Genomic DNA, 52,731 nt, shown 5'->3' on the forward strand with positions numbered 1-52,731 from the left:
ACCATCGACCATGGTATCCTGTTGCACCGGCTGGAGGGGTTGGGGGTTAGGGGCACCGTTTTACGGTGGTTCGGCTCCTACCTCTCCGGCCGGACGCAACGTGTGTTGGCAGGGGAACAGAGATCGACCCTGAGCCCCCTCACTCGTGGGGTGCCACAGGGGTCGGTCCTCTCGCCACTCCTGTTCAACACATACATGAAACCGCTGGGCGAGATCATCCGTGGTTTTGGGGTAGGATATCATCTGTACGCTGATGATACTCAGCTGTACATTTCCACCCCGAACCACCCCAACGAGGCCGTCGAAATGATGTCCCGGTGCTTGGAAGCCGTACGGGTCTGGATGGGTGACAACCGACTCAAACTCAACCCCTCCAAGACGGAGTGGCTGTGGCTTCCGGCCCCCCGGTTCAACCAGTTACTTCCATCTCTGGCCATTGGGGGCGAGCAACTGGCCCCCATGGAGCGGGCGCGCAATTTGGGCGTCCTCCTGGATGCCCGGCTGTCCATGGATGACCATGTAACAGCCGTGGCAAGGGGGGCGTTCCACCAGGTCCGCCTGGTGCGCCAATTGCGCCCCTTATTGGACCGGGATGCCTTACGCAGTCACCCATGCGCTGGTGACGTCTCGCCTAGACTACTGCAATGCTCTCTACATGGGGCTTCCCTTGAGATGCACTCGGAGACTACAGTTGGTCCAGAATGCGGCCGCGCGGGTGATTATGGGGAGTACTAGGTACTCCCATGTAACACCTCTCCTGCGCGAGCTGCACTGGCTTCCTGTGGTCTATCGGGTGCGTTTCAAGGTTTTGATTACGATCTTCAAAGCGCTCCATGGCACAGGACCTAGTTACCTGCGGGATCTCATCCTGCCCCATACATCCCTACGACCAATCCGCTCACACAGAGAGGGACTTCTCCGGGTGCTGTCCACTAAACAGTGTCGGGGGGCGACACCCAGGAGTAGGGCCTTCTCTGTGATGGGCCTAGCCCTTTGGAATAACCTCCCCCTTGACATCAGGATTACTTCTGATCTCCGCTCCTTCCGTGTAAAGCTCAAGACCCACCTTTTTCAATTATCTGGCCTGGCTCAACCGTAGTTTCATTCTATTCCTCCTGACAGTCTTTTTAAATTTCTAATTTTTAATTTGGGGTATTTTAATTGTTAATTCTATTAATTGTATGTTTTTAATGACCGTTACCTCCTCCGGTGTATATGTATGCGTGTATATGTATGTCTATATGTATATATGTATGTCCCCTTATTGTATGCCGCCCCGAGTCCCTGTGGAGAGGGAGCGGCTAACAAATTAAATTTATTATTATTATTTATTATTTTAATCTTTGCAGGAAACAACAGTCCATTTTACTAGCCATTGAGAAAGCATTCCGTAAGTCTAATCTTGGCTTCTTGAAGATAGCTTTCTAGGCTCCTAGCCAAGGGGTAGTTTTATCTCTGTAATTAGTCGTGGCAGACAGCCAAGCCTGTATCTGCATATTTATTAGAATCATGGGACAGAACAGGTGTGCATGCACATTTACACCTAAAAGGTCTGCACATGCACAGAACATTAGAAAAGGAGGGGGTTACGTTTCTGCAATGGACATTGTTCTGTCCATGCGCAGAACCAAAAATCACGATGACGCCTCTGACAATAGAACTGGTTTGCGTCCGTGGGCGGCTGAATTACTCCCTACTCTGCCGAACCGGTCCAAACCTGTAGGAACCTATCTTTGGTTTTGAATTCTAGAATCCTAACAACGGCAAGACTGAAAAAGCAGGAAGCAGCACCTGCTTAATCACGTGTAACTTTAAAACCTAAGTAGGATTGGGTCAAGTTGGTAATTGGATGGGAGATCACAGAGAATAACCCAGTTGCAGACTAGACTGGAAAACCGAAAACAAAACAAAAAACCTGAAACAAAACAATAGCAAACTATTCCTTCAGTTTCCATGGATGTGTTCATGAAGTTAATTCCAGTTGATTTTGAAGGACGTTTGTCTGCTTTTTGTTAAATGTAAGTCAAATATATGTTAGCAGCAATTATATTTATTTTGGGGTGGCTGTTTTTTTTAAAAAGAGCATGATTTTTGAGATTTTACCCTTTAAAGGAAAAGATGGTAGGATGAAAATCCTTAAATTCCATTAGCTATCTCCCCTCTTGCTCCATTCCCCAAGTAAAAATGGGTCTCCAATTATATTTTATTCTTTGAAGGTAATTTTCTGGATGTTTATTGGATGAAAGAAACCATAACAGTGAGCAGAAAAATAGCTCCAAGGAAAATTGCCAGAATTTCCTTGTTGTTTTGGAAGGAAGATTTCAATTTAAATGGAATTTAGAGTTCTGAAGACTGTATTTCTCCTTCCCTCCCTTTCTCACACAAAAATGTAGTTACCGTAATACATTTAGATATAAGTTACCTGAATATTTTGAATGCATCAAAAATATCACTATTTATTACTGAATGTGCTAGATATTTCATTCACCTATTAAAGGAATATGTGATATAAAATATGATTCTGTATATGTGCAGTAGTTTGTCCCTTACATTGATGAAATGGTTGATCTAAACTATAACTCTTCTTTGAAAGAAATTCTGTAGCTAGTACTAAATTATCTTAACACTTTGCTTAATGCTTAACGTTCTCCACATGCAGGTTTGCACTGGTTTAAGTAGCTGCAAGATGTTTAAAATAAATTAATATAATGATATGGAACTGAGTCATCCTCATGCCTTGACTAGCTGTGAACATGTCATTCCAATACCCTGCTTTGTTCCACTTTAAATTATTTACACGATGACACTGCAAAGTGTTTCCTGAAGACAACTTTTCCCAGAATAACTAACAAGTATCATTTCCCCAGATGTTTCATCGGTCAGTGTTGGTTATAAACCACCCTTTCTAAATGTACAAATTTAGGACATCACATGTTGCTCCATATATTTCTAAATTTATAAATTTAAATGAAATATCAACTTCCAGAATCCTCAGTCACATTGGTTAGAAATAATATGATTGGCAAACTCAACATAACCGGAGGGCATCAGGTTAGGAAAACGAACGAAAATCAGAATTGTTTTCTAACGTAGAAAAGAAAAGAATCCTTTATTTTGTTTTAAGAAACCCTGGTGAAAGGGTCAAATAGACTGGTTTTGTACCATCAATAACCCAAGAGAAACTCATCCTATCCAGAACCAAATGTATACATTTTCAAAGTAGGCCACATGTGGCTCCATATATTTTACTACATTAATTCTAGTATGGGGTGATCATTTTGCAGTGCAGTTTCACTCAGAAATAAGTTGCCTTCCATTCGGGGAGGGAGGTACAAAGCTGCAGAGCTAAGTATGTCTCAACTTGTCGGAACCAAAATCCACTACAGCTAAGCCAGATAAGATTCAAACCCACCAGCCGGGGAATTAAGCATTTTGTATATATCTTCCTTGAAATTGCCAGCTGGTTGAGTCCCACCCAGAGACCACTGCTTAGCTGAGAGCATATATTTTTAAAGAATGATCACCCCCGTCTAAAATGACTAGAGAATTATCTGATGTGAAAGTTAATGCCAAAGGGTAGGAAAGTCCCTGAGTTATCAATGGTGTACACATAGGGAATTCTTCAGGTTTTCCAAGAGAGAAAACGGCTTGGTTATAAGCATCCGTTACTATTACTTGCCCTTCCCTGCTAAAGGTCACAGCACTGGCATGGACTTTGGAAGGGAAGACAAGATTCAGGCCAAAACTGTCCACCTGACCGATTAGCTGCAAGTCTCCGTTGAAGATTTTCAGCCTGGTATTGCCGTAGCAGGGCCCTCTGGCCATCAAGTGTTCTATGACAGCAATGGCTCCAGAGACGGGCGAAGCGGCCACTTTCCTCGGGTAACACAGGTTAGAGTACAACTTTTTCACTCCCTTTAATTCTCCCTTTTTAAAGTCAGCCGACAAGCGGTACAGAGCGCCTGCCTCTGAATCAGTCATGAGGATGTCGTTTTGTGGCAGGGTGTCAAGGCCCCACGGCAAGGAAAAGGACTCTGCGATGACCATTTTGCCTCTGCCGTCACAATCAAACACTTTGACCGAACGATCCCCGCTATCTGTGACCACAATATGACCATCCAGCGTGACTGCGACATCAGTTGGGTACCTGAGGTCATTTCCGGATTGCCCTCTTTCTCCAAACTGCTGTATGCAGCTGCCACTGAAGCTGAACAGCTTGATTCGCTTCTTGCCATCGTGGGCCACTGCTAAACAGCTGGAGCTCTGACACACAGCCAGCCCTGTGGGGTTGATCAGCGTTCCCCAGCCTCCAAAAGAAAGATGAAAGGTGAAGACCTGAGATCCAGGGGCAGCCACAGCCTCCCTTCTCCCTACTGTCTTTCCAACAACCGGAGTCCGATTGGCTGAAGGATTCAAGATTTCCATCAGGTGTAACAACGGCAAGCAATCGCTGGTCTCTGAAGCTTTGCAAGCCCTGCGACAGAAAGGGCACTCCAGCCTGAAATTCCGAGGGTGGGCCAGAGACATGACACACTCCAGGCACATCACATGTCCGCATGGCAAGTTCTTCGGCCGATGTTTTTTCTCGGGGTTAAAATTTTCAAAGCACACTTTGCATTCGAGCAGATTGTTCTCAGACTGATCCAGCAGCTCTGTCATGATTTCTGTTTGATCAGCGGCTTTGGCAGTCATTAGAAGTCTAAGAGGATTGATTGTTGCGCTGCTGAGGAGTGGGAGAGAGGGAGGGGGAGCGCTGTGCCATCTGGTCACATTGGTGCGGTCACAAGACCCTCTTACCTCAGAGGCCTTGACGGATGGCTGCAGTCCACAATGCAAGCTTGTGTTGATGTTTGCTGCCCTCTTGAGGACATTCACAAAAGTTCTTGCATGAGGAACATCTGGATGCAAATCCATTCTGATTTTCTTTATTGGTTGTAATGTGAGAAAAAGGAGCTAGAGCTATACCCCAGAATCACTGAAAGATGAATCCCAACATTTGTACTATCCTCCATGTAAACGTATTTGTTCCAGTGAGTTTGGGAAGCTAGCAAGTCTGATTTGATTCGCAAACAACTCATGTGAGATTAAAGTCCACTAAAATAGACAGAGCAGGGAAGGGTGAAAGTTGATTCGGCAGTCTCAGCTGATTGGATCTAACAATAAAAGTAATCCTCTTTTAGTGACCACAATCGGGGCCTGCAATTCAGTTGTTAAGCAAAGTGGTGGCTATGTGAAACTGCAACTATGGTTATGATCTTACTTCAACTTTTCTTCGCTTTACAGACCTGCAAAGATTGTAAATGTGGGCATTGGTTGCAAGACTTCTTTTTCATCATCATTGTACTGTAACTGCAATTTGACATCAAATGAGTCAGCCACTAAACAAGGAGTACTTGTATTCATAGTTTTGCTAAAAAGATTCTTTTCTCAAATGCATTACCTATAAAATATTTTGGTAGCTAAAGGATATTAGTAAGACAGAGCTTGAGTTAGGAAATAAAAAAAATTAAAGATATTGGAAGAAAGCAACGGTAGAGTAAGTCCTTGTGCTTTCGATAGTTTAATGTTCATTGTAGTTGTACCTAAACTGAGGAAAACAAAGTTCCATTTACCAAGATGCCTTATGTTACACAACTTATAAGAAGGGAAATAGTTTTTAAAAAGAAGTTGGTTGACCATTGAACAGATCAGCATCAAAAATAGAATTACAGAAAGGCACTGGGACAAATTAGCTACCAAAGGAATTACGGCAAACAAAAAGGAAATTTTGGCATGAAAAAGGTATAGAATTAGCAGAAGCTCTTCCTAAAGATGGCTAGCTCTTCCTAGTGTTTATTGTGTTAGGAAGCAATATATGTTAAAAAGTAAAAGCAAGCACACCACCTTTAACCTCCCAGTCTTGCTAAATCGACAGATAGGATAAGAATAGGATATCAACCTTACCAGGTAGATCAGGTGGGGTATATGACTAAATAATTTAATTACACTTTATTGTGATGCTACATTAATAGAATCTACCAAGTCTGAACCGCAGTTCAGAACCCGATAATATACTGTAGGAAGGGTCTCTCCTCACCTCTTATTCTGCCCATTATAACAGCTAGAGGCTATGCTCCAGTGGTGGGTTCCTAGCGGTTCGGACTAGTTTGGTTGTACCGGTAGTGGTTTGGCGGCCTGGGTCACTGGAACTGGCAGCGACCCAGGCCTGCCACACCCACGAACCAGTTCCCTAGGTGGCGCCATCGGTGGCGTCATCTTGTTTTTCAGTTCTGTGCATGCGCAGAACAATTTTAATTGCACTGTGCATGCGCACGCAAAGCACGCACATGAATGAACCGCCAGTAGTGCCTGCCAGAACCCACCCCTGCTATGATCCCTTTTAACCTGTTCCCTAGGAAGCATCTCTTCACCCCATCACCCAAGGTCTTCACCATTGCTATTACATAGAAAGGCAGTTTGGTTCAAGTATCTGGGATCTGCAGAACACTTATTTGACCTGAGAGTAAGTGGGTTCAAATTTCCCTATATCAGTCAGCAATATCAGCTTGTCAACCAATCTTCTACCCTTCCAGCTCTTTCTGTCTGTTGGGTATCTGCTACATAGTCAATTGTGAATCATTACCCTGACATAAGATTAAATGCCACCTTGTCCTCATGTAGTGAAGACTGCTAGGGAAAAAAGCTGCAAGGATAGAGATCAATGGAATTGCTGCTCTGGATTCCTTTAGGCAACAGACCAGGTAGAAAGACAATTCAGTGAATGAATATCAACATTCTGATATACAGAATAATTGGTTCAGCAGTCTTTCTTTTGTAAGCACACGTTTACATGCACTCATTGTGCCTTTTAGAGAGAGAGAGAAAAACAGGCTAGAAAGTAAAAATTCTGGTATTTTCAGTGGCTAATTCTAGAGGACAAGAAAGCCTTGGCCATGTGCAGCTCAATTTTACTACCCATTCAATATGGCAGATTGTTGTGGGCAGATAGTGGACTTACCACTATAACAGAAGCTACCATTAAAGGTGTCTCCTGTTACTTGGCTATATTCACCCTTAAGCTGAAATAGATCTCTGAATCTCACATTCCAAGATCAGAGTACTATAATTACCAATTACCCCTGAAATGTATCTGATGACCCAATGCCATCATCAAAGATGCAGTGATGATAAGAAGGTGGTATATAAGCAAAACCTTTCTTTCTTCTCTGGGTGAAATTCCTTTACGGCACCTTAAAACAGAACCACACATGTGGGGGTAGATGGAAAAGATGGCAAAGGCGATAGCCACAGCTAAGTAAGGAGCTGCCTATAGTATATGCCCCATAAATTGACTAAAGAGGGAATAACTCCCAGTGGTGAAACATCTTGTCCATTCACAAGTGCCAACAACTAGCTTGGGCTTATACTGCATTTTTTTTTAATATTGGAGATCAGAACATCACTTTTATGTATTTCCTGTGACTTCTCTATTATTGTTTCCTGAAATGAAGCAAGAGAAACAAATGTTTCCCAACACTTAGACTTCACTGAGTAAAGTTCATACCATATTCAGTCTAGTAGCAGATTTAAAAAAACCGTAAGTTATTATAAGGTATAAAGATTTTGTGAGCTTCACTTGATTTATCAGATGAGCCAAAGCTTATGCCTTATAAAATCTGTTTTAAAAGGTACTGTGAGACTCTGATTTGGGACTACAATAGAGTGTAGGTAATCCTGGACCTACAATCACAACTGAGCCAAAATTTCCATTGATAAGCAAGACAGTTAAGTGAGCTTTGCCCCATTTTACAACCTTTCTTGTCACAGTTGTTAAATGAATTGCTGCAGTTTTTAAGTTAGTAACATGGTTCTTGAGTGAATCTGGCTTATCAGTTCTAACAGAAATATAAAGCAAAAAGGGAAGGCCATAACTGTATTTTGTACTCAACTGTACTGAAGAGTCAGAAGTCACTGCTTCTTTTCCTTCTTCATCTCACATTTCTTTCCTTATCCCTTCTGATCCTTATTTCCATTTGTAATTTATAATACAATAAACTCTTATAATAATATATCACTTTTTAAAAATATAATAAGTGTTTAAAAAAACCAATGCTCACATTTGTTTTCTTCCTCCTATCTCTTTTATATTTTTATACTAGCCGATAACCTGGCATTGCCCGGGTATTTATTTATAGGGGGAAAATGTCTGGACCAAATGTAATTTCTAATGTTGGATTTTCTCCCTTACCACAGGGAACCCCCTTGTGGAGTACCGTGAAGCCGTTACCATGGCAACTCCACTGTGCTGTACAGTAGAAGCCATTTTAAGGCACAACAGGCTGTATCTTAACAGAACCACCCCTCAAGGGGTGTTAAGGGTGTCCCACAGTATTTGTTTCAAGAGAGTAAGTCATCCGTGTACCAAGTTTGGTTGAAATTGCTCGAGACGTTCCAGAGTTTTGTTGGAACACAGAAAGACACACACAGATATATATAATATATGTATGTATGTATGTATGTATGTATGTATGTATGTATGTATGTATTTGTGTTACAACCCCTGGTATGCCCAAACCATATATATATATATATATATATATATATATATATGTATGTATGTATGTATGTATGTAGGTAGGTAGGTAGGTAGGTAGGTAGGTAGGTAGGTAGGTAGGTAGGTAGGTAGGTAGATAGATAGATAGATAGATATAGTGCTTTTCAAATTATAAACAGGTGAGGTGTTCTTATTTTCCGGAAATCTTTCATAAACTACTTTCTTATTACTTTTCAAATAAACAACTGGCAACCAAACAAAACCAGGCCTTTGTGTTATCTATTTGTGTACCAATCACAAATAGAACTGCCCATAAAGTATGAACCAGCTCTTGATATATTGTGCTCTCTTTTTCCGAACAGCTTGGTATAAGTGACAGGTGATAGCAATCAAGCAGGATAGTATCAGCAGAAGTTACTGGAGTTGAAGGTCTCCTGAGCCTTGCCAATAATTTATTATTTATCTCTCCCTCACACAGTTAGTGATTTCTTACCACGGGAAATGACTCATTCTCCTAAGCAAGGTCAAACTTTTGCACTCTTACCACTGCTTAAAAATATATCAGCAATAGGATTGCATGCAGGGGGGAAAAAACCACAACCTGCACAAACTGGTTGATAATTCAATGACTCTGACTTCTGGCATTTCATGTTGGCACATTCTCTTTCTGCCTCAGATTGCCTGGCTGAACTTGTTCCTCAAAGCAGATGCCAGCGCAAAGCTGATCTTTGCTGATCCTTGGATAAGAGATCACCAAGATCTCACAATAGTATTTGGAAAAATATATCTTGGAAAACAACTGTGGGGAGTCTCTTCCATATTCTTGTCAGAAAACTACATACACATCCATATAGTCATCCAATTTTAAGCTTGACTTGAGTGAAGTCTTTATACAGAAATCTTTATCTTATACAAGAGGAATATTATTTTTTTTAAAAGAAGAGAAAAACTGTGTGCCATACACCAGGTGGTGGACCAAGCAGAAATACTGCAAAAGGCAATACACGCACACATACAACAGGAGGCCTCTAATCAACGTTTTACTGAGCATCCAATAGCCAAAGAATCTTTCCAGCAAAGTCAATATTGTGTAATATTACGAATTTATTTAGCTCGGCATAATGCTGATTACTAGGATTAACCCAATAGATGGGGAAATGGGGAGAAAGCACAAATCTGGATGTGACTCTTGACATTCCATTTTAACAACGTAGGTTTATTTGCAAAGGCAAATTTCAAGAAAATTATTCTCAGAGATATTGATAATAGAAGAAAGTATCTGAAGAATGATCAATCCTCAGATCAGAAACATTATGGTGTCTGGCAACCACGTGGTTTTCCTCATCCTCCGAGGAGTAGGTCTAGGAGTCATCTTGGTTCTTTCAATATAATCAAGTATAAAACCTCCCATAAATAATCTAAACCCCACTTCTTATGTACGTCTTCCAAACTATAGACTTTTTCAAGACATTGAATATTGCAGTCATTTCCTGGGAGGGAAGAAAGAGAAAAAAATGACTTTCAATGGTTTTGACAACATTCAACATTGACTCAGCCTTCCAGCCTTCCAAGGTGGGTAAAATGATCCAGATAGTTGGAGGCAATATAAACCGCTGTAAACCGCTTAGAGACGGCTGTAAAGCATAGTGAAGCAGTATATACAGTAAGGCTAAGTGCTATTGCTATTCATTATCCTTTGGGCTTTGAATGTACTATTCTTTCCCCTTCTGTTGCACATTATAAATGCCTCGTATGGGGGAAAAGTGCTTATTTTTAAATAACTCTTATCAAAATAGGATTCGTAAGTTTATATCCTGCTATGATAAAATCTGTCTTAATCACTTTAATGTGCTCTCATCTAATGCTTTAATTAATAGGGAGGCTGTTAATAGGTTTTGCAATATTGGTGTATGATGGTGAAGCTATTTCCTCTGCATGCTTTTGAGCTAAAAAAACAATCAAACCCTGAATGAAAGACTATGAATGCAGCCAGGCAGCCATAGCAAATAACGGCAAGCATGAGAAAACAATTATGGGCATTTATATTGAGAGATGTTATTCTTGTTAAAAATTGGATCCAGAGGTAGCCAACTAACGGGACAGCCCCTCTATAAATGGAAGGCATTTTCCAACTAAAACAAGAGTCTTGCATGAGAAATGAGATTTTTAAATAATGCTGTGCTTCTCTTAGCACTATGCATACCAAAAACCTTGGCCAGTCTCTCAAAATTCATGTCAGACAAAGGACTCGCCCAGTATTTTAAGATACACACTAGTAGAAGCAGTTGCACCATTTCAATTAGCCAGTGGAACAGCTTGCCATCCAAAGTTGTGGGTGCTCCATCACAGCAGCTTTTAAAGAAGAGACTGGACCACCATTTGTCTGAAATGGTATAGGGCAGTGATGGTGAACCTTTTTGGAACCAAGTGCCCAAACCGGAATGTGTGTGCATGTTTGCGCTTGCACACATCGGAAACCTGAAGACCAGCTGGCTGGTGTGCATGCCTGCTTTTTGGGCAGTTTTGGGACGGTTTAAAAATGGCCTGTTTTGGGGGGCATTTTCCTGCACTCCGGCACCCATGAAGACCAGCTGGCCAGTGTGCATGTGTGCACCAGAAACCAGAAGAGCAGCTGGCAATGGCACACATGCCCACAGAGAGGGCTCTGCATGCCACCTCTGGCACGTGTGCCATAGGTTCACCATCACGAGTATAGGACTTCCTGCTTGAGCAGTGGGTTGGTCTAGAAGACCTCCAAGTTCTTTTCCAACTCTGTTATTCTGTTCTGTTCTGATCCCTTATGGACATTTGCTGCCAACGTCCAACCTCCCAAGCACTGTTCTCACAGAGCTTTGCTCAATATGTCACGAGACAAGTTAACACAAGGCTGCCACAAATATGAGGCATTCTTTACTGTCCCTTGTACAGCTTTCTGCAAGCACAGGCCATGGCAACAAGAACGTTTTCCACAAGCATCACTCTAGTTTCAACTAGCTTGAAGCAGTGCAGAGAAATGAGTCATTCCCATGTGGCACAGTCAAGATAACAGGACTGGGTATGGAATGAGGCAAAAAGAAAAGTTCCTGTCTTAAGTCTGCAAAATGAATTTTGTCCGAAGTAGTTAAGAAAGATGAACACAAAGGGGTGTTAGATTTATAGTATGACTCTGGGATCTAAAAAGAGTTAGAATAAATTCAAGAATCTAGATTGAATTACTAGAACTCAGCATGGAAGCAGTAACCTTGAGCTGGAAGGATACAGAATCTATTTGCTAGATGTGCAGATTCAAGTTTCTTTTTTTCCTAGCACAAAAAATTGGCAGAAATAGGTTGAGGTCGTTGATATTAATCCTGAGCTTTTGTTTTTGTTTTGGATTGCACATGACTCTAGATAGGAAATAAATGTTCCTACATAATATCCCTGCATATTTTCAATATAGAAAATGCTGCATTTGTTTCTAAACATCAGCTCCCAGGTATTACTAAGAAGAGTACGTAGGACAATAGGTCAGAAGAATAAGCCTGAGTAGTTGACCTCCAAACAGAACAATCATTTGAACACAGAGAGAAAAAGATTCTTCATATAAGCAAATGTATATCCATACCAGCAGAATGCATTATTTGATGTACACTTTCTATTTCAAAGACCTCAATTTAGTGGACTTTGCACGTAGGGAAATATTTCATTACACTGAATGTTTTGTCTATTAAATTTAGATTTTTGTGTGTGCAAATGATGCCATTTACATTGATTATGCAAATAATGTAGGTTGACACAAATGCCCCTCACTTTAGATTTATCAGACATTTGGATGTAACAGCAGCCCCTTCCCCAAATACATATTAAGGTATTGGTTTGGGGCATAGTTGACATGGCTCTGTTCCCTCCTAGTCTGTGACAATAAGCATTTTCATTCCTGAAGAGGGCAAGTGCCTCTCTAAAACACATTTGGGCTTTTTTTTCATTGACTCACCAAATAAACTTTTCACTTCTGAATCAGCAATATAGAATGGTGGACCTACAACAGAAAAGATGAAGTTAGAAATCCAGAAGTTAAAGAAAACCCAGTCAAAGCCCTAAGGGTTCGTTTTTAAGAAATGAGAATTCAGGGATTTATTTAGTTTAATGTCAATTCAGTCTGTAAGAGTCAATTTATATTTCGAAAAATAGATGAATGGCAGTAGAAATGTGAGGAGAAAAAAGGACAGTCACTTGAGAAACTTTATGCAAAGGCTTGCTCTTAAATCTGAAATGGCACTCCCAGTTTTAGTTCTGAACTGAATGTAATAAAATTATGGCAGATTCCTAGAATATTGAATAGTAGATTTAAAAAAAATTAAATTGCCATTGCCATACCCTAGAGAATCATGAATATTTTGATTCTTCATTATATTATATTCTTACACATTAGTGATCTGGTTTGTTTTAATCATTTTTTTGCCCTAAATCATGTCTTTAAATAGATTTAAAAAACCAAATTATCATGGTTGACTAGTTTAAAAACTGGTTTAAACTGAGTGCTTATGCACCCAAGACAAATTCCTTATGTGTCCAATCACACTTGGCCAATAATGAATTCTATTCTATTCTATTCTATTGCCATGAAAAATACACAAATTGCTGAACAAATACAGTAAAGGTATTGGAAAGGATTAGAAAGGATTTCAGACCAACATTCACTGAGGGACCCTATCTGTTTAGACTTGCTATGTCTGCCCTCTAATCATACTAGACCAGTGTTTCTCAAACTGGGCTACTTTACGATGGGTGGACTTCAACTCCCAGAATTCCCCTTGCTGGCTGGGGAATTCTGGGAGTTGAAGTCCAAGCATTTTAAAGTCACCCAAGTTTAGAAACACTGTGCCAAACCAATCCCATACTAATCTCTAATCTTAAAACCCTGCTTCCAATTACAAAGGATGTAAGATTTTCCCAATATCTAGCTGAGACTTTAGTCCCAATGTCTTACCTTTGTGTTTCCTTGCATCATACAACAAAGTAACTAGAAGGCAGCGACACATTCTGTTCATTAGTGATAGTATCAACTGAGCATAGCTAAAAGGAAAAGAAAAGAAACACATACTGGGGGAAACAGATATTTTATTACAAAGAAGGAATTGAAAATGCAGAAGATGAGAAAAGTTGGATTCACACAACATGATGAGCTGTAATTATTGAATCTTTTAAAGTCACAATTGATGCAGACAATTGTCTTGCTAACCACACTAAAGCACAACTGATTTACTGAAAAGGTTTGTTTGCTAAAATTATGCCAAGCCAAAACTATGTTGCAGCTTAGCATGATGTGTGAAACAACACAGCTGCTACAGCTTCCTTTTCCTTTTCCTAGGAGCTGAAGGACATGTATACCGACTGTCCAATTTTTTCTTCACAACATTAATACACATTGTGGCACATTCGAGGCACATTAAGCACAACAGCATACTGGATCTTACTCATATAGGTGTGCGTGTGTGGGGAGAAGCAGGGTGTTACTTAAATATTCAGATTCAGACTTCATATTGGCTGGGTTTCTGTGCTATAACAGCATATTTGATTTTACATGCAAACAATATATATGTTTAAACCCCTGCTTATGTTATAGTAGATCCATGCTCTACTTACAGAACAGCCTACTTAGTCAGCCTTAACTAAGTTCAAGTTTGGGAAGATGAGGACTACAGATTAATTTAAAAATAGTTCATTCAGTGACTGTTTGAAGTTACAACGGGCCTGAAAAAAGTGACCTATGACCATTTTTCACACTTACAACCATTGCAGTAACTCTATGGTCATGTGGTCAAACTTCAGACATTTGACAACTGATTCATGTTTATGAATCAGTTGTCCTAGGGCAGTGATGGCGAACCTATGGCATGCGTGCCACAAGTGGCACGCGGAGCCATTTGTCAGGGCACGCGAGACGCTGCTCTGTCAGCTGGCCAGCGCGCATGTGCGCGCTGGCCAGCTGAATTCACCTTTTTAAAAGCCATTTTTCGCCTTCCCCAGGGTCCAGAGGCTTTATAGGAGCCTGAGGGAGGGCGAAAAGAGCCCCCCCGGAGGCCCTCTGGAGGCTTCAGGGACAGTCCGGAGGCTTCCCTGATGCCTTCGGAGCGCTTAAAACCACCCTCCGAGCAAACCGGAAGTCACTACTTAACAGCAGAAATTTTGGGCTCCATTGTGGTCATAAGTTGAGGACTACCTATCCTCAGCCTGTGCAATGAAAGACAAGTAGCACTGTCCAGAGAAGGCACAGATCACAGTTTAGAGATATCAACCAATATCTCCAGAAGCAAGTAACATTATTCAAAGTGATTAGGAATAAATTAAAAAAGCAAAACACTCCAAAAATCCGGATGTGAGCAATACCCAATACAGGGGCTAAAAGGATAATGAAACAATTGTGGAGAAAAGTTTCAAGGAATTGTAGAGAAGCTATCATACCAAGCTATTCTTATGGGAAACCAACTCTAAAGCAAACAGTTATATACATCAACAAAATCTTGATCGATCTCTCAGTATATTCAGTCCATTGCACTAACATGCTGCACTGCCCCTCCTATTAAGGCAATGCTGTCAATAGAAGGGAAATAAAATATCTGAGTCCTTTTGTCATTCAAGCCAAACCACAGGCTACATGTTACCTGTGAAAGTGCGCTTCTGATTTAAATGTAATGACCTTATCATGTCAAGTATCCCAACAATTATTTCATCTAATATTGCAAAAGTTATTTAGTAAAGGTAACCCCAGTCCAGAATGACTGGAACAAGTTAATCACTCAGGAGGAAAGAGCAATTTCCAAGGCCTCAACAAGCAATACTGTAGTTCCTGATATGAAATAAAATGCAATTCCCAAATACTGACCGTTCTCTCTCAGAAGGGTTAACAGCTACTAAAGAACCTCTGTCCCAAATCCCATCAAAATGACCAGTGACAGAGCTACAGGGTGAGAGAGAGAAAAAGTCACATTAACACAGTAAGTACTATTTTTAGTCATACCAGAAAAGCAATGTTGCATTAAACACACACACACTTTTATAAATCTACATGAGCAAGAAACCTAAAGGTACAGCTTTGATATGGATGCTGAAACTTTTACAGAATTAGGGAGAATGTATTTTACTGCAATATGCTTGATATTATCCAAAAATCAGAAAATGAATTGATATAATTGCTTCATTGCACATAATTCTAAGCTATGATGCATTCATTCTGACTTAAGATCATTTGTGAGCCAAAACACATTATGACATATGCCATAGCACTTACAAAAACCCTAACTGGCATCCAGGAAGTCCTCACAAAGTTTTCTCACAAATTCCCAAACTCTGCTAAGAGCACTAGATCTTATAAAATGTCAAAATTCTTGCATTAGACCTTATAATACAAGTAACAAAGTATCAGGAGATTTAATGAACTAGTGAATTTTGGGCCATTTCAAAGTATTTTAAAATATGTCATAAATACTCATATTTATGACGATTGCAGTGTCCAGGGGTCATGTGATCACTTTTTACAACTGTTTTACAAGCAAAGTCAATGGTGAATCCAAATTCACTTCACAACCGTGTTACTAACTTAACTGCAGTGATTCACTTAACAACTGCAGCAAGAAAAGTTGTAAAATGGGGCAAAATTCACTTAACAGATGTTTCACTTAGCAACATAAATTTTGGGCACAATTGTGGTCTAAGTCACAGTGCGCAGTGCTTAAGAAGATGATAGATCCCTGGCTTCGTTTTATATATAATCTAGCCCATTAATCAAATATTAGCACAATGTGTGAGCTCAGCCAATGTCTATTTTCATGGCATGAAAAGCTCATTACCCATCATATACACACCTGAGCCAGAATAACATTTTCCATAGATTCATAGCAAGTGGAGTTGAAAGCCATCAAATATGTTAAATGTGTGGAAAGACTCAGTATTAATTTCTTCTTACCTGGTTAAATCATATAGATTGCAACAATACAGGCAAATATTCAGAGATGTGCACTACAATGAAAAATAAATGATTTTTTTTTTAAAAAAGATAAAGCAACAAAAATGTAATTAACCTTTTTTACGTCTAAACATTCTATCTTATTTTATTATTAGTTGTATTTTCTTAGTGCCAATGCTATACTGTTTCCATTTAAGCATTAAAATAACTTAGCATTGACATAAGAAAAGCAATGTTTTAATTTTCATTTAAGATGAGCTTTAATAGGTACAAATGTGCATATGTATATATTGAATATAATGCTTAAGAACAGTGAACTATCTAGCCTTAAACATGCAAGGTGTCTATTTACATTTCATTTAAATAAAGGAACTTCAGAAGAAGAGTCAGGGATGAATTTTACAGTTTTCATCAAGGAGTTCTGTTCTGTCATCAAGACATTCTATTCTTTCAATAACAGTTATAGATTTTAATTTCACTTTCACTTTAATACCCTAATGCCGTGATGGCAAACCTATGCCACGCGTGCTATAGGTGACACACAGAGCCAAATTTGCCGGCATGGCAGCCCTCAGCTCCGGTGCACATGTGCACACTGACCAGCTGATTTTCAGCCTTCCAGAGGGCCGGGGGAGACCGTTTTTGCCCTCCTCAGCCTTCAGGAAAGCCTTCGGAGCCTAGAAAGGGCAAAAAACAGGCCCAACCGGAAGTTCATTTCCAAACTTCCAGTTGGCCCGTTGGGCCTGTTTTTTTGCCCTCTCCAGGCTCCGGAGGCTTTCCTGAATCCTAGGGAGGGCAAAAACAGCCTCCCCTGCCCCCTGGGGGAGGTCGTTTTTGCCCTCCCCAGGCTTCAGGAAAGCCTCTGGAGCTTGGGGAGGGTGAAAATCCCCCCCCCGCATGGGGATTGCTCGTGCACGCAGGGTGGTGGGGTTGCTTGTGCATGTGGTGGGCATGCGTAGGCACACACAGTTTTGGCACACCTTTAGAAAAAGGTTAGCCATCACTGCCCTAATGCTATTAATTACCTACTATACTACTCTTGGAAAAAATTAATATCATTACTTCGTTACATGTATTTTAATGATGCCCAATCCTCATTGTTGCTATTTTAATTCATGGTTTGCAAGAATCCATATTTTAAATCAATAAACAGAGACGTACCTACTTTAACTACTAAAAAAAATTTTAGGCTAAGCTACACAAATAAACATAATTACATTTCTACAATGAAAACAGAGGGTTCAATACATACCTTCAATAATTTAGCTCCAGGGATTTCTGGAACTATTTCTTCTGAAAATGAAAGATTTTGTTCCGTGAAAAAGTCCTTCAATGCATTTTCACTAATTTCCACACCAACCACATGGTGTCCCATGTCAGCTAACCTATATAGAACAATAAAACATGCCATGTTTGCTCATGTGTTACTGAGGTGTTTTGTTTTGTTTTTACAATAAAAGGAGACAGATCAAAGTCCTCTTTGTGTTAGTGGGCAACTGCATATTATAACAATCAGGTTATTGTCTTTGCAAAGTCCTATCATTTGTAAAGCAAATAAAACTTTGGACTGAAGAAACTGAAGCACAATGCAATAGAATGGTAAGAAGCAGCATTGAATTGTCCTACTTTGCTTCTCTACTTTTTTGTAAGACTTTTTAACCTGCTAAATATCATGGGGATTTTTTCCCATTGTTAAAAGCATAGGATGCCTTCCCCCCCCCACTTTCCCCCCCAATAGCAATGTAGTAAAATTGGAATATGAAGATGTAGATGCATGGAGGAGAGTACAGCATCTGCTTTGAATGTAAAACTGGTCCAGATTATTAACTTACATTTTAAAAGTTTATTTCCACATTGATTAAATCCATTCAGATGATGAATTCTTGATAAAGGGGGGAACATTTGATGAAACATGGCATCATAAACCATCAGTGCACTGATGTAATGAATGAGGTTACCCCCTCTCCGCCCTTCCCCACTTTGTTCAAATTGAGGAACATGCCAAATTACATTGATTCCTTTGGTGTCTATCAATACAATAGTAGAGTTGGAAGGGACCTTGGAGGTCTTCTAGTCCAACCCCCTGCCTAGGCAGGAAACCCTATACCGTTTCAGACAAATAGCTATCCAACATCTTCTTAAAGACTTCCAGTGTTGGGGCATTCACAACTTCTGGAGGCAAGCTGTTCCACTGATTAATTGTTCTAACTGTCAGGAAGTTTCTCCTCAGTTCTAAGTTGCTTCTCTCCTTGATTAGTTTCCACCCATTGCTTCTTGCTCTACCCTCAGGTGCTTTGGAGAATAGTTTGACACCCTCTTCTTCGTGGCAACCCGAGATATTGGAACACTGCTATCATGTCTCCCCTAGTCCTTCTTTCTATTAAACTAGACATATCCAGTTCCTGCAACCGTTCTACATATGTTTTAGTCTCCAGTCCCCTAATCATCTTTGTTGCTCTTCTCTGCACTCTTTCTAGAGTCTCCATATCTTTTCTACATCGTGGCGACTATCAATCAATCAATCAAACAAACATAGAAAAATCCATTTTGATACAAGCGGTGTTGTGAATAACAAAGACTTTACTTCTATAATACATTATAAAGTATGCACATCCAAATGGATTGAGTTATTATTCAAACAGAAAACTTTTATGTTTTGTTAATTATTCTAGGAACAGGGAGCAATTACCCCTCTATGTTGTTGGGATATTAGGTTTAGGAGCTTAGGAACTACAGGTTGTCCTTGACATGCAACCACAATCGATTCCAAAATTTCCATTCTTAAGTAGGACAGCTGTTAAGTGAATTTTGACCCATTTTACAACCTTTCTTGACATAGAATCACTGCAGTTGTTAAGCGAGTAACATGATTGTTAAGTGAATCTGGCTTCCCCCTTGACTTTGCCTCTCAGAAGGTCACAAAAGGTGATCACATGACCCTGGGACACTTCAACTGAAAAAAATACAGGCCACTTGATAAGCAGCTGAATTTTGATCCCATGATCATGGGGATGATGCAATGGTCACAAGTGTGAAAGACAGTCATAAATCACTTTTCTCAGTGCCATTGTAACTTAGAACATCACTAAACAAATGGTTGTAAGTTGAGGACTTCCTGCATAAATAAGCAATATCTGGACAGTCACATGTTTTCCAGCCTTAAACTATTCTAATCACAACTCCGTATTCACTCTCTATCACTCTCAGCTAACACCTCTGGCTATCTGTAAGGGGTCTAACTGGTTATTAGTCTCTGCACAGCTTCTGCTTGTTTTAACAGACAATGGTTTGTCTCAATAAATTGATTAATTGATTAAGGTATAAAGGAAGACAATTGGATTTAAGGTTAAATTGTTTAAATTCTAATCCATATTCACAACCAGACAGTCTTCAGATGTTTTGGATTCCAGGTCCATGTGTCCCAGCTGGTCTATTAATGTTTATGGATGATGGATGCTAAAGTCCAAAGCTCTGAAGGATGACAGGTTGAAGAAAGCTAGCTCATTTCTCAGCTTGAGAAGAATGATTTAGCAAGGTGAAGATTTTGAAATACAGTGGTATCTCAGGACTCATCCTCAATTGGTTCCAGAAGGCATAACAAGAACCAAATATGATGAGCACCAAACAATTTTTTCCCATAAGGAATAATGTAGTGAGTCACAGACGACATCAACAAGTTCTAACTTGTGCATTGAATATAGGGTCAAAATTAGCATGTTAAAATGCATTGAGTACCATATTTGATGAGTTTCAAGGTACCATTATACAGGGCTTAAGTTTGCCTAGTGAAGGAGAATATCACACGACTGAAAATACATGAGGGACTCCACAAAATTACCCAATTCCCCCCCCCCAAATGTTTTATTAGTTGTTATTTGTTTATATCCATGAAGTGGTATAACAAAATCTAGATAAAACTGAAATGAACTGACAGTTCATTTACCATTTCATTTCAACAGCTTTCCCACAAAGTGGAAAAAATATTCTTAATTCCTTCCTGCCATTGACAAAAATATCCAGGTATTTCTTCAGGAATCTGGAATAAAAAAGAGAAAAGAAAATGTTATTTTTTAAAAAGAACATATAGTAACTGATCTTCACACTCTAAGATTCTTATACAGCCTTAATACTATAGTAAGAAAAACTAAGGACCTTTATTGAAAACAGTCAACCAAGGAAAGTTCTTGAAAACAACAAAGGTGGAGGTTGAATACAGAAAAGAAACACAATACAATACAATACAATACAATAGCAGAGTTGGAAGGGACCTTGGAGGTCTTCTAGTCCAACCCCCTGCCTAGGCAGGAAACCCTATACCGTTTCAGACAGATGGCTATCCAACATCTTCTTAAAGACTTTCAGTGTTGGGGCATTGGAAGTCTTTAAGAAGATGTTGGATAGCCATCAACAATTGCAAAGCAATTTGTTAACTGGAAGAACAAGCAAATATATGGTCAATACTTGAAGGATATAGAAAGAAAAAATGATTTAAAAACCCACATGGAGTTGGTTAAGATCAAGAGTCTTAAAGAAAGAAACTGAAGGCTTTATTTTATCAGCTCAAGAACAAGCTTTGCCAACTAACTGGCAGGAAGGGGAAAATTCAATATGTAACAAACAATAGCACATGTCACCTTTGTAGTAAAAAGGCTAAACGAATTGACCATTTGATTGGTGGGCTGAAGCCAAATTTACAGACCATAAACAGTATCATGATTGAGTTGCCAGAATTATTCATTGGAAACTTTTGGATTGGAATATATTAAAATTATTGGGACCATCAAGTTCAGAAGGTTTGGAAAATGAGCAAGTTAAGATCTTAAGGGATTTTAAGATCCAAACAAACGGGCAGCTGTTTAGGCTTGATATAACAGCTGTTGAAAAGAAGAAAGTCTGGTTCATTGATGTTGCTATTCCGGGTGATGCTAGGATTGAGGAAAAACAACTGGAAAAAATTACAAAATATAATTTTGAACTTGCAGATCAAAGCTGAATGCTTAGGGAAAAGGAAATCCATTGTTATACAAATTGTAATTGGATCCCTTGGAACAATACCTAAAGATTTCCTTGATATCTGGAAATATTATTTATTTCCAGACCTGAACACATAATTTTACAAAAAAAAAAGCCACCTGTTATCTGGTTGGAACTGTCTATATTCTTAGATGCTGTCTTAAGAATTCTTAGGTCCTTGCTTAGGACTTGAATTATTTCCACCAAACCTAGATTGTGAATCTAACTATAGATTACTCACATAAATAATAATACCTCTTTCTATAAATGAACTAGAATTCACCCTATGATTCTGCAAAGCAAAATAATTAACGCTCCTGAATTAATAGTCCTCAGATATATTTCCATGGCTATGAGTGTAAATAAGTCTTTTGTGATCATAAGCATGACATGGAGGGAGAAACGGAAAGAGGGAAAAAGGGAAAAAAATATGCCCTAATATACTAGTACCTTATACCAAGGTGTTGCTCAGGGACATCTCTACACTCTTCTATACTGCATATAGTGGTATCTTGGTACTCAACTGCTTTGAAACTCATTGAATTTGATACTCAATGCATTTTGACATGAGCATCTTGTCCTGTCATCTTGTAATCATTTGTTGATTACTCAATGCACAAGCTAGAACTTGTTGGTGTTGGCTAACTTGGGACTCACTATATTATTTCTTATGGAAAAAAATATTTGGTATTCATAGTTTTTAGTACTCATTGTACCTCCTGGAACCAATTAACAATGAAGCACTGAGGTATCACTTTAAAAATGTAATACACAGAAGCAAATACGCAAAAGTTAAAAAAAACACAAGTTACAGTACCACTTTTATTTCAAGAATATGTCTTGAATAATATTTCTATTATATATAGTTGTATTCTTGTTGAATACAACAAGACCAGCATACACACACACACACACACACACACACACACAAACACACACACACACAAAACTAATTGATGACTCCAGTTCAGTCAAAAGCAAAGATGGCAAAATATGAACTGGCATTTCAAAAGAGGTCATTTGCTCCTTGGCAGATATGCTGTGAATGGGCCAGGCTTCTTTCAGACATTTTGCAAAGTGGCCATGTTTTTTCTAAAGTGACCGTCAGGCTGAAAGTCATGAGGATTCCTTGGCTGGCAGAATACTTACGGATGTTCTTCCTTTTTATGAAATCCAATATTGTTTGTTTTCCATAAATTTAGCCACTCTTTTTCGGTCATCACTCGACCCCTCTGTAACTCTGGATCATCGCAATCTTCATTTCTAGAGGAGCTGGAGGAATTTTCCATGGTCCAGACCACCTTTGTACAGCTTAACATATTCAAAAACTATCCATAAATTATTAACATCCTTTTAAAAACCTTTGTCTACATTCATAAGATAATGGGTTTACACCCTCAGGCTAAAAATGCAGAGAGCTAGTATTTGCGAAAATAGCTATTTAAAGAATTATATTTGGCTTTCCTTCCAATTCACCTCACAGCATACATCCAATAATGTACAGGATTGCTGATTTCCTGAACAAATGAAAATAGTGTGTGTATGAGAGAGGGAGGGAAGAAAAGGAAGAAAAAACGAGCATGATTTAAGGTTATGTTAATGAATGTCTGTAGGACGAGGGAAAGGATAAAGGGCAGAATGATGTACTCTGGGTTGCAATTATGTTTAGAAGACTCCAGCATGATTTCTAATCCCAAGCGTGTTACAAAAAGTGCTACCAAACGGCTACCAGACCCAAACAAATTTCATAGCATCCTAAATTGATTCAAACTGTGATCAATTCCCCTTGCTCATTTTAATAGTGAAGACAAGCTTCAAATAATTCACTAACTCCTTCACAATTTCCTGATTTTTTTTTCAAAGCACATACGTATCTACTTTTCAACTGTTTTCCTGGGGTGGCTTCCTACTTCCAACAGATTAAAGATGTATTTTCCCAACCAACATTAAAGAGATAGATGTTAGCCACTACTTTCCTGCGTGGTTTTGTAATTTAAGGTCCCAGCCGATGCAGAATTGCTCTTTTAGAATAACCAGAAAGTTCAGATAGAACAATGTGGCAAAAGTTCACTGGGCTTGTTTCAAAATCATGGCAGGCCTTCCATGTTTTTTTTTTTGTAGAACAAAATACCTGAAAACTCACCTCTGCCTGTATGATTCTGTCCATTATTTAAAACATTCCCAGTGGTATGTATACTGGTTGTACCCTCCGATCTTCAGATTAGTTTTCCTGCTGTTAGATATTTTATTGATCCATTAACTATTTCTAAAGTTTTAAAACTGAAAGCTGCACTTAGGCTGTAGTTGTATCTTTTTCTACTCAAAAGTAAAACTTTCATTGCATTTTTTAACAAACATGAGTAAACTTGCAGTCGTTGAATTTAAATGTAGCCAATGCAAGCCAGCATAAATTTCCTTGAGTGGATCTGTATCTGTGAAGACTCCACTGTAACTTCAGTATAGCTGACAACTTAAGGAAGTTGTTTGCTTTGCTTTGCTTTGTTATTCTACTTCCCTAAAATCTTTTGGTGGTTGCCCATTCAAATACTGACCCTGCCAACTGTTGAACTTCAGACAAGATCAACCAGATGCAGCCACACATTCAGATGATAATACATGCTTTTAATTTTTATTGTTCATTGCACTGATTTTACTATTACTGTACATTTTATATCAATTATCCTGGATCCAAAAGGTACTTTTCCAAAAGGCAACTGGACTTTTATCTTCTTTTCTTTGAAAACATTTTGCTTGTCATCCAAGAAGCTTTTTCAGTTCAGAACTTGGGTGAGAAACGAAACATTTTCAAGGAAAAAAAAATCTCCTTCCCTCACTAACGCTGATCAATGTCTATGGAGATTCTCAGTCATGGTTGTCCCAAAGGTGCTTTTTTTCAAGAGGCAACTGGACTTTCTGCCTTTTCTTTGAAGACGTTTTGCTTCTTATTTAAGAAGCTTCTTCAGCTCTTCCGAAGCTTCTTGGCTGAGAAGCCAAACCTCTTCAAAGAAAACCCAAAAAACCCAGTTGCTTCTTGAAAAAAGCGCCTTTGGGAGAAACGCTGATAATGTTACCTAGTTTGGTCATGAAACGTCTTCAAGAAAACCACCAAGGCTGAAGGGAGCACCAAAGGGAACCACCCCCCACCCTTCCTCCCTCGGACCTGCAACCGCAACAAAGTGGCGTGAACCAAAAACAACCTGAGCGAAGAGTAAACGGCGGGGACGAGGCGGCCACAGGCGAAGTGCGGCTCAGCTCCTTCGGAGGCGCAACCGCTGCCCTGCGCGCCGCCGCTTCTTCAGGCTGGGCGGGAGGGCGGGCGGGCAGAGAAGAGAGGAAGCGAGAGGCTGGCAACATTGTCTCCTCCCCTGGCCCGGCACGCCCCGCGCTGAGACCAGCGGAAGCAGCTGCGGTGGAGCTGGGTGCTGGGTCGAGCGGCGGGAAGGGCTAGCCCGGCCAGAGGGGGTAAGAGCGCGGGGACGGTGATCGAACGGCTGGAGGTACTGAGGCGCCCGTTCCCTCTTGGGGAGGGGGGGACGTTAAAGTGATGCTGAAGGTCTTTTGCCTTTCTTTGACTCGCGGTCTCTCCCCCCCCCCCTCTCCCCAAGCTGCATGTCCTCTGCAGGGGAGTCCTCTGTTGCAAAAATAAAATAAAATAAATGTGTGCCTGCGCGAGTCGGGGACATGTGCGCAAGAAAGGGGATTGCTCCTTGGCTTGCAGATGCTGAATTTTGAAAGGGACGGTAGCCGGGGACTTCGCCTTGGAGCGCAATTTCAGTGCGAGGTGCAGCAGTCTTTCTTGTTAACAACCTCCCCCCCCCCCCAGACAAACAGACACACACACACAAAGACACACACACACTGCATCTCATCACTGAGCCATGGGCAGAGTGCCTTTTCATTGCAAGGGGCAGGGTGGTATAAAAAAATAAAATGAAATGAAATAAAATAAAATAAATCTCTACCAGAAGCTCCTCAGGATTTGGAGAACACCAGAGGAGGGTAAGATTTCCAGGCAGGGTTTTTGTCGCCTTGGAGACAGTGAAAATGGGGGGATTCTAAGAAGTGCTTCCCTAGAATTTATCAAGGCAGGTGGGTATAAACGGCTATAAATAAAGCTTTCTAATTATTATTATGGTGATCTGAAATGGATGTGGTGTATCTACTTCTTGCAGAAAAGAGGAAATGGGGAGGAGGGAGACAAGAAAGAGGATTCAGTGCTGTTTATGCCACTTTCCTTTGTCTTTACAATGATTTCTTCCTTTTTTGTATTATTACAGATTGACTCAACTGAACATCTGAAAATTGGGTTCTTGGATTCCTAGGTAAACAGAAAACTGCCCTTTGTATTATGAGACTTACGGGAAGCATAATGTTCTTCTTTCTCGTGCAATTGCATCTTCTTATTTGCAATAGTTCGTTTAGTGACTATTGACGTTACAATGTCATAGAAAAACTGACATGTTTTTCATGCTTATGACAGTTGCTGACTGAATTATGGCTATAAGTTGAGGACTACTTGTATAGTCCATAAGGAATTGTGGAGTTGGTGAGCTATAAATGTTCCCGACAATCTTCTATGGTGTATTGATTTCTCAGTTCTCTTTTAAACAAAAACAAAAACAGCAACCTACAACTGAACGTCAATTTCATCCTGGACAAAAGACAAAGTCTTTTCTTAAAAACCCCCAGAGCATCCACAAGTCCAGGAGGCAAGCTGTCCCATTCATTAATTGTTCTCACTTTCCGGAAATTTCTTAGTTCCAGTTCTCAAGTGTTTTGGCAAATAAGTTAGCCCCCCCTTCTCTGTGACATCCCCCCAAGTAATGGAAGACAGCTCTCATTCTTAATCCTTTTCTTTGTTAAGGTAGACATACCTAATTTCCTTAACTGTTCATTGTAGGGTTTTTGATCCAGATCCCTTATTTTTTTTCTTCTTCACTGCAGTCTTTCTACAGTCTCAACATATTTTTTGTATGGTAGTGACCAGAATTGGATGTAGTATTCCAAGTGTGGCCTCACTAGGGCAATATAGAGTGGTACTATCACTTCTAGTGAACTTGATCAACCCTTCTGTTGATACAATCTAGAACTGCACTGGCTTTTTTGGCATCTACAGCCCGCTGCTGGTTGATACTTAAGTGATAGTCATTCTCACATTGTTCTGTTTTACCAAGAAGTAGGCTGGAATCTACTTTGTCAAATGCCTTATTGAAGACCCAGTACACCACAGCATTTCCCTCATCCAGTAATTTAGTCACTTCTTTAAAGAAGGTCCAAAATAAACATATCACAAAGTAACATTAAAACCACAACACAACACAATAAAAAGCCCAAAAATCAGTCAAAAATATAAATAGATATATAAACAGATGGCCTACACCCATAATTCTTAAAGGCCTTCTTAAATAATTCTGCCTTTAATACATTCCAAACTAATAAAACAGGGGCTGGTTGGATTTTTGTGGGAACGGGATCCAAAACACCATCCCAAGGAGCAGGGAAACAGTGTCTGTGGGCTTCGGTTTACAAAAACAGGAAGCTACTAGTAGGATCTCTTGGGAATTGCAGGTTGGGCAGATGAAAACAAATTCGGCAGAGGAACTTTTTAAATGTACATATTTTTCCAACAATTTTTAGATATGTTTTACTGGATGCAACAGTAAAGGAGCTTCTTTCATTTTCTTCAAGAAACATTCTTCCCCTTTCTTGCCAAGACCAACAGAGATTTCCTTCAGGGTCTAGGCCAGTGTTGGTGAACTTTTTTGGCACCAAGTGCCAAAACGGGAGCACGCATGTGCAGGGGAATGGCCAAAACTGGAAATAGCAGTTCCCTGGTGCGCATGTGCAGGAGCACCAGAAACTGGAAGGGCAGTTTTCCGGTGTGCGCATGTGTGCATGCACGCCAGTCACCTGGTCTTCCAGTTTCTGGTGTGCATGCATGCACAAAGACCAGCCAGCTGGCGTGCATGTGCATGTAGGAAACTGGAAGCTCAGCTTATCAGTGCATGCTTGCATGCCAGGGAGATGCTCTTCCAGTTTCCGGCACTCCCCCGCACACGAAACCCAGCTGGCTGGTGCGCATGCATGCACAGGAACCCAGAAGAGCAACAGGCGACGGCTGATGTGCTTAGAGAGATGTCTCTGCATGCCACTTTGGCACGTATGCCATAGATTTGCCATCACGGGCTTAGGTAATCCATGGATGTTACATTCTTTTGAGGGATGGGAATAAGGAGCTTTGTTATGATTACTCCTTGTTCATTTTGCTGTGCTCCTAAATAGAAATTCTTTAGTTTTCTTCTTCCCATTACAGTTGACAGTTTACCTGTAAGTAAGATCAAATATGGCCTTTTCTCTTACCTAGGGAGCCTAGAAGAGCACTTCAAACTCTCCATTAAGAAGACATCTTAATGTCCTCTCTCTCTTTTTTAAAACCTTTCAGTACCATGTCATCTGGCAGAATCCGAACGAAGAAAAAGGTCACCACTTTAGATCAAGCATCTGATAATCTTCCATTGAGAAGTTCTGGGAGACAGGTACTGTACGTCTTTCAAAATATATAAATGAAATGGAAATGGTAATCACTTAAATCTTCTTTATGTTGAGCATACATTTGTATTCCCCCCCCACTCCCCAAATTTGTCTGTGTATCTGTTGCCTACTGCTCTACTGCTACCCAGCTGTTGGAAGAGTGAAGGCTTGTAGTAGATTCAGAACACTGAGTTTGTATAGTTGTACGTTGCATGGATAGCAGTGTGTATGCAAAACAACCCTTTGCTGCTGACCATTATCTCCCAAATAAATAGAGGGCAGAAGACCAGGCAACAATTATGGATGGCAAGAGAAATTATTTCCTGTCAACCCTGGCATTAGATACAATAAGATGGATAAAGTAACCTTTATTGTCATTTCTTATTGTGAGCACACTGAGAAACATTAAAAATGAAATTCTGTTGCCTGCTCTCGAAAAGAAAGTATATCTAACCATATACATGCATAACCCACATATACACATGTTATATGCATACATACTATATACATCTATACCCCCCCACACACACACAATCACTGCCCATTTTGGATATGTAGCAGAAAGAGAAAATACTGGATTCCGTGGCGGCTGAAATGTTTGAACCGAGTTTTAAGTACCTGAGACTCCTATTAAGGTTATTTCTTCAAAGTATGTCTGTGCATTGGAATCCAAGCATTTGAATCTTAGTTGTGTGATGGTTTTTAAAAATTAAGCTTCTTTTCAGTTGGAATATTGAAGGCAGTTTACAGCATTAAAAAATATCTAGCCCCCACCATTAAAATAAATAACATTATAGTAGCAGACTGGGCTGTTTCCTATCTGGAATACTGTCTAGGGAGATTCTCAATCTCCCATGTCATGGTTGTCCCATAGATGCTTTTCAAAAGGCAACTGGACTTTCTTTTTTCCCTTTTGAAAACATTTCGCTTCTCATCCATGAAGCTTCTTCGGTTCTGTCTGAACAATGAAGAATAGAAGGGTTTATATACTGTTTGTAGTCATCTGGTCATTAGACTCGTTAGGTCTCTGAGAATCATTGGGGCCATTTGAGGATTTATCCATACCCCCTGGGTCACCTGAATCACCTGAGTGCAAATGGGTGTGGAACCTTCTACTGAGAGGGATGTGTTGTAGACCAGGTATCCCCCATCTGTGAGCCATAGCCTATTGACCACTGGGTCGCATGACTAGTGGGCCAGTGCATGTGTGGACATGCAAAGCTCCACTTGTGCAAGTGTCATGGATACTCATGGCCCCACTTGTGTGCATGCGCCTGCCCCCCCCCCCAAAAACACCCCTTATTTCCCCCCTCCCACCACTTCGGGCCACAAATCTAGAAAGGTTGGGGAATTCTGTTGTAGACAAGGAATAGATGAAATGAGAAGTGAAACATTCTTCAAGGAAAAAAACTACAGAAGTCCGGTTATCTTTTGACCTAGGCATGGCTAGTCTAGCGAAGAGAAGGACCAGGGGAAACGTGATAACAATGTTCCAATATTTGAGGGGCTGCCACAGACAGAGGAGGGGGTCAAGCTATTTTCCAAGGCACCTGACGGCCAGACAAGGAATAATGGATGGAAATTGATCAAGGAGAGATTCAACCTAGAAATAAGGAGAATTTTTCTGACAGTGAGAATAATCAACCAGCTTTGCCTTCGGAAGTTGTGGGAGCTTCATTACTGGAGGTTTTCAAGAAGAGACTGGACTGCCATTTGACAGAAATGGTGTGGGGTCTCCTGCTTGCATGGAGGGTTGGACTAGATCACCTACAAGGTCCCTTCCAACTCTGTTAATCTAATCTAACATCTGGAATACTACTTGGAGGGGTCATTTTTCCCTCTGAAAACTAATTATGATCTTTGGATTATTAGGCTGCTGTTTATTACTGTTTTACTCAAGGTAAGACATGCTGTATGCACAACATTAGCAAATCTTGACAGGTTTTTTAAAAAAATATTTCTTCTGTGCCCAGCTACTCATGCAGCATTTCTATATGAATACAGATGGTTGCCAATCACGGCTGTCATCCTATGTGGTGGTAAACAGACAGGGCAACTGCACAAGCCTCTTTAGTCACCAAGTTCTCTGTGTCACATTAGGTGAGGAGGAAGGCAGCAGAGGTAGCTGAGGAGGACGAAGAAATATCAGAGAAGAAATACCGGAAATGTGAAAAGGCCGGGTGTACTGCAACTTGCCCAGTCTGCTTTGCTAGTGCTGCTGAAAGGTTTGGGTTTATTTATTTATCATTCATTTTTATTTGTACAGTTCATATCCTACCTGTAAAGGAAATGGTTTCAAATCTGCCATACATGGGTGTTATACAGCTCCTGTTGGTGACTTTTGTTTCAAGTATGAATAAGTAGAAGTGCTTCGTTGATGGCTAATGCAAAAAGCGATCTGAAATTGTAGAGCAATGCATATCGTTTTGGTAAACGGATTTCTTAAATATTTTCTGTTTTAGGTGTGCTAAAAATGGCTATACGTCAAGGTGGTATCATCTGTCCTGTGGGGAACATTTCTGTAATGAATGCTTTGATCATTACTACAGAAGGTAATCTTATTTGTAAGAGTCTATACTCTGAAATGGTTCAGAGGTGCATATCCTGCAGTCATTAACAGTTTAAAACAAGAAAATTGATAAGACTTGCAAGACTTCGCTCCTTGGAAGTGGACCACATTAAGTTTAGTGGGATTTATTCCCAGGTGAGGAAATGTTGGGATTGTCTATTATCCATAGCTTTGCCCATTTGGATTTGATTTTTAATAAAGAGATTAAATGTAACTGCTACATTTGTAGTACTGTTTTATCAATCACAACATTTTAAAGATTGTGAACCAGGCATTTGGCTTCTTTCTAGAACCAGGTTGGTATTATATTCAGGTCCAGATTCTGCCCACCCCCAATAAAAAAAAGCCCAATCTCAAGAGAACCAGAAATATTTTGAGAATTTATCAATCTCCATCCTAAGAGCTGAGGTGGCGCAGTGGTTAGAGTGGAGTACTGCAGGCTACTTCATCTGACTGCTAGCTGTAGTTCGGCAGTTCAAATCTCACCAGGCTCAAGGTTGAAGTCAGCCTTCATCCTTCCGAGGTGGGTAAAATGAGGACCCAGATTGTTGGGGGCAAAATGCTGATTCTGTAAGCCACCTAGAGAGGGTTGTAAAGCACTGTAAAGCAGTATATAATTCTAAGTGCTATTGCTAAGAGTTTATGAATTTAATGCAAGAATGTTAGTATCTTTTATCATGTGGGAATGTTAAATTCTTGGGAGATAGTAGGCAATCTGCCCGTTAACAGAAATTTTGGTGTTTTGCAAGTACCATTTCAGGGGGGCCTGGACAACCCGAGTACCTTGTATTAGAAGGTGCAATACTAAGATATTAATAGATATTCTCTTTCAAAACTATGTCCAAAGCTGTCACGGTAAAAGGCAAAACATATTTTAGAATTTGGTCCTTTTTACCTCTCTGTTGCTAAGTATGTATTGAATGCACATGGGAAACAGGAGCAGCACCTGCTCCCAGCTCACTCACAGGTGACTTTAATAGAGCTTAATTTCATTTGCAACCTTGCCCTACATACCAAATACTTGCAACTAGAACTTGTGAGGAACCATAAAGTATTCAGATATCTCCTTCAATTGGAAGTATTTGGAGATAATCGTCTGCTTTAAAGCCTGGTTGTTTGTGAAAGCAACATCAAGAATCAAAACAGTAGAGTTCTATAATATATGTTTTCCATGGTACTTCAGTTTGTACCACAGGAACCTTCCCTTCCAAGCAGGTTGGGGTCATGTGGACTCCAGTTACAGAGGAGAGAAAGAATCTGATCTACTAGGAAGTCCAGTTCTGCTGGCTGATGTTTGAAGTTGGCTACAACCCAAGATAGTTGGAAGAAACTGTCAGGGTAATGATGATTTAAAGCTGACCAGCCAATGTAAGGCTGTAACTTAAGATGTTGAAATGAGGATGAGTCAGAGGAGGTATTGCTGCTTTTAGAAGCCGTGTTATTGCCAATTTAAGAAGTTGTCTTTATAAGGGAGCCCAGGTGAGGGTATATCTCTCTCCTTGTGTATCTGTCTCCATTGTAGTTCCCCGTGTAGAGTTGAAGATTGCTTGCTTGCTTGGTATAACACATGTATGTATATACAAGTCTTGTATATAAACCATTGTTTAAAAGACAAACCTCTGTGTACTGTATTTTGCTCCTGGGTTGTCTCAAAATAGTAGTCACGCTGTGTGCACTCTGACAGGAACAAATCTAATGGAGGAATCATTGTGTAGATTTAGACATCCATGATTGCAGGAGATGTAATTCAAAGCCACCCCTGCATTAACCAACATAGTATTGCCATGAAATACCGTATTTTTCAGAGTATAAGAAGCACCGGAGTATAAGACTCACCAAGGTTTTGAAGAGGCAAATAAAAAAAAAAGCTTTCGCACTCTGCAAACCTCCCCAAAACAACCAATTTTTCGCAAAAATGGGCCCATATTTTTTTTCAAAAAAAGGGCATGAATAGCTCTTAGGAGGCTTGTAGAGTGTTCCTGGGGGCTGGGGGGGGCAAAATTGAGCAAAAGCCCATTTTTTGCTCATTTCTGCCCTCCCCAGCTCCCAGGAGCTCTCTGAAAGCCTCCCACAAGATATGCACAGCCATTTTGGTGAAGGGGGCGGGATTTCAGGAGGCAAAAAATGCTGTATTCAGTGTATAAGACACACCCAGATTTTCAGCCTCTTTTTTGAGTGAAAAAGGTGCGTCTTATACTCTGAAAAATACGGTAGTTGCAAGAACCTTTGCTTAGTTTTGCCTCAGCAAGTGGAAATACCTGAGTGGCCTTGTTTGAGCTCACAAGCTAAGTAGGGTCAGGTCTGGTTAATGTTTGGCTGGGAGAACCCCAGTTACAGTCTAGAACAGAGTCAAAATGAAAATAAAATGCCAGAAGGCAGCGATAGCAAAGCTATTTTGTTTTATTACTAAGAAAATTAAACAGATCTTTCTGTGGAGTCACCAGAAATCTGTCTTGATGTGGAGACTTTTATTTTTTTCCCGTTTTCTTATGGGAAAACCCTGAGTGGTGAGATGGCCTAGAGGTGGAGCTCTCACCTCACAATCTGGACGCTGTAGGTTCGATCCTAGTTAGAGGCAGATATTTCTCTGGGCACAATGAGAATATATCTGCTGAACAAAAAACTCTGCATTGGCGACAGGAAGGGCATCCGGCCATTAAACACTGCTAGCTCCATTTAGTTGCCCAGACTCCACTCGGCATGAGGTTATGGAGTCGTTAAAAGAAGATGATGATGACTTACGGGGAAAACCCTGATGACTATAGTCCTATTATTTTAATGACAGCCTTTTTTCATTAATATTTCCCATTTCAATAAGCTACAGAAATCTTAGTCTGTTTATTCCTTATACTCATCATTTACTTTTTCTACTTTTGTTAGTCATAAAGATGGTTATGAAAAATACACCGCATGGAAAAGGATCTGGACCAGTAATGGAAAAAGTGAACCCAGTCCAAAAGCTTTTATGGCTGATCAGCAGCTTCCTTACTGGGTAACAGCTTTTTTGTTTATAATGATGCATCTTTCTGATAAATAATCAAGCACAATTTTCATTTTTTAAATTCCACATGATTGCAAGGTGTAAAGAAAAACTTGATGACACCTAATCGATTCTCAGTAGCCCTTTCTGATACAAGTGCTGTGCTGTAGATTTTGGGTTCTTACAGTGAAAAATCAGAATAGGTAACTTGTTCAGTTAATTAGAACATGTAATAGGGATTGGATAGACACTGTCTGCATACATGTATTTGGTGTCACCCTAAATAATCCTAGAGTGTCTTAGAATTTTGCCATTGGATAAAATAACCTTCTGCAAAAATTAATTTGTTTAAGAAGATAAGATCCCCACATTGCCTTGAGCTCTCAGAACAAAGGTGGGCTATACAAGCTATTAAGGTTTCCAGCAGGGGATTTACTCAGCCCTTACTCAGGGCCTGACTCAAAAAGACCTCTTCATGGAAAGCATGAGGCCTGCTCCTGAATATTTTGTGCCTGCTTTGTATTATTCTCTTGTTGAAGCTTCAAGTAGTTTCCAGCAATATTTCTGAAATAAAGTGGCTAAATGTAATTCACGTTCGTTTGAATTGTCTGAACCAATTTCATTGCCTACATTTGTAATTCTTAAAATGTCACTTATTAACCCCATAGGTTCAGTGCACAAAGGCAGAGTGTGGGAAGTGGCGTCAATTGACAAAGGAAATTCAACTTACCTCACAAATAGCCGAAGCATATCGCTGTGGCATGAAACTGAACAATTCTGCTAAGGTACTTCAATATCCATTTCAATTGGAATAGGCTTGTGACTTGGTTATTTCTACTTCTACCCCAGCTATACAGTGCTTCTGTGAGCTTCCCTGTAGGTAGATGGCAATAAAATAGAATAGAATAATGGAAGGGACCTTGGAGGTCTTCTAATCCAACCCCCTGCTCAGGCAGAAAACACTCCACCACTTCAGATAAATGGCTATCCAATCTCTTCTTAAAAGCTTCCAGTGTTGGAGCACCCACAACTTCTGGAGGCAAGTTGTTCCACTGGTTAATTGTTCTATCTGGTAGGAAATTTCTCCTTAGTTCTAGGTTGCTTCTCTCCTTGATTAGTTTCCATCCATTGCGTCTTGTCCTGCATTCAGGTGTTTTGAAGAATAACTTGACTCCCTCCTCATTGTGGCAGCCCCTGAGATATTGGAACACTGTTATCATGTTACCCCTGGTCTTTCTTTTCATCAAACTAGACATATCCAGTTCCAGGCAATGTACTATACATGGATCTGATGCTCAGTGGCTCAATAAACAGTTGCACTGTTGCGACTCTTCATACTCACTAACCATTCATACCAATGACTTCACAGGAGCAGCTCCTGTAGTTTGCACTAAAGTGGTCACTCCCACTGTTGAGGGTCTCTGCGGGGTCAACGGTGTGTTACTTATAGGCACATGACTTAATGTGTTTTAGAGGAGGTTCACAGATTAAATCAGAATTTAATTTTATTTTACAAAAGGAAAAGCCAAGAGATTTTAGTGTTCCTTTTGGAAATCTTGTAAATGTTGGGATGCCAAAGTCTTGTGAGATTTTAAACAATCCCCCAGTATATTAAGGCCGCTGTAAGAAATTATGTTGGCACTTGTTCCAGGGACCATCTGTGGCACCGCAGTTGTTTTTGAGCGCAATTGTTGATTTGTTTCTTGCTTGTCGAAAGCAAGTGTTTCTCTTTAAAAATGCTGTCCTTCTGAAGAAAATGCTTCCCGTGTCTTATTAAAAAACACTCCACACCCTTAGCTTTGAGTGTCAGGTGCAATGTTGTGTGATATTGGACACCAGCAATACCTTTGCTTCAGTCACAGAATATTATCCAACTTTTTAAAAAGCTGCTTCATTTACAGTGCTGGTCAGAGGGGAAATTTTGCTCTAGCTGGAAAGACTCAGTCTACCTATATTTATTCCAGGTGGAAGGCTCAGACCAGTGTGCCATGCCTGAGGATTTGGTAAGCAACGCCTGTAATATTAAAATGGATGGATTAATAGAGGCTGCAGCCTTAGCCATGAATACATGATGTGGTCAAACAATTCTACAGGTAGTCCTCATATTATAACCACAACTGAACCTACAAATTCTGTGGTTAAATGAGACATGCATTAAGTGAGCTCTGCCCCCATTTTACGACTTTTCTTGCCACAGTTGTTAAGTGAATCACTGCAGTTGATGAGCAAACAACACGGTTGTTAAGTGACTTTGGCTTCCCCATTGACTTTGCTTGTCAGAAGGTAGAAAAAGGGGGAATCGCATGAGCCCGGGACACTGCAATCGTCATAAATATGAATCAATTGCCAAGCATCTGAATTTTACAACCAAAGGTTGTAAGTGTGAAAAACAGTCATAAGCCACATTTTTCAGTGCTGTTGTAGCTTTGAACGGTCACTAAATGAACTATCATAAGTTGAGGACTGCCTGCATTTTGGAACTGATTACTTTTTGAGAATGCAGAGCTGTTGAATTAAAGTGATGTGGTTGGTATTCTTCTTTATGTTTGCATGTTAATTCTGTTTTAGAAAGACCAAAATAGAGCACTTTAACCTTCCCAACAAAGTCTTAGCTCTTGAACCTTTCATACGGATGATGATACATTATACGCTAACTAGCTCAACTAGTTCTAACCATCTTGAATGAGTAATCTGTACATCTTAAGACATATTTAGAGAGCTTTCCTTGCACTGATAGAATTGGCAGATGTGTGTGTGTGTGTGTGTATGTATGTTACTGGCTATGTGTAAAAAGTTGGCATATAGAATGCCTAGGAAATCTATAGACTATAGTTTTAGGCAAAGTATGAAATGTCTGCATTATTTTAATATGCTATATACCCGTGATGGCGAACCTATGGCACGCATGCCACAGGTGGCACACAGACCCCTCTCTGCAGGCATGCGAGCCGTCGCCCCAGCTCAGCTCCACCGCACATGCGCGGCCAGCAGGTTTTCGGGTCTCTGCCGCGCATGCACGGGGGCATAGTGCACGCAAGAGATGCGTGTGCATGTGGGGGGCACGCACAGGGGGTTGCATGTGCAGGGCACACATGGGGGTCTCACGCATGCGGTGGTGCGTGGGGGGATTGTACATAGATTGCATTATGGGTGCACGTGCTTTTGGCACACAACGACAAAAAGGTTGGCCTTCACTGCTCTATACTTTCCCTAGGCATTGTTTATAATACTTAGGCATTATGCAGAATGGCAAGATTTATTTAGGCAAAGTGTGAAAAGACAATCATGAAAAGGGTTAAGGTGGGAGTTAATTCTAACCCTATATTGAAAAGATATATATTAAAAAGAAAGAAGAAATGCAAAGTAAAGTACAGGACTTTCTTACTGGGGAAAAAAAAAACCAAGAGAAAACGACCAGTATTGACCGGCGTTGCAATAAGGAAGGCTAGAATGGGATTTTTGCGGGAGCATTTTGTATTTTGCCACTTTGCCTTTTGGCATTGCATTGAATGCCCAGGGGATGTGTGAAATAATAAACATCTCATACTTTGACATCCCACTTTTGGCATTCTTTAGATTTCCTAGGCATTCCATAAAATGCCTAATTTCACACATTGATGATTACATACCTACATATATAATTATATACACAGACATGCATATGTCCGATTTATCTTCTAATGTGAAATTCAGTCAGGGTTGAGAAATAATGCTGGGGATGGGGAAGAAACTTGATTTGTTTCTAGGATTTTCCTTCCTGACTTTTTCCCTAATGCTTCTTTCTAGAGAGTTGCTGAAGTTTCAGATCATTGGTGGTATTCCATGCTTATCCTTCCTCCCCTGTTGAAGGACAGTGTGGCTGCTCCACTACTGTCTGCGTACTATCCAGACTGTGTGGGCATGAGTCCCTCTTGTACTAGTACTCACCGATCGGTTAGTGAATCTAGTCCGATGAAAATGGAGAACTTAAAGACTCCACCTTCCATAACTGGTAAGCCAGGATTTCTTCTCTGTCCTCCCTTAAATACTCTGTGTTTAGAATTGAATTACGACTGAGAGTAGGCGTTATCAGTTGTAGGTTCAAGCAGATTTATTCTCCCAGTGATCAGTCAACACTGCCATTTGTGTGTTTCCCATTCCACTTGATCTTGTTTTTTTGTGGCTATAGTCAGGGGTGGGCTTCAAAATTTTTAGCAAGGGGTTCTCTGCCCGGTTGCTTGGTGGGCATGGCCATGGTGGACGTAGCCTAGTCGGCCTCCTGCATCACGGCAGGGGATGTGTATTTTTGCCCTCCCTAGGCTCCGGAGGTTTTCCTCGAGCCTCTGGGAGGGTGAAAATGGCCTCCCCAGGCTCGGGAGGCCAGAAACATCCCTGTTTCCAGTCTTCCTGAACTTTTGGTAAGCCAGTTTTTTGCCCTCCCTGAGCTTCTGCGCGTGCCCTGCACTTACCTGCATGAAACGGACCTCCTGGGGCCTCCTGGAAGGGGAGGGTTGGAGTAGGCAGGGCCAGCCAGGGGTGGGATTTGGGGGGTTCTCTGAACTGCACAGAACTTTAGCTAGAGGTTCTCCCAAACCCCTGCAAACCCCAACCAGCCCACCCCTGAGTATAGTTGTGGCTTATATTGGCTTCAGAAGGGGCATAGCAGAAATGTCACACTACCTCTACTGAATGAAGACTTTTTGCTGTTCCATGGCCGATTGATTCTTTCTTGTGTTTCAGGGATGAACAAATACTTCCAGCCTTTCTATCAGCCCAATGAATGCGGCAAAGCCTTGTGTGTAAGGCCAGATGTCATGGAATTAGATGAACTCTATGAGTTTCCAGAATATTCCCGGGACCCCACCATGTACCTAGCGCTGCGAAATCTCATTCTGGCCTTGTGGTACACAAACTGCAAAGTACGTTTTACGCATTCTCAAAAAGATTGATCAAGTAACACCAGTTTAATATTTTGATAACTTGCGGGACTGTAAAACTTTTCTGTCCATGCCATCATCTTCTTAGTGATTGTTCCTGGACTCTGAAATTTCTTGTGAGGAAGACCAAGCTAATTCTTGTTCCTTTGTGCTTCGTTCATTAGACGCAGAGGTTTTTATCTAAAAGTTTTTCACTGCTTACTTTATTGATTTATTCATGAGATTTATGTGGTGGATATATTTCTTGCAGAATAGGAAATACAGGAATGCAAAGGACTATTTTCTGAAGCATGTGTTTTCCACTCATTTAATTCTGATAATCTCACTTTATATACTCGAATAATTTCTTCACATGAAAGCTACGCCACAACCTTTCCCAACCTGATGTCCTCCGCATGTGTGGAAGCGATGATTCCTACAACTTCAAGTAATGCTTTATACTTCAACAACTTTGGAAGCCATCACATCTATAGTTGGTCTATTTCATAGATAGGCAACCTGTGGCTTACAAACTGCAATAAAGTTTTCAGTGTATCTCCAGGATAGGTTGAACCAAAATTTTGTTTCCCAGGGAAGGGAAATGGGGGTTGTAAGAGAGAAAAAATAGCCATGCACAATCTTAAGGAATTGATTCCATTTCTTGAAAACATCCAGAATCGGACTAATTTCCCCTGCTTTATAGGTCCTCCTTTCTGCTCCAAAAGTCAGGAAACATCTAGTTGGTGATGTCAATATTATGCAGTAAAACTGTTGAATGTGTCATAAGGTTCTTTGTCATAATTTTTCAGAAATATAGATAATTGTAAGCCAGTATTCCTCGGTTGCAAGACAATTTGGTGCATGGTTTGGAGCTGTTTCATGACTCTTTTTCTCCTTTTGGGTTGGATTTTTTCCCTCAAATCTACAGGAACCTCTATCCCCACAGAAATGTACTCATCACATAATTGTTCGAGGACTTGTACGCATTCGCTGTGTTCGGGAGACAGAAAGAATTCTTCATTTTATGACCAGGAAAGGTCTGATTAATACAGGAGTTTTGTCACTTAATCGAGACCAAGCCCTGCTTCCCAAAGACTACCACAATGTAGGTCTATTAAAATTTAATATATCGTTAAATCGGTTATATTTCAGAATATTCTGAAAGCACAGAAAAATCCCCACAAAGATTTTCAAAGTAAAAAAATACGTTTCTGGTATGTTCTTAGTTTAGGAAATCCTTGACTTAATGACCATAATTGAGCCCAACATAAATGAATTGTTATAAGTTCAGGGCTACCTGTATTCTTTAGTTGGCAATAGCTCACTTTAGTGGGAATATTATCTCTATATTTTATGCAACTTGTATGAAGTCTTGTTAAGGTTTACTTGACTAGCTTTAGAGAAATAGTATTTGTAATAGTTCCTTCTTTCTTTCATTGCAGAGATCTGTCATTGTGGTTGGAGCTGGCCCAGCAGGATTAGCAGCTGCAAGACAACTTCAAAACTTTGGAATTAAAGTAAGACCTAATCATATAAATCAAGATACTGTAATACTGTTGTCTCCTGGCCTAATTTTACTACATTCCAATCACTTGAATATGAACCTTTACAATCCAGAAAGTATTCTAGTGAATTATTCCATTGCAAAATTAGGAGCAGAGTTAGTATCTACTTGGAGAGACTAAAGAATAAGATGACTTTGAAGTTGTTATGGTGTGGTTTCATTATGTAACATAGAGTTTAGCCAGCATTGGGATATGATAGATTCAATTGTTTTCTTACACTTTCCTTCTTTAAGAAAAACTTCATATGAGTATGTCTCTGCTTAACACTTCAAGAGGCTATATTTAGCAATATCAATATCACTTAGACTTATATACTGCTTCACAATGCTTTACAATCCTCTCTAGGCAGTTTACAGAGTCAGCATATTGTCCCCAACAATCTGGGTCCTCAGTTTATCCACCTCGGGAAGGATGGAAGGCTGAGTCAAACCTTGAGCCTGTCAGAATCGAACTCCTGGCAGTTGGCAGAATTAGCCTGCAATACTGCATTCTAACCATTGTGTCACCATGGCTCACCTATTTAAGTCTCATCTCACTTTTTGTAATTATATCAAAAGCTTGCTGAACAACCCATATAATTAGATAATATCTTCTATCCTCTTGATAACTCTGAGAAGTTATTCTAACTGCTGAAAAAACCCCACCCAGAGTAAAATGTTTCTTACCACTTCCATTACTTTGTTTGTATGTTACAGGTCCTTGTACTGGAAGCAAAGGATAGAATTGGTGGACGAGTCTGGGACGATAAGACTTTCAAGGGACTCATTGTGGGAAAAGGAGCTCAGATTGTGAATGGCTGTATCAACAATCCTATAGCACTAATGTGTGAGCAAGTGGGTTGCACTTTTGAAGATGACACATTGCAGATAACAAGCTTACTATATATTGATCCCTGCAAATGTACATCTCTATTTTGGATACATTTTACAAGGACTTTCATGTTCTACTTAAGGATTAGGTCTGAAGGTGTTCTAATTGTAGGTTTATTGAGAAGCTTGGGAATGTTTCTTTAGTTTTATCACTTGGAAAAGAGCTAGGATTTGTCTAAAGCACAGGTGTCAAATACGATCGTGTCACGTGATGTATCGCAATGGTTTTTTGCCTTTGCGGAGCTGGGGGGCGTGGCCTATGCGTGACTCATCTGCCCCATAGGCCGCCAGTTTGTCATCCAACTGGTCTAAAGGTTTGTATAAAGGAGTTAGGATATGAGGTGGTAAATACAATTCTTAAGAGCAAATAAATCATATTTTAAAATTTTAGATTTTGCTATTAAGCTACAGTTAACAATAGCAATAGCACTTATATACTGCTTCACAATGCTTTACAGCCCTCTCTAAGTGGTTTACAGAGTCGGCATATTGCCCCCAACAATCAGGGTCCTCATTTTAACTGACCTTGGAAGGATGGAAGGCTGAGTTAACCTGGAGCCGGTCAGGATCGAACTCCTGGCAGTTTGCAGAATTAGCTTGTAATACTGCTGTCAAACCCTGGTGGGGGTTTGCCATATCTGGGGGAAGGGGACCTGCATTCTAACTGCTGTGCTACCATGGCTCCTATGTATCCAAAGTTCCTTCGTGCATCATGTATTTAAATTTATAATGGATTATGTCACTCTTGCAGTAAATAGCAGACTATTCTTTTTCTATGAATAACCCTTGTCATTTAGAATGCCTATCCTTCATGACACGCGGAAGACTTAAAAAAACTTTATGATAAATTAAATGATTGATTCGGAGAATAGAAAACTCTCAAGATTTCAAAAGTTTCCTTAGTTTTTGTTTGCTGCCTGTTTTGATACCAGTCTGATTACATGTCTTTAAAATATCGATAAATATTTTTTGTTTTCAATAGCAAATACCCAATAGGTTGGGTGTTCTGACCTAGGCTTCCTGATACAGTAAAAAGCACACGCCTAGTCCCAAAAACCCTCTTTTTATTTCAAAGACTGTGAATTATGTTCATTCACAGCCTGTAATGAGTCACAAATAGTTTGTAAAGAGTCTGACAGTAGTCTGTCACAGTCCTTTGGGAAAAGGCTGATAAACACCCACCTTTGTCTTCCTTGAAATGCTGCCAAAGACCTAATTGGCAATTAGCTTGCAAGACCATACGGTGCAAAGAGTCAAAACGGAGCTTCAGAATTTAAACTGACCAGAACGAACAAAGTTGTTTCCTGCAAAGACTCACGTGCCTTTGCTCCTCCTTTATGTCCTATGGAAGGTGCCAATAACCTCCAAGCCTTACTCCTGAGTCGTCCCTTTTGTCTTAACTGTTCTTGCCTTCTGGCAGCTCTGCGAATGTGCGCACTGAGAACAGGCTCCCCCTGTTACTCTGCTTCACTGATGTCTGACTGGAGGCTCTGGAGGGAGGACATAACTCCCAGATGGCCCTGGCCCCCTCTCTGCCTCTGACGCAGAGCCCTCGGTCAAGCCTTCTCCAGACTCCAGGACTGGCCCATGTTCCTCCCCAACCTCCTCACTCTCTGACTGCTGCTGTTAGTTTCACAGGCTGCCGGTAGGCCACAACATTGGGATTGTTTGTGTATTGCTACCAATGAAAATGAAGTTTGAATTACTCACATGCTTCCACCTTTAAATTTTCTTTTTCTCAAGTTGGGCATTAAAATGCACAAAATTGGAGAGAAGTGTGACTTGATCCAAGAAGGTGGAAGGATAACTGATCCTGCAATAGATAAGCGCATGGATTTTCATTTCAATTCTATCCTTGATGTTGTGGCAAATTGGAGAAAAGATAAAAGTCAACATCAAGACATTCCTCTTGGAGGTAAGAAAGAATCATGAAAGAGTAAAAAAGTGCAACAATGGCAGCAGAATATTGCATCCATTAGAAGTATGTATTTGTTGTGTATTAGCTTGTCTGATGTATATGTTTGCATAATCACTTGGAACTCATGAATTGGGCCAGTTTGAATCCTAGCTAGATGTACATGGTTTATAGAATAAGGATAGTTTGTCAAGTTTATAAAACGTACCCAGGGGGCGGGGGAAACCAAAATATTTTAATGTCCAGAATGCAAGCTTGGTCATATGTTGTTTATTGAGAATAAAATAAAAACACTCCCTTCTTCAAACTTTTTAAATTCATCATTTGCATGTATGAACAACTGAAACTCAACCAGGCCAGTTGTTAAGAAATTTCATTGAATTATTGCATTGCTAGGAAGATATACAACATTTGTAAGTGCCGAATTGCACCTTTGTACAGGATCTGGTAGAATTGTAACAAGTATCTTGAACTTGAAAATAAGCAAGGTTTTGCATTTGTTACATTTGCTATGGCCTTATGTTGACCAGATTAACACATGAATGTGTATTGGTGGAGGCAGTTGTCTCTGTGGGTGACCTGTCCATTTGCATGTAAAATGCTACCATAAAATGGTCACAGACCAGTGCTGGGTTCCGACTAGTACGCCCCAGTACGGGCGTACCGGTGCCTGCTGGAAGCATGGGATACCGTTCCGGTACGGTGCTCTGGAGGGCCCACCCGCCCGCTCACCATCCTTACCTTATTTGAGCTCTTTGGGGCTTCCGTGCATGTGCACAGATTGTACGGTGCCTGCGCAATGCTCCGCCGAGCAGCTGGAGTGTCGCGGAGGCGTTGCGGAGCATCATAGGATGTAAGGATGCATGCATGCGCACTGCACGCGTTCATGTGGAGGATGCCGGGCCCTATTGCACCGTACCGGTTGAAACGGGATTTGAAGCCCACCACTGTCGCAGACCTGAGAGTTTTAAAATTCTGGTATAAATATCAGGTTAGTGAGTTTAACTCTTTTTGGAATTTCTGCAATTTATGTGTTCAAATGTGTTACATTTTGACTGTAGAAAGCGAAGAGTGTATGTGTCTATGGACTTTATTTAAATACATGTGCTAAATTGTTGCTGAAATGACGGGACACTGAGATAAATGAATACTTTTACTAACTGTTGGATTGTTAAAACCTTTGCAGATAAAATTAAGGAAATCTATAAAGTTTTTATTCAGGAATCTGGTATCCAGTTCAATGAACTAGAGGAAAAAGTGCTCCAGTTCCATGTTAGCAATTTAGAATATGCCTGTGGCAGTAACCTCCATGAAGTGAGTGGAAATACTTTTCTTATAATGACAGAACAATGTCGTCAAAATATTTCTTGCCAATTGTCATAACAATGTATCCAGATCCATATTTTCTTATTAAGCAGACATGTTCCAAATTATAAATGTTTCAGGGCTTTAATTAATGTGGGACTGCCAACCAGCTGTTTCTAACTGTATATCCTATAAGAAAATTACAAAATGATTGGAGGGGGAAAGTTAACGAACTAGCCTCCCAGAGCTTAGTAAGCAGTTGTTATTGTTGTTGTGTCCGACCCATCGTGACCCCATAGACAACGGTAGACTCCAGGCCTTCCTGTCCTCTACCATCCTCTGGAGTCCATTTAAGATCACGTCTACTGCTTCGGTGACTTCATCCAGCCACCTCATTCTCTGTTGTCCCCTTCTTCTCAATCTTTCCCAGCAGTAGGCTCTTCTCCAGTGAGTCCTTCCTTCTCATTAGGTGGCCAAAGTATTTGAGTTTCATCTTCAGGATCTGGCCTTCTAAAAAGCAGTCAGGGTTGATCTCCTCTAGGACTGACCGGTTTGATCGCCTTGCAGTCCAAGGGACTCACCGGAGTAAGCAGTAGAATCCATTTTATATGACGGCAAAATTCTGGCAAGTGCAAATTTCATCCTTTGCAAAAAAGGGAGATGAGATGATAGGTCAGATCACTGTATCTGCCCTGCTGAAAACCCACATCAAACTATCCTATTCTCCTTGAACCTCAGCTGTTCTTTGTAGAGGAATGACTATTGGTGGTTGAGTATGGGGATGTTTTCTTTCTTCCTTCACATTTTTCCTTTCATTGTCAGCCTTGCTTGGTGGCAGGGCATCTTTCTCTCTTAATTTGTAAATTACCCTTCATAGGCTACTTATAAGTTACTCTGGGAGCCTCTGTGGGTGAAAAGGATAAGAATGCTTTAAAAAACAGTATTGCATGTTGGAAGGTGTTTTTTTTAAAATATAATTTCATGCTCAAATAAAGCTTGAAAAAGGTAACTGGCTTGCAGTGTCAAATGTGCTAAGTGCTAGGCTTGCAAGAAGGGATGATATGGCTACAACCTAGCACAATTAGCCTTTCACATATAGGACAGTCAGGAGAATGGGGAGATTTCATTATGTACACGGGAAAAGAAAATATGCTAAAAAGAGTTACCTTGAATTGCACCTGAATGAAGAATTCTTTTGCCACATAGGTTTCTGCACGGTCTTGGGATCATAATGAATTTTTTGCGCAGTTTGCTGGTGACCACACCTTATTGAGCTCAGGATACTCAGCCCTCACTGAAAAATTAGCCGAAGGCCTGGATATTCGGTTAAAGGTTCCAGTAAGTATCAAAACATGGAAGAATAGTTTTCCTTGCTTTGTCACAGAGTATTTCATCTCGCTGATGTTCAAGTTAGTTTTGTTTGAATTATAGTATACAGACAAACTTTCCAAAACTGCTTGTATGAATGCCCAATTTAATATACATTTTGAAAGAAATATAAATAGGGCTTCATAGAGCCTATTTTAAATGTATACTAGACCTTTTAATAGTCTACAGCAGTGATGATGTACATATTAAAGTGTGTGTCACAAGTGACATCACCAGGATGTTTTGGATGGGAAGTCAGTGTTAATCAACACTTGATAGCTATTCTCAAAAGGACACTCCATTCTTGGAAATTGTTGAAGCTGCTTGAGAATGAGTGAGAATTCATGCAGCCTCTGGACACTCCAGAAGTTGCACAGGAGGGCCCTGCTTTCTCAAGGCCTCTGGAGCCTCCAGAAATCGTGTGAGAATGGGGCATGTTTTATGTGGTTTGCGAAGAGCATTCTCTGAAGCCGCTTTAGGGGCAAAGGCCTCGAGCGACCCAGAGCAGCCTCAGATAGATTACCCCAAAATAAGTGGCGCATGGCAGATCCTGGGGAGTGCTGGGAATTGCGGAGACAGTATGAGATTTTGATGATAGCTGGGGCACTAGAGCTGAAATTGAGGCCCAGGCCCCTCCTACAAGACCTCTACTTTGAGGCCCAATCTCGTCTTCGCCTGGCTCCTACCCACATAGCAGTTTGAAAGTATATTAGAACCTCTGGTCACGAACGCTTCTGACCACAACCAAATCGGATTCTGACCCAAAAATTCACCATTTTTTTTTCGTGGCCGATTTCCCCTTCTGCGCCATTTTTCTCGTAAGCGCCAAATTTCCAAAATTGGGTTTGCAACCAAAGTTATGGAACAAATTATGGTTGTAACCAGAGGCTCTACTGTATGTAAATACGAGTAGAGGAATAGCTACCACTTCCTTGGAGAGGAAACAGTACTCTGAGATGTCATGCTGACCACATGACTGCGGTAATGTCTTTGGACAGTGCTGGCTCAATGGCCTTGAAATGGAGGTGAGTGCTGCCCCCTATAGTCAGCAATGATTAGCAGAGAAAAATCCACGAGGACTCTTCCTTTTCCTTTCTTCTACTTCAGGTCCAGCCTCGATGTTGCCATTGAGTGCCACTATTCAGGGTGGTGTAGATGGGGGAGGGGGAAGGAGACACAGAATTGTTTCCTTTGTTCATATATGTGCACTCACTGTGTATTCATTCCTATAGTCAACTTATAGATCCCCCTCCAAGACGGAGTGGCTGTGGTTACCGGCGCCCCGGTTCAACCAGTGGGTTCCATCACTGGCCATCGGAGGCGAACAGCTGGCCCCCGTGGAGCGGGCACGCAATTTGGGCGTCCTCCTGGATGCTCGGCTGTCAATGGATGACCATGTGACGGCCGTGGCAAGGGGGGCGTTCCACCAGGTTCGCCTGGTGCACCAATTGCGCCCCCTATTGGACCGGAGCGCCCTGCACACAGTCACCCATGCGCTAGTGACGTCCCGACTGGACTATTGCAATGCTCTCTACATGGGGTTTCCCTTGAGATGCACCCGAAGGCTGCAGTTGGTCCAGAACGTGGCCGCGCGGGCAATTATGGGAGGTACTAGATACTCCCATGTAACACCTCTCCTGCGCGGGCTGCACTGGCTATCTGTGGCTTTTCGGGTGCGTTTCAAGGTGTTGACTATCATCTTTAAAGCGCTCCATGGCACAGGACCTAGCTACCTGCGGGATCGCATCCTGCCCCATATATCCCTGCGGCCGATTCACTCTCACAGGGAGGGACTCCTCCGGGTGCCGTCCACTAGGCAGTGCCAGCGGGCGACGCCCAGGAGTAGGGCCTTCTCTGTGATGGGCCCGACCCTCTGGAATGATCTCCCCCCCGATATTAGAATAACGACCGATCTCCGCTCCTTCCGTAAGAAACTTAAGACCCACCTGTTCAACTTAGCTGGCCTGGCCTAACTGTAGTTTTTGTGTCCCTCTAGCCCAGTGTTTCTCAAACTTGGTGACTTTAAGTCCTGTGGACTTCAACTCCCAGAATCCCCTAGCCAGCACAGCTGGCTGGGGGATTCTGGGAGTTGAAGTCCACAGGACTTAAAGTCACCAAGTTTGAGAAACACTGCTCTAGCCTGTATTTTAAATTTTTAGGGGTAGATTTTTTAGGTTGTTTTAATTTTTAACTATACTGTACAGCCTATCACTTAATCTGTTTTATGGGTATTTAAAAATATTTAAGTATTGTATATTGTTTTATTTGTGGTCTGTACACCGCCCCGAGTCCCTTTGGGGAGAGGGGGCGGTCTATAAATTAAATTAAATTAAATTAAATTAAAATGCTGCTTACCTTTACAACCTCAAACCAAACTAGCTTGTTGCTCTCATCTTCCACCCTGTTCCAAACTTCAACTCTGACTTTTCTCAGTGCTTCTCCATCATTTAAAGTTCTGCTGATTCATCAGAAATAGCTTTTGCTTTTGCAGTAGCTGAATCACACTGGTGGCTCATGTTCAACATATGTTATACTAGAAGACACAGAGCAGGGTCACAAACAGGCTGAAGAACAGTTTTTATCCGTGGGCTGTCAGACTGCTGAATGAAACATAACTCTACAACAACATAGTATGATTGACTTGTGGGGCCGGCACTGGGTGTTTGTTAGTAGGATTCACTGGGCTAGAGATTTTTTGTCTTTCACTGTGTGTTGTATTGGGTTGGGGTGGAGCACGAAGGGAGGCTCAGCCAATCTCATTGTACACATGTTGTACTCTGACAATAAAGCTTTGTTTTGAATTGAATTGACCCTTTTCTTGTACTCCTGCTAAACCAGGTCTTCCCTGCATTGTTCTTGTGCCCTTTGCTGAAAATATTCCTGCTTCTTTGCGGACAATGTTTCAGCTTCTTTAATGTCAGCTGAAATATATAGGGAAGAGAACTCTGTGTTAATGTGTTGATATGCAGTATAAATAAGTATTTTACCCTCTCCTTTTCATTCTTAAAAGGTGTGTAGCATTGATTACTCAGGAGAAGAGGTAAAAGTGACCACAAAGGATGGAACTCTCTGGACAGCACAAAAGGTGATCTCTCATTCTTTGGGGTTGAAGTCTAGAACAGGCTGGCCCATGTTGGAGTGGGAAACTTTTTTTAAAACATTTTTGTTTTGTTATTACTGTACTTTTCCATTTGACAGCTGAAGGTGGCATGTTTGATATCATGAGATTTTCATACTGGAGGGAGCCAACAGTTTTGATTCATTCCCTCCTGGGTGGAGGAGCAGGGAAGTTAAATGCAGTTGATGAATTAAGTGTTTTTTTTTAAAAAAAACCTTTTTACAGCAAATATTGTGTGCCTCTGATTTATGATCTGTGCTTTGGAGAAATGTTTTTGCAAGTAGAAAATATGCATTGCAGTTTTTAATATCTATGGTGTTTCAAAATCCTGCAACCTGCCCTCACAAATGTAAACCATAGTTCAGAAGTGGGAAAACTCAGCCTGGGAGGCCAACCTATTCTGTGGCACTCTCCCTTTTATTTTCATGACTAATTTGTTAGCCCAATTCTAGGCTAAAATATGGGATTAGAGATAGAAACCTTTAGCATATTATAATATAATTTTGGCTATTTCTTTCTCTCTCTAAAGGTTCTAGTTGCTGTACCTTTAACTATTCTTCAAAAACCAGCAATTCATTTCAAGCCAGCTTTATTAGATAGAAAAATGAAAGCTATCAACAGTTTAGGAACTGGAGTTATTGAGAAGGTAAGATATTGTTTTTTGTTATAAAAAATAGAATACAAAGAGCAAATATTTGCAGGGAATGTGTTCCAATAGAAATGTGTAGAGGCCAGTGAAGGCCTTCCAAGTCTGTGCTGTAGAGAAATTATTACCGTATTTTTCGGACTATAAGACGCACTGGAGTATAAGATGCACCATGATTTTGAAGAGGTAAATTTAAAAAAAAGGTTTTTACACTCTGCAGGCCTCCCAAACACTCTGCATGCCTCATTTTTTGCAAAAAATAAAAAATAAATAAATTGCAAGCAGAGCTTTGGGAGGCTCTTAGAGTGTTCCTGGGGGCTGCCCCCCCAAAAAACAAGCAAAAAAGGCCCTTTTTTGCAACAAAATGGGCATGCAGAGGCTTTAGGAGGCTTGTAGAGTGCTCCTGAGGGCAGGGGTGGGGGCAAAATGGCCCATTTTCTGCTCTTTTTTGCCCTCCTCAGCCCTCAGGAGCACTTTGCAAGCCTCCCAAACCCTCTGTACATCCATTTTTACAAAGGAGATGGGGTTTTGGTAGGCCAAAAATGCTGTATTCATTATATAAAACAAACCCAGATTTTCACCCCCTTTTTTGAGGGAAAAAGGTGTGTCTTATACTCTGAAAAATACGGTATTTGAATACTGATATAGCTCCATATACTTGTATTAATGTTTCTGATAAAGGGTCCTAAAACTAATCTTGAGTTCCTATGGACTCCTTCATAACATTTTTAGAAATTATGTTCTTTACATAATCTGGTTTAGACAGTCTTATTCCAGTAAGAATGGATTCCACATGTATATATTCATAAAAAATAATCCATAGTAGGATAACCCTTTATTTTTCAAAACCAGTCTTGAGACTTCTTGACATCATTAGTTGGGTATAAGTTGGAGCTAAGCTAAGATCAATCCACTTCTCTGTATACATTCCTAAAAAAATGTAAGATACTCAGATGTTAAATATGTACTATTCAAATTAAATTTATTTGATGTTAGTTTGGATGAGAAAAAAATACCTGAAAGTAATGTCTTGATCCTACGCCCCTATAACGGGAGCTGTATTTACGGAAAGAGATGGATTTTTCTCCTTGCTGCTATATACTAAACTTATGCAGGATGACAGCGCACATGAGCAAAAAGGGTAAATACTGCTTTTTTGTTTAGATTGCACTACAGTTTCCTTACAGATTCTGGGAGAGCAAAATCCAAGGAGCGGATTACTTTGGCCATATTCCACCTAATTCAAGCAAACGTGGACTCTTCAGTGTTTTCTATGACATGGACCCACAGGTATAGGTATCTTCCTATTCTTCAGATTTGGAAAAAAATGATTACCTTCAGAATACGTTTCCTCTTTGTTTTAATGTAAATTGGCATTTTTTTCAATATATAATATCTCACTCCTTTATGGTACATTTTATGCTAAGAACATTTGACAATTTTGACTTTTGTCACCTAAAATCAATGTGTTTTGTTGTAAGAAGACAAGCAATTAAAAAATGGTACTGTGATTATTCTGTACTGGCACATGTTCTAAGTAGTTCAGTTTTATGGGCATTCAAGGGAGCCACCAATAGAGGAAACAATAGCTGATCCTTCCTTTATGTTTTCAGCGTAAATGCAGTGTTCTAATGTCTGTCATAACTGGAGATGCTGTGCGAACAATAAGGAACTTAGATGACAAGGAAGTGCTGCAACAGTGCATGGCTGTCCTTCGGGAATTGTTTAAGGAACAGGTCGGTTTCTTTCTCAGAGATGACAACATCCATTCCAGACATGTGGAAAGCAGAGACTTCCCAGGACTTTTTTAAAAAATCAGGGCTGGGTGAATTTATTATATGATCTGTCATTTTCTAAACATTTTGGTATTAAATTTGGTCCACTTCTACATGACTTGTTTAAAATTGTGCTTATTTTTAGCACACTAGGGAAGAGTATTTCACACACACACACAACTTGAGATGTTGCACATAACACTATCATGGATGCCTAAGAAACTGAAATTTGCAGGAAATGATTGAAGGAGTGACTGACTGGTTGAATTTGTTAGGTTATAGTGTTTCACAAAGACAAAACCTGTAAATTCATGCATCATAACTATATAAGAATGATAATACTCTAGTTTTTTCTTGTATTTTGTATTGAATGAAGTTCAGAGCACATGATTAATGAAGTCTGCTTTGTTAATTATTCACGGGACAATTATGCATTTTTATGTTTTAACAAGATGTTAAAACATTGAATATATGTTTTAAACAAGTGTTTAGATTCGGATACACATGGTTTCATTTTATTGGTATTAATTTTGCTTATCTTTGCAATTCAGGAAGTGCCAGATCCAATCAAATATTTTATTACAAGATGGAGCAAAGACCCTTGGATCCAAATGGCATATAGCTTTGTAAAGACAGGGGGCAGCGGTGAAGCATATGATATACTTGCTGAAGACATACAGGGAAAAATCTTCTTTGCTGGAGAGGTGAAATCTCAAATTACATATATTTTTAAAAAATACAGCTTTGTTCAAATCAGAACTAAGTTTGAAAAGTCTAAAAACATATTCACGCTTTGAATAGGTTGTAGGATTCCTGAAATTATTATAGGGAATTACTGTTGCTAAGCAATGCAGACATAAAAGTGCAGTCTAGAAGAGCCTTTTGTATTTCTCTCAAAATATATACTGATGCTTTTTTTATTTTAAACAGGCTACAAATCGGCACTTTCCGCAGACTGTTACAGGAGCCTACTTGAGTGGTGTTCGAGAAGCAAGCAAAATATCAGCATTTTGAATACTAGTTTACATTTTAAGACAAATCCTAAATCCACGTGGTGCTCAAATTTGTGAAGACAAAACCGATTTCATTGTTTATGCCTTGAAGATGCACTTCACACACTTCATCCCTTATTTTTTCACTAGGAAGTCTGTATTATGAAAGGTGGAACTGTAATGAACCTTAAATAGTGGTAGATGGATTGTCAAATAGTAGTTGAATGTTTCTTCAAAAGGATAGTAGGTTTCTCCAATCATGTATAGGGTGAAAAAAAAAGTCTAAGAAATGGTTAGAAATACAAACCTGGAGGCCTTTGGTACCATTCAATTATATAGTACACATAAACAATAACAACATTCATTACTGACCTGCAAAAAATAACATAAAAAGCTTCTGTATGAAGCTAGTATTTGCTCATCATGTAAATGGCCTAATAAAAATATGTGGACATTTCCTTTCTGTGCACTTAACAGTTTTAATAATCAGAACTTTAATTAAATATAACGGCAGTAGACAACTCGGCAAAAAAAGTGGGTCTTAAAATTGGGTTGGTTTGTTTTTGAAAAGTTAAAGGATGTGATATTGGTCGTCACGATGTAGAAAAGATGTGGAGACTCTAGAAAGAGTGCAGAGAAGAGCAACAAAGATGATTAGGGGACTGGAGACTAAAATATAGGATGCCCATTGCAGGAACTGGGTATGTCTAAT

At 40.3% G+C, this 52,731-nt stretch overlaps 3 protein-coding genes across 6 annotated transcripts; 1 reads left to right on the top strand and 2 right to left on the bottom strand.

Moving 5' to 3' along the window:
- Positions 1-1,393: 1,393 nt before the first annotated feature.
- On the bottom strand, positions 1,394-5,274 carry NHLRC1 (NHL repeat containing E3 ubiquitin protein ligase 1). Its single transcript, XM_081952662.1, has one exon. It carries the CDS (start codon positions 4,912-4,914, stop codon positions 3,490-3,492), a length of 1,425 nt encoding a protein of 474 aa, XP_081808788.1. The 5' UTR covers positions 4,915-5,274; the 3' UTR covers positions 1,394-3,489.
- Positions 5,275-9,728: 4,454 nt separating this feature from the next.
- On the bottom strand, positions 9,729-24,848 carry TPMT (thiopurine S-methyltransferase). 2 transcript variants are annotated; one of them, XM_081950948.1, is made up of 9 exons: positions 24,689-24,848; positions 22,641-22,819; positions 20,422-20,514; positions 17,731-17,863; positions 16,479-16,531; positions 15,399-15,473; positions 13,503-13,588; positions 12,507-12,551; positions 9,729-10,023 (listed from the first exon to the last, which is right to left on the bottom strand). In XM_081950948.1, the coding sequence occupies exons 2-9, from the start codon at positions 22,808-22,810 to the stop codon at positions 9,902-9,904; spliced, it is 777 nt and encodes a 258-aa protein (XP_081807074.1). In that variant the 5' UTR covers positions 22,811-22,819; positions 24,689-24,848; the 3' UTR covers positions 9,729-9,901. The 2 variants fall into 2 exon arrangements, with proteins under 2 accessions (XP_081807074.1, XP_081807075.1); XM_081950949.1 differs by having other exon boundaries at positions 22,641-22,802; positions 24,689-24,825.
- Positions 24,849-24,863: 15 nt separating this feature from the next.
- On the top strand, positions 24,864-52,476 carry KDM1B (lysine demethylase 1B). Of its 3 annotated transcripts, none has more exons than XM_081950944.1 (22): positions 24,864-24,988; positions 25,769-25,813; positions 27,934-28,027; positions 30,123-30,247; positions 30,485-30,574; positions 33,472-33,583; positions 34,240-34,356; positions 35,536-35,574; positions 37,358-37,562; positions 38,291-38,469; positions 39,395-39,571; positions 39,909-39,983; positions 40,727-40,864; positions 42,644-42,815; positions 44,002-44,129; positions 45,327-45,458; positions 48,499-48,573; positions 49,136-49,252; positions 50,417-50,542; positions 50,866-50,988; positions 51,579-51,731; positions 51,958-52,476. In XM_081950944.1, the coding sequence occupies exons 3-22, from the start codon at positions 27,938-27,940 to the stop codon at positions 52,039-52,041; spliced, it is 2,457 nt and encodes an 818-aa protein (XP_081807070.1). In that variant the 5' UTR covers positions 24,864-24,988; positions 25,769-25,813; positions 27,934-27,937; the 3' UTR covers positions 52,042-52,476. The 3 variants fall into 3 exon arrangements, with proteins under 3 accessions (XP_081807070.1, XP_081807071.1, XP_081807072.1); XM_081950945.1 differs by having other exon boundaries at positions 24,879-24,953; XM_081950946.1 differs by lacking the exons at positions 24,864-24,988; positions 25,769-25,813; positions 27,934-28,027; positions 30,123-30,247; positions 30,485-30,574 and adding an exon at positions 32,142-32,160.
- Positions 52,477-52,731: the final 255 nt, after the last annotated feature.

Source organism: Natrix helvetica, assembly GCF_964273705.1.
Source record: "Natrix helvetica genome assembly, chromosome: 4".
NCBI classification, from domain to species: Eukaryota; Metazoa; Chordata; class Lepidosauria; order Squamata; family Natricidae; genus Natrix; species Natrix helvetica.

What these genes read in the sequence shown, in the direction of transcription:
- NHLRC1 (XM_081952662.1), bottom strand. Translation starts at nt 4,914, where the DNA reads ATGGATTTGCATCCAGATGTTCCTCATGCAAGAACTTTTGTGAATGTC.
- TPMT (XM_081950948.1), bottom strand. Translation starts at nt 22,810, where the DNA reads ATGTTAAGCTGTACAAAGGTGGTCTGGACCATGGAAAATTCCTCCAGC. An exon ending in AATCTATATGATTTAACCAG is followed by an intron (nt 15,474 to 16,478) that starts GTAAGAAGAAAT and finishes CTCACCCTGTAG; the next exon opens with CTCTGTCACTGGTCATTTTG. An exon ending in AGAAGTGAAAAGTTTATTTG is followed by an intron (nt 10,024 to 12,506) that starts GTGAGTCAATGA and finishes CTTCCCTCCCAG; the next exon opens with GAAATGACTGCAATATTCAA.
- KDM1B (XM_081950944.1), top strand. Translation starts at nt 27,938, where the DNA reads ATGTCATCTGGCAGAATCCGAACGAAGAAAAAGGTCACCACTTTAGAT. An exon ending in AACTGAACAATTCTGCTAAG is followed by an intron (nt 34,357 to 35,535) that starts GTACTTCAATAT and finishes TATTTATTCCAG; the next exon opens with GTGGAAGGCTCAGACCAGTG. An exon ending in GTGCCATGCCTGAGGATTTG is followed by an intron (nt 35,575 to 37,357) that starts GTAAGCAACGCC and finishes GCTTCTTTCTAG; the next exon opens with AGAGTTGCTGAAGTTTCAGA.